Source organism: Perognathus longimembris, chromosome 28 (assembly GCF_023159225.1).
Source record: "Perognathus longimembris pacificus isolate PPM17 chromosome 28, ASM2315922v1, whole genome shotgun sequence".
Classification (NCBI taxonomy): Eukaryota; Metazoa; Chordata; class Mammalia; order Rodentia; family Heteromyidae; genus Perognathus; species Perognathus longimembris.
Genome location: NC_063188.1, coordinates 1,728,361 through 1,800,260, shown reverse-complemented (window position 1 = coordinate 1,800,260; position 71,900 = coordinate 1,728,361). Strand labels below are relative to the sequence as shown.

Here is a 71,900-nt window from a genome sequence, read left to right as displayed (position 1 = left end):
CTCACCCACTACAAGTGACTAAATTGGGCTCCTCTGCCACCAGCTACAAGAGCCTTCTCTCACGACAGGAAGCTCGTCTGAGATCTGTTCAGCCTAATTCACTGCCTTCTTATTCTCAGACACACCACTCTCCCATTCTCAATGACCTGCACTCTCAACAACACATGTGCCACGATAACCACATACCCTCACTCTCAATTAGTCTCACATCCTTGGAAATTCACATGAACACATCCACTCCCATGCACACCTTTCCCCCACAGTCCCCTCCAGTCACACCTACTCAGTGACAATAGCACACACGGGCCCAGTCTTACCCAGGGATAAGCAAAGAGCTCCCAAGGCCTGGCTGACTGGCTTTAGCCCCTTGCCTACCCTTTCCCTCTTGTTCTGTCACTAAGATCAGGAGGGGCTCCTGATGGGGGCTATGACCAAAAACCTGTTCACCCTCTCCTGACATACTTTTGATGGGGAGGATAGAGTTGGCTGTATCTTCTGGCAGAATCAGCTGTGTGATGGGATGGGCAAGCCACACATCTTTCCTGAGCCCTTAAAGCAGCTACTGGAAGATGCAGAAGTCCAAGTACCCAGGCCAGTTTGAGGCCTTTCTCTAACCTAGTTTGTCAACCTGGGATAACATACATGGACTATCTAGATGCCCTAAGCACCCCTTAACTCAGTGCTTCCAGAGATCCTGGGGCCTTGTGACCTGCCTGCTGACTCCCAAGCCCCCTCAATAGCTTATTCCTGAGGGTTCCCCACATTCCCTGGGAAGCCATGCAGCCACCTTCCCTGAAAACCATCAGCGTGCTGTTGCCTGGCTTCTGTTTACCTAGTGGCTTTCATTCCCCCTCACAGGTCTTTTCCTGGACATTCCCAATTTTAGCCCAGAAACCATTACCTCCTCATACACTCATACAGTCCAGCAGAGATGAGATTCAGCAGTAACATACATGAACTTTATTGAAGAAAAACATTCCCTGAAAACCACTGAGGAGGAGATGGGAAGGCAGACAGGAACTGCCTGCAGCCACTAGAGGCTGCAGGCCTCCATCCTCCAGGGATACTGAGGCAAACTCCCAGAGCTGGGGACCTCCCGCTAGGAGTTCCTTTCCTGAGAGCCCAAGATCAGCCTCTTGTCAGGAGGTTGGCTGTCAGTAATGTCCATCCACTTCAGGATACCTTCTGCCGAGACAAAGCACCATTCAGTGGCCCTGCCCCGTAGCAGACAGACCCGAGACAGTGCCAAGCACTGTGAAGCAAAGAAGGGCACATCTTACCTACACAATTAATGGAAACTGAATCAATAGTACAAAGAGAAATAGAACACCAAAACACCATATTCACAACATCCCCCTCCCCCGCGCAACCACCCCAAGTCCAGTTCTTCCTGTCCAATTTTGAAGTCCTGCGTAACAGGTTAAGCATCAACCACTTGCTCGTCGTCCATTCTTTTTGCTGGCACCTGGATTTGAGCTGAAGGCCTCTCTGAAGTAACGGCTGAGCGCGTGCGCACACACATATCCAGGAGAACCAGCGGCAGGCATCTGGGCTAAATCTACACCAAGAAAGCAGAAGTTAAATTCACAACATTGCATAGGAGCAAGCAGATCTTTGACTGGCATGGAAAGCAGCATGTGTCCAGGCAGACCAGGACTGCCCCTGGGTTGGACACTGGTGGCATCTTCACCCTAACATCTCCCAGTCTGGTTTTCAAGCACTCCCATCATGGTCAGAGCTTGTCCCTCATTGGGAGCTTCCAGGATGCCTGAAAGGCTGTTGGTGATGGCAAGTTATAGGGCCTGGGGTTACTTTGGGGTTTTTCAGACCTTTTTCTAACTTCACCTCCATGACTCTAGGGTGCTGCTGCCTGATACAAGAGGAGGACCCTGTGCCTTCTAATCCCACATACCCAGAGAGGAGATTCATGGTGACTTACCTGCCCTTTCTCATCCTCCTTTTCCAAATCCTTGAGCTTCTCTGGCTGGCCCTCCTTGGCCTCCTGCTCTCCTGGCTGGGTGAGGCTCTCTGGCCCCAAGCCAGGCCCTCCTTGGCCCTCTCCAGAAGCACTGCCCATCAGGACTGGGGTGTGACACTGTGCTTCCTCAGTGAGCTCTGCCTGGCATTGGCCTGCAGGCATATAAGCATTTTCTCCTTCTTGAGTGGCACAGGAGACTTTGGCCTCAGTGCCAGCACTTGCCTTTGTGGCATCTTTCTGATCAAGAATGGCCTTAGCACCATGGCCAGGGTCAGGAGCTGCCTTGAGGGCATCTTTCTTGCCTGCAGAGCCCTTTTTAATGTCACAGTCTGGCTCAGCAGTAACTCTATCTTCATTTGCAGCCTGGGCAGCAGCCTGGGTAGCATTGTAGGCAGCATCTTGGGCAGCAGCTTGACCAACTGTCTGCCTTCTGGCTCCTCCCTCTATGCAGGGCCACTCCTTACTAGCCTGGGCTAGATTAAGTGCTTCAGTTTCCTGAATGAGCCTCAGTAGAGGTACTAAACCAGGTGGCTTCCTCTCCTCCCACATTTTCCTCAGACGGCTGTGTAAGAACTGATTTAGACGGCCTCGTGTCAGCACCTGCCGGGCTCGAATCTGGTCAATGAGACCTGGATTGATGGCTTCCTTCTCCAAGGCCATCTGCAGAAGGCCTTCAAGGCGCATCACATAGGAAAAGAGAGTCTCCTGAGGCCACTGGGTGCAATTCAGGATCTTCAGCCTCAAAGACATCCTCATGTCTTTGCTCCCAAACACCTGCCTAAGAGCAACCAGACACTCCTGCACAGGGGTATCTGGATGTTCCTCCAATATTCCAGACAACAGATCTAGGGCAGGACCACTCAAACTATGCACCAGCCTCCTCCTCCTCTCTCCCTCTGATACCTGATACCATAGGTTCAGGATTTCATTGACATGATCTAGCCAGCTTTCAAAGGATTCTTCTTCATTGTTTGGGTCTTCCAACCCCGAAAAGCCTCTCAGTTCCTGGTAGTTCATGTCTTCCAATGTAGGCGAAAGTGACCACGCTACTGCCCCATTTGTCCCTACTGGTTTTCCTTCCTCACTAGCAGAAGCCACTAATCCTGCTACACACACAGCCCCACTGGCACCTGTAGCTCCCTCTTCAACTCCAACTCCTTTCTTACCTCCAATTCCTTTCCCTACTCCAGCTCCTTCCTCAGTCTTAGTTCTTTTATCACCTCCAGTTTGTTTCTTGCCTGCATCTCCTTTCTCATCTCCAGATCCTTCCTCATCCTCAGACCTTTTTTCACTATTATCCTCTTCCTCACTCCCAGATCCTTCCTCATCATCAGTGCCTTCCTCACTCCCAGATCCTTCCTCATCATCAGTTCCTTCCTCACTCCCAGATCCTTCCTCATCATCAGTTCCTTCCTCACTCCCAGATCCTTGCTCACTACCAGTTCCTTCCTCATCCTCAGTTCCTTCCTCATCCCCAGTTCCTTCCTCATCCCCAGTTCCTTCCTCATCCTCAGTTCCTTCCTCATCCTCAGTTCCTTCCTCATCCTCAGTTCCTTCCTCTTCCCCAGTTTCTTCCTCATCCCCAGTTTCTTCCTCATCCCAGGTTCCTTCCTCACTCCCAGATCCTTCCTCACCAACAGTTTCTTCCTCACTCCCAGATCCTTCCTCACCAATGGTTCCTTCCTCACTCTCAGATTCTTCCTCACCAATAGTTCCTTCCTCACTCCCAGATCCTTCCTCACTCCCAGATCCTTCCTCACTCCCAGATCCTTCCTCATCACCAGTTCCTTCTTCACTCCCAGAATCTTCCTCATCAGTTACTTCCTCACTCACAGATTCTTCATTACCAGTTCCTTCTTCACCCACAGATCCTTCCTCATCACCAGTTCCTTCCTTATCCTTAGCTTCCTTACCCTTAGCTCCTTCTCCATCCCCAGCTCCTTTCTCACTCCCAGCTCCTTTCTCACCTGAAACTTCCTCGCCTCCAGCATTTCCCTTCACACCTGTAGAGGTATGCTCAACAGTAATCACTGCCTCAACAGAATCTCCTTCCTCAACAATCAAAGTTCCCTCCACAGAATCACTTTCTACCTGTGGTAATCCTTTTACAACTAAGGGTACCTGGCCTATGTCTCCCGCCCCTTCTGCAGCTCTTGCCTCACTCGGAGCTCCATCATCTGTAGCTCCACATACGGCTTGCCCCTTAGGCTGTGCAGGGAAATTGGGGCTGTACTGTAACTCATCCTCAGGACACTGGGGCAGGAAGATCACAGTCCATGGTCCCCCTATGCCTGGTATTTGTCTGGGGATCAAACTTCGGTTTAAATATTCAGCAAACTCCACTAAAGCGACAATGGAGCCGATCTCTTTTTTGAAGGTCTTGCAGAGCACTCGGTACCTGCCCAGAGGATTCAGGGCAGCTTGTACTGCTGCCTGGAATTCATTTTCCTGGCAGCCATCAGGGATGCCGAGGATGAGCAGTGAGCGCTGGGCATTGGCACCCATCAACTGGCACCAGTCCTTCAGCATCTCCAACACCTTAACAGTATACATGGGAGAAGGAAGCATAGTGGGAGGGATTGTGAGCTGACTGTGACAGTCTCTTTGATGCCCTGTGAATGTAAAGGAGACATAAAGGAGAGAAAAGAACAATGATACCAGATAGCTCAGCACCAGCTCCTGTCACTCTACACACCTGCCTACAGTGTGGGAGTCAGAACTACTTCCTCCTCCTATTTCAAGTTTCTTTTTGCCCCTAAGGATTTTTGTCAGTTTCTAAGTTTTCAAAAATTTGGGGTAACTTTTTCCTTCGTATTTCTTTAGTGTTTGTCTGACCTGTTATGTCCCCATTTATTTATTTATTTATTTATTTATTTATTTATTTATTTGGCCAGTCCTGGGCCTTGGACTCAGGGCCTGAGCACTGTCCCTGGCTTCTTCCCGCTCAAGGCTAGCACTCTGCCACTTGAGCCACAGCGCCGCTTCTGGCAGTTTTCTGTATATGTGGTGCTGGGGAATCGAACTTAGGGCCTCGTGTATCCGAGGCAGGCACTCTTGCCACTAGGCTATATCCCCAGCCCCCCCCCCCCATTTATTTTTTATATTGGTGCTCATTGCTTGCTTTTTTGTTAGCACTTACAAATTTTGTACTCTTTGGAAAGAACCCACTCCTGTGTGTTGTTGTCTAAATTCCTGTCACTGATCACTTCTTATGTAGACTTTTAACTAAATTTATTTTTATTCCTGTTTTCCTACCTTCTTTTCAGTGGACTCTGGTTACAGATCTTAGACATTCTTTTCTAAGAGAATACTCATGCTTTATTTTCCTCTGATCCCTTTTGCACAGGCTATTATGGAAGTCTAAAGCCAAGGCCTCATGCTGGTTGAGCTTGTTTGCTTGCACTCTACAAATTAAGGAATGTCTCCAGATGTTTTTCTGGTTAACTAGAGACAAGGTTTACTCAGTTTTTTTCTGCTTTGGCTTGGCAGGTGTATTAGCCATGGGCACCCAGATAAAAGTTATATTGTCTTGATTTGGATATCGCTTCTAAGTTATTTTATGCTTTACTCTTTGACCTATGGAATTGCAAATAACTATGCATACCATCATTAACTTCAAGTGGGATTTCACTGTGACCAGAGAAGTAAAAATGTGATTCTTTTAATTTATAGAAAACTATTTAAGATGTGAACGTTGCCCAAGCAGTCCTGGAAGTAAGTCTTGGGCTGAAGCTAAGATCCAGCCTCCTCCAAAGACTACTAGGACCCTTGCTCATTAGAAGTGCAGAGGGACAACGCCCATTGACTCACTTTACTCAAGGCACACCACCTCACAGCAGCACTTCAGATACAGCACCTGAAGGTCCATGGGCACCACTGCATGCCAGACAAAACGTGGCTGCTTCTGTAGACCTGACCTTTGAGACAGGTAGACACTGTCTTCTGGATCCTCCCCAGACACACACCAAGGGCCACCACCTCAGTCTGCACCCCTGCCCAACATCCTGGCAAGGTGCCCTGTGTACTGTGTGGAGCCTGGGTCTCCAGTCACAGGAGGCACCCTGCCCAATTGAGCTGCAAGCTTGAAGGACACTGGATGAGGTTGGAATCCAAGGAGTTTGGACATCCTTGGCCTCCCAGCCTCAGTCCAGCTCACCAGCCAGGAACCCTTTCCTTCCTGGCCACTCCCAGGAGATGCCAGAAATCTCTGCAGCAATCTTTTCCTCCTTTCACTCACCAACCCCTTGAAATCCCTCCACCCACAATCAGTATTGTTCTTGGAAGTTATTTCTCCTATATGCTGTTGAAGCTACACCACACATGGATGCTTCCCATCAACATCCAGTCTCTTCCATGGCCACATTTAGATACAAGGCCTTGACCAAAACTCATGTAGGCAGAGAAATAGGCTTCTTGAATGAGGGTGACACACCGGCCAGTTTTCCTCAATAACTACTTCATTACAGCCCTAACATTCATGTCCCATGTGGCCTCCATAGCTCCACCTTTCTTGCAACCTTCTGGCTATCAAGGAGTGCCCCTTCCCGTTCATGTTAACCTAGTTTCCCATAGTGCTACCATGCGCAATGTGCTTGAAAGTTGCCTTAACATATACTATCACAGCCTGAATCCTTCCCTTTGTGGTTTGGTCTCCTCCACACCTCCACTCAGACACAAGGCCTTGGCCTAGACTCTTCTCAGCAGAGGGAGGAATTTCAGGGTACATAAGGTCATTACAGGTCATCTTCCGTAAGTCCCTCCCTCTGGTCCACGGTGTCACACAGGCCCCTCAAAGTCTGAATTTGTCCCGGGACCACCTACACAGCAAGTAGACTCCAACTGGCCCATGTGAGCATACCTCCATTTGCACTGAACCCTTGACCTGAGGCTTTCCCATCAGTATCACTGTCCACTACTAGAAAAGCCTGAGAGGCAAGGGCTTGTCCTGCACTCCCCTCAGCAGAGGGAAGATGTTCCAGGAGTGGAGTGTGGATCCGTCAGCTCAGAGCATTCCAAGTCTGTCCTGGCTGATTGCCTGGCTCCCCGCCAACTTAACCATACTAAAATGCCCAGTGCAACCCTTTCAGCTCCACTTTTCTTTGCGGCTGTCTGTCTGGGCGTGGGAAGAAGGCTCCTGTTGGAGCTCCTCCACCCGCCTCCCATCCTCACCTGCCCAAAGACCTTCATTCCTGGAAGCCATGCCTGCCACCCGCTGCCCATTCCCCACCACACACGTGGGGCCCTCTGATGTGCTGCCTCCCCTTGGTCATGCCATGCCCCTTGCCTCCCCGCTCCCAGATGCTCCCCGCTGTGGCGAGGGAGGGGCTGCAGATGTGGAGATCTTGCTTGTGGTGGGTCCACCTGCGTCCAAATACAACTGTGTGGCCCTCCCCTGAATTCGGTTTGCCTCACTCCCCTGTCACTCCCTCCCCAATGGACCTGTCCACCACGTTCCATACTGCTTGAGGCCCAGGCTCCCTGAGGACCGCAAACCTCCTCCCGGACTGCCAACCAGGCTCCACAATGCATGAACACCTCCTGGTGGACTGGAGCCTAGGGTCCACACTGCTTCCAGACTGCCACCTAGGCTCTGCGGACACCTGCACATTTCCTCACTGGCTGGCAAAACGACCTGCAAATCTCCACAGGGAGTGAGACCCAGGCTCCTCGAGGACTGCAAACCGCCTCACAGACTGGGATGCATTCCACAGCCCCCGCAAACTCAGGTTCTGAGCATCCCGGAAATCTCACACGCCGTGACCCACGGCCCCTAAATCTCCTGACACACGACCACTAAACCTCATCACAGGCCACAACCCATGGCCCCCAAATCTCCTCCCACACTGCAGACGATAGGCCCAGAAGTCTCCTCACACGCTGCAACCGGTGATCCCCAAACGTCATCACAAACCACTACTCAAGGCCCGGAAATGACACACACCAAGACCCTCGGCCACGAAACCTCTTTAGACACCACTACCCATTCTCCGTGCCACTCGGAAACTTCCTCACTGTCCGCGTGTGAGGCCCGCAACCCTCCTCCTCACAAGCAAATGAAGCCTGTCGCCCCCACCCCTCAAGCCAGAAAACCTCCTCGAGTCTCTGGGGCCCAGGCTCCAAAAAGCCTTCGAAATCCATAGGCCGAGAGGCCCTCAGGGGCCCCGCTAGCGTCGCCTCCCGCCCCGGCCCGGTCACACCTTCCCTAACCTCCAGACAAGGCCGGACAGCCACGCCTTCGACTCCCATCAAGGCTGGGCCACGCCCCCTCGCCTCCCGCTGAGGCCAGGCCACGCCCCCTCGCCTCCCGCCGAAGCTGGGCCACGCCCGTTCACTTCCCGCCGAAGCCGGGCCACGCCCCCTCACTTCCCGCCGAAGCCGGGCCACGCCCCCTCGCCTCCCGCCGAAGCCGGGCCACGCCCCCTCCCTTCCCGCCGAAGCCGGGCCACGCCCCTTCACCTCGCGCTCAGGCAGGGCCACCCGCCCAGTAAAGTCCCGCCAAGGCCCGAACCACGCTCCACCGGCTCCTCACCTCCCGCCCCTCAACGCTCTCCCAGGTCCGACCACCCCCGTCACTTCCCGCCCAGGCCCGGCCGTCCCCCCCTCACCTCACGCCGAGGCCCAACAAGCGTCGCCTGCCGCCCAGGCCGAGCCACCCTTTCCTCACCTCCCCCCAGGACCCGACAGGCACACCTGAAACTCCGGCCTAGGCCGAGCCACCCCTCCTTCACTTCCCGCTGAGGCCGGGCGATTCCCCCCCTCACCTCCCGCTGAGGCTCCACAACAGTGCCCGGCCACCCCCTAGTCACCTCCTGCCAAGGCCGGGCCAGCCCCCGTCACTTCCCGCCTAGGCCTGGCGACCCATCCCCCCCTCGCCTCCTGCGGAGGCCGGGCGACCCACCCCCCTGCCACCTGTCGGCAAGGACGGACAATTGCGCCTTCAAGTCCCAGCCGGGCCCGCCCCCCCCCCCTCACCTCCCGCCGAGACCCGGCCGTCCCCCCCTCACCTCCCGCTGAGGCCCAACAAGCGCGCCTTCAACTCCCGCCCAGGCCCGGGCACGCGGCACTTGACCTCCCGCCGGGGCCCGAGCGCCGCGCCTCCAAGTCCCACCCAGGCCCGGCCTCGCGCTCCTCAGCTGCCTGCGCCACACCCACCCCGCACGGGGCCTGGGGCCTTCACGAGGCCCCACTAGGCCCCGGCCCAGCTGCGCCCTCCAGGCCGGCCCTCACCCCTCCACCCTCCGGGAGTCCCCCCCAGGCCCCCCGCCCATGTCCCCGCTGCCCGGCCCTCTGACCCCAACCGCGACCCTGCCTGCCCACGAGAGCGCGGCCGCCCACCCCGCACCCGGCCCGGGGACCCGGCCCTCCGCCGACTGCCGCAACCTCGTGGCCGTCGCCTCACCGTCCGCCCCGCTCCTCAGGCCGCCGGGCCGAGGCCCCGCTCCGCACCCCCCAAACCCCTGCACACTTTCGGGGCTCCCACGAGGACCCGAGTGCTGCCCCGCCAGCCCGCAGCCCGGCCGCGACACTCACTGTCGGCCCTCGGGGCTCCGTCCCGCACGAGGCCGGTCCAACGGCCGCTCCCTCTCGCCCGGAGAAGCCGCTCCAAGTGCTTCCACAGCGCCCGCCGGGAGAGGTCTGCGCCGGTCTGCGCCGGTCTGCAGCGCGCGCCCAACGGTCACACTGAGGGATGCTGGGAGTCCCCAGAGCCACGCCCCTTTCCCCCAGAATCCCCCGCTCCTCCCACAAGCCCCCGCCCCACCCCGCGTCCCTCCCCTCCCCTCAGGACTCTTCCACACCCCTCCGGGGAGGGGCCGACTGCCTCGCCCACGTGACCCGCCCCTCCCTCCCCGAGGCGGCGCTGGGCCCCACCGCCCAGGGAAGGGGAAGGGCTTGGTGCGGCCCGCCTACCCAGCCGCCATCGCACTGCCGAGGCCCGCACGGCTCGGGGGGACCGGCTCCCGGTGCCCGGATGCTGGCGTCCTGCTGCCCTCACGAGACGCACGCCAACCCCAGGCCTCGGGCACCGGCACCAAAGGAACCCGGATGTAGTCTCGGCGCCATCCTGGCTGCCGGGCCGTCTCCGCCGTCAGCGCCATCCAGGCCGCCATGTCGTCTCCGCCGTCAGTGCCATCCAGGCTGCCGGGCGGTCTCCGGCATCAGCGCCATCCAGGCTGCCGGGCCGTCTCCGCCGTCAGCGCCATCCAGGCTGCCGGGCCGTCTCCGGCATCAGCGCCATCCAGGCTGCCATGTCGTCTCCGCCGTCAGCGCCATCCAGGCTGCCATGTCGTCTCCGCCGTCAGCGCCATCCAGGCTGCCGGGCCGTCTCCGCTGCGCTTCCCACCGCAAGCACCTGTCCTAATCACCACCGCCCTCCTCCCCTCCCGTCTCTTGCCTTTGCATAAATGCTCTCCCTCCTTTCTCAGCTTGCCCTTCGAGCTGACAATCTGCATCCTCGGCTGTCCCTGCAGGAAACATCCACATGATCAGAGTGTGGCACCCTTTAGGCTGACCTCAGTACCAGGCACCCGCAATTTTGTCCAAACCTTGCGGCGGGGTTTTGGAGGTGGCCTTGGGATGTTCCTTTAGGCACGGGTGGACCCGTGAGCCAGGCTTGCGTGTGGCCCTGACAGCCGCGGATGTTCTTTGATCTTCCTTTCTGCCACAGAACCTCATCCCCGCTTTGGCCCATCCTTCAGGCTCTATTTGATCACAGGACATAAATCTTCTACATGGGAGAAACCCTACAATACACATCAGTTCATTTTATGAACCTCCATGTGTGTTGACGGTACATAATTAGCGAGAAAATGCAAGTTCTGTAGCACCTACCCATATGCTTGCTTTTTCTTCTCTCCTTCATTTCCACCCCAAGGCACACCTCAGGTCATGCGTTCACCAGCCTTCTGGCTGTCTCAAACTGCCCTGATTTTGCTTTCCTTCTTGGTGGATGTTTGCTGTGCAGGTAGAAATAGACTTGAGTGATGAAGGATTTCTCCCCTTCCTTCAGAATGTAAAAATGCTCTTCCATTGTCTCCTGGATCCCATTGTTCCCGTTGGGAACTCAGTATATCTTCTTCTTTGTGTGCCGTGCTTCATGCAATTCTACCTTCCTTAGAGCGTTTTCCCTTCATCCTTTGTTTGCTTTATCCTGACGGATCGCCAAACTGCCTATGGCTCTGCCTTGAATTTGTCTTCCTGGGGCTTCGCTGAGCCTTTAGAATCCATACATTCGCTTTTACTTTCACTACTGTCTTGAATTTTTGGTCAATTTTTTTAACATAGATTTCTCTCCTCCTGGCTAACTCCTCTTTCCAGCAATTCCCTATGAATATTGCATACACATGTTTTTATGAAGATTTTTTCATGAGTAGTGGGGGTTGCACTGAAATCTGGGTTCCGTCACTGAGCTGTTTCACTTAATTTTATCACTCTACCTCTTTCAGTCACAGTGCCATTTCTGATTTTGCCCTTGTTGAATGGAGGTATGGATTGCCTAAGCTAGTGGCCCTCAGATGTCACCTTCCTGAGTAGCTAGAACTGCAGGTGTGAATCACCACCACCCAGCACAGATGTATGTTTTGATTTGGTCCCTCCAACTACTGATTCTCTGCTGTGTTCCTTTAGAAAATGCTCTTGTCCCCTCTACACCAAATCTATCATTTCTACTTGCCGGGCTAGATTTACCTCCCCTGGTGCGGGGATGCTAAGCTTACTCCCTTATCAGTGCTCCCCTTTTCACCCTCTCCCCTGGGCACCTAACTAGGAGGCGGCCAAGGTGGAGTGAGGGACACGGGCTACCCTAAGGTGCACATGGCCGAACGAGATCCCCTTTTCTTCCCTCCTTACCCACCAAGGAAGCCAGGCACAGACAGATCTCGGAGACGCTTCAGCGAGCAATCCGGTTTATTTGGGAGGGTCTCACAATAATATAGTAGTGATGACGAGGATTGAGCATGAGCTGCAATAGGCTGGCGAGCTTGTCTGTCCAAGAGCAGCTCCCAAGGACCTCCCTCATGGGCTAACGTCACTTCCCATAGTACTGTCCTGTGTGTTCGCTGGCGCAAGGTGGGGGATGGTCTCAAAGCTACCCCTTCTGGTTCCGGACCCAGAAGGAGATAGGTGTGGCTCACTTCCACACTGCCCCCAGGGCTGGGGGAAGAGCGGCGTCTCTGGAGCGCTCTCCTCGCCCTTCCCTCCTTAATGCCAAGATGAATCCCCACCATCTACTTACCTCTCCTCTTCCCATTCTGTATTCTTGTTTCTGTGATCTACAGTCTGTTACTGTTACCATCCAATGAAACCACAATCATAGTAGCACTTGATAGAGAGCCTGAGTCCAGAGAATTGCTTATTCTGAGCCACCTTGTTTTATCACTAGTTGTCAGCCAGCCTGGATTACATAGAGTGACCCTGTGCCAGAAAGCCAATATAGAAAAGTCTATATTGTGAACTTTTCACTTCAAATATCTGTGTCTTCTTCAGTTCTAGTTTTGTTTTGTTTTTGCCAGTCCTGGGGCTTGAACTCAGGGCCTGAGGACTGTCTCTGGTTTCTTTTTGCTCTAGGCTAGCACTCTGCCACTTGCCCACAGCGCCACTTCTGGCTGTTTTCTATATATGTGGTGCTGGGGAATCAAACCCAGGGCTTCATGTATACAAGGCGAGCACTCTTGGCACTAGGCCATATTCCCAGCCCTAGTTGTAGTTTTATAAGTGTTTCTTTCTTGTTCTTTTCTGAAATTTCCTCATACAAGTTCATTACAAGCATGTTTTATATCCTTGAGCTTATTTGAAATCATTGTAAGGTCATATCAGGGTAATTTCCTTCCAGTGCTTTCAAAAATTAGGACTGTTTCTTTGTTTCCTTAGTAACTTATTTTCTTTTTTCTCTGTTCTTCTGATAATTGAGCATTCTGTCCTGGTATGCCCAATAATGTGTACTAGTGTGTCTCCTATTACCTAGTTTCTGCGATATGTCTCCACAGAGGTTTTGGTTTTGTTGCTGGTGCTTCTTTTCTTTTAGTTGTTTTACCAGGTAAACAAAATCTCCAACTCAGTTTGACCTGTGTTGGTCATCAACTGAATTTCCATACTAGTTCATTTCTTAGATTCTTTGCTCTACATTCATAGCTCTGGGACCAGAGTTTTGAGGAGGGTTTCTTTGATATGATTAGGGATTTATGTATTCATGCCCTTTCTGGGATCCTGTTTTCTCTGTAGTCATTACCCTGATATTTGGTCCTTGCTTTAAGCTCCTTTGCATATCATCCTCTGTGTCTAGCCCTCACATTCACTCATGCAAACAACACCCTCACCCATATTGATCCTGTATTTCAGACTTCAGTTCCTCTGTAATTCCTGCCTCTAATTCTTAGTCTTACATGGTGTCAGGAGGTTTTTCTCTTTGTCTTGTCCCCTATAATCATAGTTTTTGTGTATAAGTGTTGATCTGACACAAGCTACCACACCATGAATGAAGACAAAGCCTGACAAGTTTGAGAGAATCACTTGGTTTTGCAGTAATTGTCTTCCAAGTGTACATTTAAGATGAAAGTTATAGCTTTTGCTTGGGAAAGCTCTTTATGTGTGTCTAGGTATGTGTGGCCATACCTGCTCACCATGCAAATGTCACTCAATCTGTTGAAAGTCCTACTACCTTTAGCCTTATAGAAAGGTCCATTTTTTCGTGACGAATGGAATCACTTGACAATAACTACAAGCCATTGGAAGTGATTCCTTCAGTACTACTCAATAGAGGTTGTGGCCCTCCAGATTGTCACCTTGATAGTGATCTCTAGCCATCACCTTCTAGCTAAACCACTGGGCAAAATTTGTTATATAGCCAAAGATAATTAACACTGTATTACCTCTTCAGTGCAGACAAGTTTACAAGAGTCCTGGTCCCCCAAGGGTCCTCGTAGTACACAACCCAAACAGACTGGCTGCTGAAACACAATGGCAATTGGCTATGGAGTATCCCATAAGCCTTTGGGGAAGACATCTCTACAGAACTAATCTGGGAGGCTTTGCAAACAAGTATAGCAATCCTGATGTCATTATAGTGCTGGGCTGGGGTTGGGTCCTCGTGTGGCTCTCACCGTGGCAGAGGACAGACCTGGCTGTGCTAGTACAGTTCATCAACTACCACAGAAACCTGTGTTCCTTGGAAAACTTCCTGTCCCTACTACCACGAGCTCAGTGGAATGGAACCTATAATCCCCTTTTGCTTCTCTTCTTGGGCATTAGATTCAGTCATCAATGTGTATCTCTTTTGGGTGGAGTCTAGGTTATATGTTTATATGCTAGATGCAAGTTAAGCAATGAGAATTTTAGGAATTACAATATACCTAATCAAATAGGACAGTGCTGTGGACATAGGAAAGAAAAATAGTACAGTAATAATTTTTAAAATAATGTTTGAACTAAAAATTTGGCTATAGTTTGAAAACCAAATTGTTTATGACAATACATAATTTGTCCATCTTCACAGAAAAATTCATAGTACAAGAAAAAAGTCATTTTCTACTTTATGTAGTATAACATTTTCAAAAGGCAGGCATTTTGGAAGCAAATACAAATACAATGAATCAAAGCACACAAATTCCAAAATCTAACAATCACAGCCAGACCCTGGTGGCTCACAATTGTATTCCTAGATACTAAAGATGCTAATATCTGAGAATGGCTGTTTTAATCCAGCCCAGGGAGGAATGTTCATGAGACTTATTTACAACTAACCAGAAAAAAAGGCAGAGGTAGAGCTGTGTGTGAAGTAGTAGACTGCCAGCCTAGAGAAAAAAGCTAACGAGCAGAGCCCAGGTCCCTAGTTTAAGCCTCAGTGCCACCCTAGAAAAGAAAAAAAAAGAATTGCAGTGGTGGAATCATTACAGAAATTATGGAATTATTACATAGAAATTTGTTAACAGTTTTTTTTTCAATTTACATGAAAGACACACTTAAAATGCATTTAAAAAAGAAATAGGAATTTAAAAGTATGGTTCAAGTGGTAGAAGAGGAATCTTGAGCAGATAAAAAGAAATAGATAATCTGATATTCCTATTCATATCAATTAATTAAAAGTGTAGTTTAGGGACTGGGTATATGGCTTAGTGGTAGAGTGCTTGCCTTGCATGCTGGAAAGCTGAATATAGGATGTGAAACCTCATTCAGAGGATTATCACCAGAAAATAGTGCTGGAGGGGTGCTTCAGTAGTTAAAATACCAATCCCCACTACATCCCTCCCTCCTAAAAATACCCATAAAGAAAATAAGTCAACATGTAGAAGGCACATATGGGAGGATGAGGAGTTCCAGGCCAGCCTAGGCTACAGAGCCAAAGTTTAAAATAAAGACTTAAGGAAAAATAACTAAAATGTAGTCCAATATATTTTTAAATGAAGATATCAAATTTTAAATTATATTAAAGAATGACACATCATAGGTAGAATCTATATAGATAATACATTTTTGTTTATGCACTTGAGAATTAGTCATTCCAAATTTTAATGAATTAAAAAAGAAAATTTGTTGGGGCTGGGGATATAGCCTAGTGGCAAGAGTGCCTGCCTCGGATACACGAGGCCCTAGGTTCAATTCCCCAGCACCACATATACAGAAAACGGCCAGAAGTGGCGCTGTGGCTCAAGTGGCAGAATGCTAGCCTTGAGCGGGAAGAAGCCAGGGACAGTGCTCAGGCCCTGAGTCCAAGGCCCAGGACTGGCCAAAAAAAAAAAAAAAGAAAAGAAAATTTGTATAGTCTAATGTGTATCTAAAATATGTTTTCAATTTTTTTTCTGGTCCTGGGGCTTGAACTCCAGGTCTAATCCCTGTCCCTGAGCCTTTTTGATCAAGGCTAGATTACCCCTTAAGACACATCTCTACATCTGGCTTCTTTTAGTGGTCAACTGGAGATAAGAGTCTCATAGGCTTTCCTGGCTGGGTTGACTCTGAACCATGATCCTCAGATCTCAACCTCCTGAGTAGCTAGGATTACAGGTGTGAGTCACTGGCGTGACTGACTTCCAGTTTAAAAAATTATTTTTGAAAAACTAGATTGTAACTTCTTCAGCCTGGTACTAAACATCTGTGACAAATTTCCAGTTAATTTCATTCTTAACAGTGACAATAGGAATTTTTGTGTTAAAGTAACAAACAAGAATGGGTGTCCACTCTCATACCTTTTGCTCAACCTTACACTGGAGACAACAGTTATAAAAAGTGGCAGGTTTCCTAAACAGAATCCAGATTGGAAGGGAAGAAGTACACTGTTTTTATTCAGAAAGGACATAATTACATATAAAATCCAATGATGGAATCTGTAGAAAAGCTATTAAAATTTATGTGTGAATTGGCAGATTTCAGAATATAGTATGATACCAAGATAAAAAGAGTCAATTATAGTTTTATGTTCTAGTAATGAACAACTAGAATTTAAAAAAAATTTAGAACAATACCAATTGCAACAGCATCAAAATATGCAATACTTAGAAATAAATATGTGAAAGACCTAAGAATTCTAAGAAAATGTTGAGAGAAATTAAAGACTAATAGAGAGCAAGAATGAGAGATTATTTATAGGTCAAAGAGTCAGAATTGGTAGGATATCAGTTCTCTCCAAATCTACATATTCAATTCTATTCAAATAAATGCAAGCTAGGGAATAAGAAGTAGATTATGAATTCAAATGGTAATGAAAACAAAAACAAAAGTAGTCAACAACACTATAAAGAAAACAAAAATGGACACTATAAAGAAAACAAAAATGGAGAACTTTCACTATCTCATTTTAAAGATTGTAAAACTCCACTAATCAAATCAGCATGGCTTTGGTCCAAACATAGAAATATGGACCTGGGAATATGGCCTAGTGACAAAAGTGCTTGCCTCGTATACATGAAGCCCTGGGTTCAGTTCCCCAGCACCACATATATAGAAAAGGCCAGAAGTGGCTCTGTGGCTCAAGTGGCAGAGTGCTAGCCTTGAGCAAAAAGAAGCCAAGGACTGTGCTCAGGCCCTGAGTCCAAGGCCCAGGACTGGCAAAAAACAAACAAACATAGAAATACATTGTAGGAACTGCTTAGAGTTCCAAAATATATGCACATGTGGATATGGACAACTGATCTTTGACAAACTTACAGTGCAACATAGTAGAGAAAGCAATCTTTCCAACAAATAATGGTAGAATAATTAGATATCCACACATCAAAAAACTGATCTATATCTTTTTATTGGGTTTAAGTTACTACATATATTTCACAGTATACATTTGAACCTTCACAATTATGAAAATTATCCTTCTACTCTACATAGCTTATGAAGCCTATTAATTTTAATAATAAAACAATTTCTGGTGATACGTACATTAATTTCCTTTTGTTTTGTAGTATCTGTTCCCTCTTTCTCAGCCACACCCGTGAGTTGCTTTGTTTACTTTCATCTGTGTTCAATGTAGCTGATGGTACCCTCTCCTGTATTATTATTTTTTATTATTGTTATTATCGTCCACTTTCCACTCATTCTGTGCCCTCCTCCCAGCTACCCTCAGGTGTGCTTGTGTATATCACATATGTAAGGTAGGGAATATAGATTCATCTAAAAATAATAGGACATTTTCACAAGAGGACCTTTGTTTCCTTACTTTGGGATTCTAACAGGTGCTTGGGTCTGGCTATTTGGTGACTTTCTCCCATGGCTATCCTCTTGTTTTTACTGTATTTTGGTATCTTGAGTCCTGTTTATTTTGTACTATTTCCTTGTATTTTAAATGTAATACCCGCATATCAAGGAGAGCATACATAATTTGTTTCTCTGTTCTTGGCTTATCTGTCTCAACATAATTTGTTCTAGTTCCACCCATTTCTCAGCAAATGCCATTATTTTATTCTTTCTAATGGCTGTGTAAAATTCCATTGTGTATAGGTACCACATTTTTAATGCATTCATCTGTAGTGGGGCATCTGGGTTGTTTCCATATCTTGGCTATTGTGAACAGTGCAGCGATGAACATGGAGGCGCAGGTGTCCTTGTCATATCCTGGTTCCTGTTGCTCCAGATAGATGCCTAAGAATGGTACAGCTGGGTCATAGTCTATGTTTAGTTTTTCTGAGGAACCTCCAGACTGCTTTTCAGAGTGGTTGTACTAGTTTACATTCCCACCAGCAGTGCAGTAGGGTTCCTCTTTCTCCACATCCCCACCAGCATTTGTTGTTGTCTGAATTCAGAATATAGGCCATTCTTACTGGGGTAAGATGGTATCTCAATGTTGTTTTTATTTGCATTTCCTTTACAGGCAGGGATGGTGAGTGTTTCCTCGTGTGTTTCTTTGCCATTTTTATTTCTTCTTCTGAGAAGTGTTTATTTAGTTCCCTTGCCCATTCAGTGGTTGGTTTATTAGGTCTGGAGGGGATTAGTTTCTTGAGCTCCATGTATATGATGGATATTAGGCCTTTGTCTGATGCATTGCTGGTGAAGATCTTTTCCAAATTGGTTGGCTGTCTTTCTTGTTTAGTAACTATGTCTTTATGTGTGCAAAACCTTTTTATTTTAATATAGTCCCATTTGTCGAGTCGCTCTCCAATCTGTTGTGCCCCTGGGACTCTGTTCAGGAAGTTCCTGTCTATGCCTATAATTCTAGTGTCTCTCTTACTCTGTCTTGCAGTAGTTTCAGAGTTTCAGGTCAGACATTGAGATCTTTAATCCACTTTGAGTTGATCTTAGTGCTTGGTGACAGGCTGGAATCTACTTTTAGTTTTCTGCATGTAGCTGCCTAGTTCTCCAAGCACCAATAGTTGAAGTTGCTGTTTTTTTCCACTGTATGTCCTTGGTTCCTTTGTAAAAAAACAATCAGCTGACTGTAAGTATGTGGTTTTATTCCTAGGTCTTCCAATCTATTCCATTGGTCTTCAAGTGTATTTTTTGTGCCCAAACCAAGCTGTTTTTGTTTTTTTTTGGCCAGTCCTGGGCCTTGGGCTCAGGGCCTGAGCACTGTCCCTGGCTTCCTTTTGCTCAAGGCTAGCACTCTGCCACTTGAGCCACAGCACCACTGCTGGCCGTTTTCTGTATATGTGATGCTGGGGAATCGAACCCAGGGCCTCATGTATACGAGGCAAGCTCTCTTGCCACTAGGCCATATCCCCAGCCCTGTTTTTTTTTTTTTGTTTTTTTTTTTAATTATCGCTCTGTAGTAGATCTTGACATCTGGCATTGTGATACCAGCTCCATTGCTTCTTTTGTCTAGAATTGCTTTGGCTATTCTATGTCTTTTGTTGTTACATATGAATTTTTGGATTGTTTCCTCTAATTCAGTAAAGTCAGGATTTTGATGGTGATTGCATTGAACTTGTATATCATTTTTGGCAGTATGGCTATTGTTACAATATTGATTCTGCCTATCCATGAGTACGGAATGAGTGTCTTTCCATTTCCTGGTATCCTCTTTGATTTCTCTCTTTAAGTTTTTAATAGTCTTCATTAAATAGTTCCTTTACATCTTTGGTTAGGTTAATTCCTAGATATTTTATTCCTTCTGAAGTTACTGCAAATTAGGCTGTTGTCATGATTTACCTTTCTGCTTGTACATTGTTGGTGTACAGAAAGGCTACTGTTTTTTGTGGATTGTTGTATTCTGCTATTGTGCCGAATTGGTTTATTTGTTCTAAGAGTTTGGGAGTGGAGTTTTGGGAGTCATTCAGTTATAAGATCATGTCATCTGCAAAAAGGGCTATCTTAATTTCTTCTTTCTGTATGTTGATCCCTTTAATGTCCTTTTCTTGACTTAGTTCTCTGGCTAAGAATTCTAGAACTATGTTGAAGAGGAGTGGAAAGAGTGGGCATCCTTGTCTTGTTCCTGATTTAAAGGGAAATTGCCTTAGTTTTTCACCATTTGGTATAATATTAGCTGTCATATATGGTTTTTATTGTTTTAAAGAATGTTCCTTTTATTCCTATTTTCCCCAGAGTTTTTAGTATGAATGGGTGTTGTATTCTGTTTAAGGCTTTTTTGATATATATCTTGTATTACAGAATTGATTTGAGGAATCAGAAATTTAAAAATGCAACCTAGAAACATATAATTTCTTGAAGAAAATTAGGTCTTTGTGAACTTGGATTAGACAAATATTTCCTACAGGATATCAAAAGGACAAAAACTGTACAATTTTAAAAAATGATCAATTTAACTTCGTCAAAATTTACAATTTCTGCTCTTCAAAAACACTAAGAACATGAAAAGGCAAGGCATAGACCAAAGGGAAGTGTTTGGAAAGCATATACCTGACAAAGAACTTGATCCTAGAATATACAATATGTTTTTGGAACTTAATAAAAGTCTGTAAAAATAGAAAAAAGATGGAATGCCATTTGTGAAAGATATATAGGAGGTTAATGAGGATATGGAAATGTGCTTAATATCAGTAATCAGGATAATCCATCCCAAAGGTACAATATGATTGTACTTAGTAGAACAGTTAAAGTTTAAGCATATTAAGTGTTGACAAGAATGCACAATACCTGGAAGTTTTATACACTGGTGGGAATGTTTAATAGTTTTCTCAAGACACCATATATTGAAAATCTCAGTAACTTGTGTCTCAAGGAGTTAGGACAGTGGAGGGCCAGTAGCATAGACTGGCAAAAAAAAAAGTCACCTCGAACTAGGTATCATGTGCTTGCTAGGGTGACTCCTAATTCAAGGATCCTGTGTTTTTTAATTATGGCATGACCTGCTATTTTAAAATTAAGACAAGCGTTTACTTATTGGTTGTGTACTCCCTCCCCAACCTACAGATAAATACAGGAGGTCCAGGTGCCAGTTGTGTGCTCTAATAGGACTGAATTGGAGTCTGGTTTTGCTCCCCCTCTATTGTCTGTGTCTGGTATAGCACAGATCACAGTGTAAATTTATGAGAAAGTTTCACTAGTGGAGTGCTGCCCTGTTTTGTTGATGTCCCCTCAGCCTCCCCTCCATCCTGAAAGACACCAAGATGGGTGGGGCGGGGCTTTCCCTCCCTTCTCTATTTCTGGCCTGTTTGCTCATTCATTTTTTGCCTTAGTTACTATCCTCTTGGTCTCCACGCTGTTCACAGGATGTGTAGCCTGCTCCACCTCCTCGCACTGTTCCGCCCCCCAGATCCACCCCCTTTCGGACACGCCCCCTTCACACACCAATCAAAACCCAGGAGCTAGGTGGGGCCTCGCTCGGGGTGGGGCGTAGGTTCCCTAGTACCCCAGGCGGTGCCCCCAGGCTCCGGAAACTCGCCGCAGGGCTGCTGTGCTTGGTCAGCTGCTTTCGGCTCCATAGCGCTTCCTGCCACGCTGGGCCTGCCAGGGTCCCGCGAGCTGTACTCTTTGCAGGGCCACACGTCAGCCGCTGCCTGGCTTGGGTGAGCATGTGGGCCGCGGGGGCGACGTGCGGACTGGAGTGATTGTGAGGGACGCGGGAGGTGGAAGGATGTGCTGAGCAGAGTGAGCGGGCAAGGCCGCAGGCATTTATGCGGGCCCCAGGACACTATGCGGAAGAGAGGGCGTCTCAGCACTTGGAGAACTACTGCGCTTTGGGGACCTGCCAGAGGTCTAAGGGGACGGATCCCGGATGGTGGGTACGACGAGGCCTTTAGGCCTTCCCGTGGGGAGTGGGTCGAGAAGCAGGAATGGGGGGGGGGCGGCGGTGGTAGGCGCGAATCGCGGAGATTCAGAGGCCTAGGCTGCTCTTTGGAGGATGCTAGGTGATGGATACTACTCAGGAGATTAGAGAGAGGACCTCTCCCCAAAGCATCAAGTGAAGTGCAAAGGGGGTGGGGGGAAGGGCTTGAGGGACTTTGCCTCAGTAGAGGAAGAGGTTGAGCTTCTCTCTGGGGCCCTGAGGACAGTTCTGATGTGGCAGTCCTTTCTTTACATCCTTTCCATTTGTGTTGAAGTGGCAGGGGTGGGGTTGGGGGGATAGGTCAAGACTTAGTTACCTGGACAGAGAGGCTTGGGGCAGCATAGCCAAGCTGGGTAAGGGAAAAGGAGGCACTTCTTACTGGGTGAAGACACCGCAAAGCTTTCCATGTGAACAGGGCTTTACTCTTTCGCTTCCTCGGGGGCCCTGGCTTCGGTTCCACCCCATTACCTTCACCCCCTGAGCTCTTTTGTCAGTTCTTTCTGTCTATATTTCGGTGATTACTTACATGTCTTTTTAGATACACACATATTCCCACATACTCACACTTGACTGTTACCCAAATCCCATGGTTCCTTTCAAACAGCCCCCCTCCATTGCTGGCCTTCTTCCCAGAGGTCCCACCCTATTCCAACTGACACCCTCCAGTCAGCCTTGCTCTAGCCAGCTGCTCCCTCTAGTCTCCACTCTCTTTGCTCAGTGAAACATTTCTTCAACCTCAGCCCCAGCATTTTCCTTTACAAGACCTTTTAAGAATAGATGGTTGGACTAGGTTGTTGGACTAGATTACTTAGTAATGCACCCTCACACTTTCGTCCATTACACTTTCCATATAAGCATCATACATAGTGTCTGGCACTGTCCAGAGCATTCCCTAAAAATGTTTCTGAATCTATGTTTAGAATCTTATGAAACAGTGATTTTTAGTTTCAGTGAGAAACCCTTTGGAAAATTTGTTACAAACTGTGAATTCTCTTCCCCTAAGTCCAGCCATCAGCACACACCTAGTGAGTTCCCATCTCAGGCAGCTCCTAGGCTGAACCCTTTCTGATGTGAGATAGAAATGAAGGTGTCTGCCTCTGGAGTCTAGGTGGGGCTCAGTATCTTTATCAGTACCCTGGAGTTCTCATTGAGAGACGCAGACTCTTTGGCACCACCCACACTGTTCTGCCTCTTGAATTCTAAACCTGGCTTCTAACCTAGATTTCTTGGATAGCCCAGATATTTGCATACATCCCATTTCATATTCCTTGATATTTGTATACATCCCATTCCTTAACCCCTAGTTTAGGATCCTTTATATCCAGGCAGTGTCACTTCAATGAAGTTATACTTGCAATGTATTTTGATTTTTGGTAAGATGCCATGCATCTTCTTGGGGAAATGGGAACATAAACCTTTTCTCAGTTAAGTACAACAAACACTACCAAGTCTCCTTCTGGTCTACCTTCTGGTTTTTTATAGAAGGGAAGGAAGATGGAAAGCTAAACAGAGAGACAGGTGTCCAAGCAAAGTAACAGAGGAAACAGATGCCTTGCCACCCACATACACACAGAAAAAGACGCACACAGACACAAATATCCCAGGAGAAACAGACTTTCCTTGTGAGACACCCTCCTTGTTGGCCCTTTAGGATTCTACTACTTTAAGTGCCAGCCAGCTTGCACAGTATGTGATAGGCCCAAAATGTGCCTCCATGTTGACTTCCTGGCTTGCCAGCTTCCTGGAACATAAAGGTCAGGACAGGCTGAAGTCCTCATCACTTACATCCTGGCCTCACTGGAGCACATCAAGACTTTAGTAATACTTGTTCAGTCCCAAAGCCTGCCTTACCATTCTCCACATTCCTGGAAAAGACATTCATGAATCTGCTTCTATTCACCGGTATCATTTCAATCCAACAGGTGGTATCTTACCTGCAGGACTAACCACTTGGGAATTGTTCTGAGAAAAGATGAATCACCCTTTTGTGTCTCTTTTAGGTAAGTCTATACTGTGCTGTTAGAAGGCCCATGGGTGAAGGGGAAAGACAGGAGTTTTGTTCCTGTTTTGGAAGTGCTTTTATTTCCATATATACCACTTGCTGAACTATCTGCCCAGAAACAATTATAGAAAATCTACAAACAGCTCAGTGGAGAGAAGACATTCAGTAAGAACAATTTGGATGGGCTGGGAATGTGGCTTAGTGATAGACAGTTTGCCTAGCATGCATGAAGCCCTGGGTTCAATTTCTCATTACTACATAAACAGAACAAGCCACAGTGGAACTGTGGCTTAAGTGGTAGAGTGCTAGCCTAGAGCAAAAGAAGCTCAGAGATAGCACAGGGCCTGAGTTGAAGTCCCAGGACTGGCATAAAAAGAGAACAATTTGTAATTCAGGGGTTCTTTGGATGGGTAAGGGAGCTGATCTCTTCTGCATGTTTACAACTATTTGCTGTAGCCCCAAACTGACTGGACATGGCAAGCTACTTTCTCTCTTCTGGGTACACCCAAGCTTCATTGCCTGAGAGCATTCTGCTCAAGGGATGCTTGCAGGACTCCAAAAGTTTTAGATGCCTTTGGGAAACTTCCCTGTGGGTCTTGTTTGCATGGCCTTGTGTCTTTTCTGTTCCACTCTCCAGGGAAGGAGAGCACCTGTCCAAGGAGATTGCATGACGACTGTTTGTACATTGGGATCTGGTGAAAGCTGTGCAGTTGGGCTCAGAAACTACGTTTCCTAGTAGCCAAGTATACTCAAGATGTCTTATGCGTGACCAGAAGGCACCTAATTATTAACCATTTTTTATAACATAGATTGGTTTATGTCTGTTGAACTCAACTTCCAATTTTTGTTCTTTCATAGTAAAATGAAATAATTACTTTAGGGTATCCTAATGTTTCTAATTCCATGCACTGGGTTTAAATGATTTGGTTGGTTAGATCACATGGTGATTTAAGCACATAATAGAACAATTTGTTCACTCTCTTTAGTTCTCATGATTTAGAAAATCGTAATTTTTCAGATTATCGTGCAGTAAATTAATGCTGACATCACTATTGCCCATGTATTGTAGTAGCAGATGCTTATTAGACCGCTACTACATACATGGTGTTTGGCGACATTCAGGGTGGAATCTGCTGTTGTTCTTGACAGAACCTTTGTACTATGAGGGTTGGTATAGTCTTTACATTGTGGATATTGAATATCCATACCAGGAAGGGTCCAACACACCAGAGTGACCCTGTCCTGGTGATAGTAGAGCAGAGAGGGGGCTTGCCTGGTAAACCTATAGAGGATAAACTGAGAAAACTTCTGTGCTGAGAGACACTAATAAATGAGAACAGAGTGCCAGCCACCAGTGACTCACATCTATAATCCTAGTATTAATTGTATTAAGAGTTTCAGAATTTAAGCCAGATGCCAGTGTAATCCTAGATACTCAGGGTGCTGATATCTGAGGACCACAGTTTGAAGCCAGACTGGACTGGCTGAGTCTTATCTCCAATTAAGCACCAAAAAACTGGAATTAGCGCTGTGGGTCAAGTGGTCGAGCATGATCCTTTAGCAAAAAAGTTCAGACACAGCGTCCAGGCCCTAAGTTCAAGCCTCAGGATCAGTTTCAGATTTGCTTTCCGGTACTGTTTCTCTTACCCTCCATTTCCAAGTTGTAAGTAGAAGCACACCTTTTGAGATTCTTTGGGATTTGGATTTGTTTTACTGTCCTCAGTGTGCCTTACGTTCCAGATCAGCACTACCCTTTCTGTCTACAGCATATACTATAGCAATATTTGTGTTCTGTCTGCACTTGCTTTACTCTTGATATCCAAAGCTCTCTTTTGATGAAAAGGCAGTGGACGCCTTGTATTAGTCACAGCATCTAGCTTCTTTGCCACATTAGTTCTACCATTTTAATGTGGAACAGTTTCAAAGCATGGAGTCTAAGTTCTCCAATTATTTTCAAGATTGATGGTACTTTTATTTTTAACTATAGTGAGGATTAATATGTATTATCTTTTTATAATGCTCTTCCTTCACTTCTGAAGCTCTCTTACCTGATACACTTGGTTAATTATGTAGAGTTTTGCTTCTTTTTGTGAAAGTGTGCCTGTTTTTTTTATTTCCACATTTATGAGCACCTTTTAAATGAGCTCTATATGTCCATGGGCTTTGTTACTGTGGGTGGTGATCACATAGCCACCTACAGCTGAAGTGCCCTCAAGCCAAACCTCCCTGAGCTAGTACTGGGAGAGCCACTCTTTATCGCTACACAGAAGAATTGATTAACAATTCTTTTGTGGGTTGTAGCTACAGGACTTCAACAGTTAATAAGCCAGTTAAGGAAAATCTCTTCAGGAGGATTCACTCAATTAAACAGAACACTCCAGGAGGATTCACTCCATTAAATGAGGAGTGGCTTGTACTGTGTGTATACGCATGGGGATTGTCTATCTTGAGCAATGAAGATCTGAAATGGTATGCTAATAGGATAATTTGAAGGCAGCCCCTGAATACCCACACATAATGTGAGCCTTTCATGACACTCATTCTCTGCTTGCCTTCCAATTGTGGCCTGGTATTACAAGGTTGCATATTATTTTTTCCTTCCCTGGTATGGTTCCAAAAGTCTCAAAACTTGGGAGCTAGACCTTCAGTAAGCCACTCAATCTCATTAATTCATGGTTTCTGTGTCCATAAACTGGAGATAATATAATAACCATCAGTTGTTGTAATCAAATTATATCAAAGGTAGTCCACAGCTCCAACTGTGCATACTGAGTATTCCATAAATTGATACTTGTTCTGTTTAACATATCACTCCCACACACATTGATTCAGTCACTCTACAATATATCCTATGCCAGGAGATGCTGCAAACACTGGGAGTTCTGGGGAGAATAATAAAAGAGAAGCCTCTCTGTCTTGTTGAAATTGGCATTCTGCCTGAGAAGACTAAACAACTTCATAGGAGACTGTCACTAAAGTGCTTTTAATAAACTATGATGAAGCCAGAGAGTAAAGATGTTCAAGAAGTGTGACATATGAGTTGAGGCCTGACTTATTTGAAGGACCCTGGCTCCCTCTGATCATCTGTAGGAATAGTATTTTTCACAGGCATAATGAGAGGTATGTAAAAGTCAGTGTGTGGATGGAGTAACTGAAACATGAGTAGCAGGGTATGTGACTGGTGGACTAGCCAGGGCCTTGTATAGGAAGGCAGTTAGGAAAGTCTATAAAAGGTCATTTTTGTTAAACAGAGAGTTCATATAAGATATGATGTTCTCCTTTTCATTACATTTGCCACACATCAATGTCAATTGTAACAAAAGGAATTATGTAAGAATTTTTTTTTTTTTGGCCAGTCCTGGGCCTTGGACTCAGGGCCTGAGCACTGTCCCTGGCTTCTTCCCGCTCAAGGCTAGCACTCTGCCACTTGAGCCACAGCGCCGCTTCTGGCCGTTTTCTGTATATGTGGTGCTGGGGAATCGAACCTAGGGCCTCGTGTATCCGAGGCAGGCACTCTTGCCACTAGGCCATATCCCCAGCCCTATGTAAGAAATTTTTAACCAGTTTATTTTGTATAGGAAACCAAAATCAAACTAGATATTGAATATCCATACCAGGAAGGGTCCAACACACCAGAGTGACCCTGTCCTGGTGATAGTAGAGCAGAGAGGGGGCTTGCCTGGTAAACCTATAGAGGATAAACTGAGAAAACGTCTGTGCTGGGAGACACTAAAAAATGAGAACGGAGTGCCGGCCACCAGTGGCTCACATCTGTAATCCAAGCTTTCAGGAGACTGAGGATCTGTTTGAAGCCAGCGCTGGCAAGAAAGCCCATGAGACTCTTATCCTCAACTAACTACCAGAAAAGCTGGAAGTGGAGCTGTGGCTCAAGTAGAATACTAGCCTTGAGCAAAAATGCTCAGGAATACACCCAGTAACTGAGTTCAAGCCCAGGGCTGGCTGTGGTGGCATGCACACATGCACGCGCGCGCACGTGCGCACACACACACGCATACACACACGCAGAGAGAGAGAGAGAGAGAGAGAGAGAGAGGAAACAGTGCTTTCATGGACGTTGGGGTCAAATTACACCTGCCCACACCTGTCCAAGGTGCTGATAGCTTGGGAGGGAGGGGAGCCTAGGAGATCTGTCTCCTATTGTCTCCTTAGCCTCAGCCTTGAACTCTTGAATGCTGAGCATCTTTTTTATACAAGGTCTACCAAATGTTAAAAATTGTCCTTTCTGTTATCAAACACATCCAGTTTGGTTATTAAAACTTCACACATTACAGAAAGAGAGAACGGACATTTCTAGCCATTTGATTATCCCGCCTGTGTGATTAGATATTCATTTTAGTACAGATGTGCTTATTCCAGCTGAGATATCTCATTGTTTTCCTTTTTCTGTGAAAATGCAAATAACATAGTTATTCTTCTCCATCCTTTACCTTGCTTGGGCTTTCAGTCAAAACTTAATTGCATCTGCCTTTATCTTCTATGAAAAATGAACATTTTTGTAATCTACTACATGTCATCCTACATTGTCCACCTGCTGATTTTATATTAAAGTCCTCCACCTTTCTTCTTACTCTGACTTATAAGACTCTTCAGTAGTCGTTTCAGAGTTCTGAGCCACAGTCATCATTCAGCTTTTTCACCAAATATATTTTTTATAATATTGGAGTTAGGGAGCTAGAAATGTGGCTTAGTGGTAGAGTGCTTGCCTAGCATGCATGAAGCCCTGGGTTTGATTCCTCAGCACCACATATATAGAAAACGGCCAAAAGTGAGTGGCGCTGTGGCTCAAGTGGTAGAGTGCTAGCCTTGAGCAAAAAGAAGCCAGGGACAGTGCTCAGGCCTTGAGTTCAAGCCCCAGGACTCGCAAAAAAAAATATTGGACTTAGAATTTTCATATTGTTATAGTTTATTGATTTTCATAATTTTAATATCACTATTGTACAGAGCACATGACCAAGTCTTACTTTTAAGTACAGCACAATCACCTATTTTTTAAAAAAAATCAGTGTTTATTCTATTTTTATTTAACTTTATTGTCCATTTGACTGAGATTAAATTTGCTATCTTGCTATTTATTTCTGTGTGTCCCATCTGTTTTTCCTCTTCCCCTTTCTTTTGAATTATTAATATTCACCAGAGTCTTGGAGGGCTGAGGGCTTGCTAACGCACACCATCATATTTATTGTTTCTCTGTGTTATTTACTCCACAACACCTTGTCACTGTTTGTACTTGAAATGGTCAATATTTTTAAAGATTTAAAAGGGAAGAAGGTAAAAATATTTTATATTTCCCCACATATTTACATTCCTGGTATTCCTCATGTCTTTATGTATATCCAAGTTTTTTTTCATTTTTTAAACTTATTTGTTTATTTATTGTCAAAGTGATGTACAGAGGGGTTACACTTTCATATATAAGGCAATACATACATTTCTTATCAAACTTATTACCTCCTCCCTCATTTTTTCCCTCCTTCCCCCTCTCTAATTCCCGCCGCCATGAGTTGGATTATGGCATACAGTTTTGTAAGTATTGCTCTTGCATTGATTCTCCTTTTAAGCTTTGTCTCTCCATTCTGATGCTCTCCTTCCCTTCCCTAGTTCCAGTAAATATATATACAATACCCAGGGTACTGAAATCAGTAACAGTGACATCAGGGGTAAAACCCTGGGAAAGAAAGACAAAATGGCATAATTTCAGATGGTACACTGAAAATAACAACAATGGTGAACCACTTATTTCCATAACATGGAGTTCATTTCACTTAACCTTGTCTTAAGTGTTCAGATGTGCATAGCTTTTTGAGCTGGTGACAAATTCTCATGGATGTTGTCCATAAAAATACTGATTTTGCTTTCACTTTTGAGAGACATTTTCCCTAATGTAGAAGTGTAAGTTGAAAGGCATTTTTCTTTTAGCACTTAAAAATATCATTTAGTTGTTCTCTAGCTTATATGTTTTCCGTGTTGTTTTTTTGTGAATACTGCATTATTTCTTTCCTCTACATAACATTTTTTTCCTTTATTACTCGTTTTCAGAAACTTGATTTTTCTGATGCATCTTTCTCTAGGAGCTTCATTTAAGAGTTTCTACTGTTGTATTTTCAAGTTCACCAATGTTATTTGCAGTCTCTACGTTGCTGTTAGTCATATCCTGTGAGATTTTTATTTCGAATGTCATCTTTTTTAGAAGTTCCATTTGGTTTTTTAAATCTTATCTTTTATTAGTCATTTGTGGATTCTTCTATTGACTGGTTATTTTCCTTGCCATAAGTTATATTTTGTGTTCCTTGGCATTTCAGTAATTTGAGATTGGATGCTAGACATCGCAAGGACTATGTTGAATGTCTGGGTTTGGGGAGTTATTGGTAGTTATCTCATTGAGTCCTGTTTTAAACATTTTGGTAGCACTGTCTGGACTCAGGGCCTTGTGCTTGCTAGGCAGGAGCTCTACCACTAAGCCCTTCCAGCCCTTTTTTGCATTGAATATTTTGCCAAGGTACATGGCTGGACTGTAATCCTATTTTGTTAACTCCCACCATATTTGGAATGAAAGGTGTGCAGAATTATGCCCAGCTTCTTCTGTGGAGCTGGAGTGTCTTGGCCTTTTTTTCCCAGGCTGGCCTGAAAGTTTGATCCCCCCAATCTCAGCCTCCAATGTAGCTAGGATTGTAAGTATGAACCACCAGCATCTGGCATATTTTTAAGTATTTGCAAGGTAGGTCTTCTATAGCTTTGGCTTAGTAGTAAGAAAATATGCATGGGAAGCCTCTTACAGATTATTAAGGATTTCACACAATCTCTTTCAGAACTCTGCTGCAACTTCCAGCTGCCTCCACTACCCTGAATGCTGTCTGTGTTTCCTCAATTTTTAATGAAGCCAGTAAGCTGTTTTTACCATCTCCTCACTCCCAATCTGGAAATTGCCTCCAGTCAGAGAGCTGGGGTGATGACAGTGCTCACCTCATTTGTTTCTCTTGGAAGTGATAATCCCATGCTTCCTGTAGCCCAATTTTGAAAACCAGTGTTTCACATACACTTTCTCCAGTTTTCTACTTGTTTATAGCAAAACATGAAATCTGTTCCTTGTTTTACGATCATGGCCATAAGCTGAAATAGCTGTCTGTCCCTTTTAGCATAACATATTTAATCTTATTTAAAATAAGTCTTTTCTGAATCATCTGGGTTTTGTCATCCCTATGCTATCACCCAAATGCTTCTTTTCACCGAATTGTGGGTTGAATTGAGCTGACATTAGAACATGAACTGTGTGACTGTTTCTTTGAATTCAGCAACACAGGAGGCCTATGATGGCACAGACAATATTTCACATATTTCACAATTTAGAAGAAAATGGTATCTTGTTTGTATTTTTCAGATCTTTTATTTGGCAACGCTGTTTGAATGTCTTTTCTTTGAGCCTTGCTTTTCCAGACTGTTTTATCAACTTTTCATTTGTTGAATGATTGGAGAGGTTTTCATGTTCAACTGACTCTTTCACCTGGTGAATTGTTTTTAGTGGAGCATAGCTTTGAAGAGCCTCATCATGGGTCAAAGAAGTCTTGTTCCTGCTCTTTGTTGCCTATCTTTCCTTTAGTGGCCTGATCCCGTTTTGTTTCTTTTGACAAGACTGGAAAGGGCTTCCTATCTCCTGTTGGTTTATTTATTTATTGGTTTGTTTTGGTAGTACTGGAGTTTGAACTCAAGGTTTCCCAATTGCTAAGCAGATATCCTGCTGAGCCACAGCTCCAACCTTGCTTTTCACTTGTTATTTTTAGGATAAGGTCTCACTTCCCACCTGGCAAGCACCCAAAGCATAAGTCACCTGCTTAGTTTTACTGTTATTGCTGGGATCACAGGCCTATGCCACCACGCCCAGCTTCCCTTCTGTAAAGACAAAAAAACTCATGGACTTTCTGCCCCAACTAGTCTTGAGCAGTGATCTCAACCTCCCAAGTAGCTAAGATTACAGGCATGAGCCACAAGTACCTGGCTTCATCTCCTACTTTTTTTTCTGTCAGTACTCTTTAGTGTTTCCTTCCTGTACAGTATGAGCTTTGGCCTCTTCAAGGCTTGCTGTAAGAGAGGCCTGTGGTTAGCCTGTCTCTAAGAGCTGGTCTCCTTGCCATAGGCTCTCTGTGGCTGACTTTCACTGTACCAAGACTGCCATTTGTTTGCTTTACCTTGACCCCTCCTGGTTGGCCTATATTAATTTGATACCATCTTACTTTCCCATGGTTTGAGTTAAGTTTTCGTACGCATGCTATCGCTTGCATATGAGAAAAGACTCAACAAGACTTCCAAGCAGGAAATTGCCATTCCCATCCCAGAGTACCCATAGATAGAGCAGTTGTCACTGATAGCTTTTTTCACTTTCCTTAGCTCCACCTGCTCCCCAAGATCTTGCTCTTACCCAGGATGGAGCACCAGGAAACCAGGTCCTGGCAGTCCCTCTTGAGATGCCCGAGGCCCAGGTGAGCTGTCTTTCCCTCTGACTTGCTTGGAATTCTGTCGCTGCTCCCTGATTTTGGCCTTAACCTCTGCCTCTTGCCCAGCATGACACACAATAGGGTATGAAGCCCAGCTTCTGCCTTCTTTCATACCCTCTTTTTATCACCTGAAGGCTGCTAAGAAATCGGTGCCCACAGGACTTTGAATTCCCATCCTACAGGTGGGAAGTCTGAATTTCTGAATGGGAATGTGATTAAACTGAGATCTTTTGAGAAAGATAGTGGGAAGCCAGGGCTGGGCCGCCAAAACTTCTTGGAGCTTATAGTTGGATGCTTATGTTAGCAAAACACATACATAGAATACACACACACACACATACACACATGCAATCACTCCGGGCCCTCACCTCTTGCCTTTGGTGTTACTGGTGATACCTCAATCTCATTGCAGATTAGATGGAAAGACTGATTATTCCTGGAAATTCTTTCAGGATTTGGTGCCATCTGATGTGGCATGGCACTTGTCAAAAAGGGAGTGGTTGAGTCTGAATCCTGAACAGAGGATGCTGGCGTATTACGGGAATGTGACCTCCATTGGTAAGGATGACCTAAGCCCTTTTCCAGGTTTGCCACCTGCTAGGAGTGGTGCAAACACAACCCCACGCTGCCTCACTTGTCCCTAGGTTATAGAGAAATGCAGAGGATCTGTCACACTGAACATCTCCAAGTTGAGCACAAGGTCCCCAATTCCTCATGGCACAGAAAGAGCCCTCCTGCAGTCCTCTATTATAACAAGCCTATCACCAGAATTTAGAATATTTTTAATTTAATATATTGTCCTTGGATAGAGGACACAGCAGATAGTAAGTAAAGGGATAGAGCAGATACTCCACTTGATCATAGCTATGATTTGTCTGGCTGTTTTGGTTAGTGTTTATTGTTGAAAGGAGTGGACATGATAAGGCTGTGCATGTGTATAGGGAAGGTGCTGGGGAAAGACTGTTGGGAGTTATGGAAGTTCCAAGGTCTGAGATTCAGTATGTGGGTACTGGGAGTAGACAGTGGGAAGCCACTTGCCATGTCCCCCTGGAGCCTCCCCAAGAAAGCATGCAGTCTTGCCTTTCTCCAGTGCTCTGAAGGAGCTGGTCCTTGGGAACTACATTTGAACTGCATGAGTATGATTGCCTTGGCTAGAGTCATAGCCCACAAAGTCTTTGAGGATTTGAAGGAGTTCTCCCTTTGAAGCCTTGCCCTTATTCTTTATTCTGGTGTCTGTCTCTTAAACCATTTCCTTTTCTACAAACAGGGGTTCCTGTGTTGAATCCTACCTTGGTCTCACACCTGGCACAAGGACAAGTACTGTTAGTCTCAGATTCATCCCTCAGCACAGATGAAGCTAAGCATTCCGGTGAGTGAAAAAGTAACCCAAAGAAGTATGAGGAAACTAGGGGAGGCACAAGTGACTTGTTATGGGTTTGGTTTAGGGTTAGAGGATTGATCTGAGCTGTTGTGGTTCAGTTAACCTTGGGGACATTAGCAGAGCTGGCAGAACTCTGAGATTAGGTTTGAAAGCCCATTTGAGGCTTTGGGGAGGGGGTGTACCTGCTTTCCTGAGGGGAGACCTCCTCAAGATGCCTTTGGGTAGGCTATGCCTAGGATTGAGGACCTGTCATCCTTCCCCTTGTACTTGTTTCTGGTAGCATCTAGGTTCAAGCCCAGTGCTCAGCAGCTTAGTTGATAGAGAAAAGTTGCCTCCTTCCTGCACTGTGTACAGACTTAAGTGTCTCCTACTTATTTTTTCAGAAAGCACCTCTGTGACTCGCCAGCTGACAATGGGAAAAGAAGCCCAGTCACAGGAGATGGCCTCGACGAGCTGCCCCAGGGCCAGTGACTCCAGTGCTGAGGTCAAACAGAATGGAGACTTGGATGGGAGGGGAGGGAGCCCACCAAATCTACCCATAGAACACCATTTTGCATGTAAAGAGTGTGGGGACACCTTCCGGCTTAAAGTGCTCCTTGTTCAGCACCAGAGGGTGCATAGTGAAGAGAAGGGCTGGGAATGTGGTGATTGTGGGAAGGTCTTCAGGAGGGTGTCAGACTTTAATGAGCACAGGAAAAGCCACATGGCAACCCAGCCTCAACCTGGCCCCAGTCAGGCCCTGGAAGATGTCATGGAAAAGAGGGAGCAAATGGAGAGAGAGACAAATCCCTTTGAGTGTGAGGAGTGTGGGAAAAGGTTTAAGAAGAATGCCGGCCTTAGTCAGCACCTGAGGGTGCACAGCAGAGAGAAGCCCTTTGATTGTGAGGAGTGTGGGCAGTCCTTCAAAGCCAACACCCACCTCTTTCAACATCAGAAGCTTCACACTTCGGAAAAGCCCTTCGCATGCAAGGCATGCAGCCGAGATTTCTTGGATCGCCAGGAACTTCTCAAGCACCAGCGAATGCACACAGGCCACCTGCCCTTTGACTGCGACGACTGCGGCAAGTCCTTCCGTGGCGTCAATGGCTTGGCTGAGCACCAACGCATCCACAGTGGTGCCAAGCCCTATGGCTGCCCACACTGTGGCAAGCTCTTCCGGAGGAGCTCGGAGCTCACCAAGCACCGGCGCATCCACACGGGTGAGAAGCCATATGAATGCAGCGAGTGTGGCAAAGCCTTCCGGCAGAGCTCCAGCCTTCTGGAGCACACTCGCATCCACAGTGGAGAGCGCCCTTACGTGTGTGGCGAGTGTGGCAAAGCCTTCCGTGGGCCCTCTGACCTCATCAAGCATCGGCGCATCCACAGTGGACTGAAACCCTATGAATGCGACAAGTGTGGCAAGGCCTTCCGGAGGAGCTCAGGCCTGAGTCGCCACCGGCGGATCCACAGTGGGGCCAGACGCTGCGAATGCAGTAAGTGCGGCCGCGTGTTCAAGAGGTGGTCAGCACTGCAGAAGCATCAGCCCAGCCACCAAGAGTAGACATGCCAGCACTGTGAGAATACCTCTGGTTCCGAGAGGCCATGGCAGAGTCAAAGGAGATGAACTGTTTTGTACTGCTTAACTGTTTTAGCATCAAAGAGGTTGAGCCAGTCTATACTGCCACCAGCAATTTCTAAGTGTGCACATTTCCATTACGCTCATCAAGAGAAGCTTTGTCATTTTTACTTAGCTTGGCTAGTTCACCTGGCAGAAAGCACTGTCAAAGTACTGTAATCTTCATGCCACGAATGAGAAGGGAAATCTAGATGTAGGAACAGGAAGTGCAAGAAGGTCATCTGTTCCAAGCTCTTCCCCTGATGGAAACAAACACAGGTGGCCAACCATGGTATGAATATAATGTGATCCCGCCCTTGTGGAAGAGAAGGTTACCCCCAAAGTTTTTTGGCCTACTTGAATTTATAAATTTTTAGGGATGTAAACACAACAGTCAAATAGCTTAATATTTAATTTATTAATTTACTTATGCATATAGTACCTATTATAAATCACATCCTATAGAGAATAATATATTAATTTAGAGAATACATCTTTTTTGCCATGTGCCATTTTATGAAATCATTTTATTCTAACTCCTCCCATACATTTTTGAACTCATGGTCTTTGTAGACATGAGAATCCCTTAGCTTCATCACACAGTTTTAGAGCACAGCCAGTCACTTCCATTTGAACTCTGTGTGGTAGCACTGTGACAATCCCTGCATGAGGCTCTCACCAGAAATTTCCTCCTAAGCCATAAAAACATAATCATATAGTATTAATACGACAGCTCCTATAACCATGACATAACCACTTAAAGTGGTGCTTTTTCAAATGACCTTTAAAAAGGTATTTTTTAGCATCTAAAACATTAGTCCTCAGTCACACTCCAAGTAAAAGTTACTGAATTGAGGTTATTTTTTGCCTCTGTTTCTTACGCCAATTCACTCTGGTGACCCCTATAGACATCCAAACAAGCACTGATTGAGATTTTAGCCTAATGGGTCTTGCCCTAATGAGTCTTGCCCTCAAGCAGCAATATTGTGTTCTAAATATACTACATGATGAGAGCAACCCCAATAAGAGGGGACTCTCTGGGACTTAAGGATAGGGTGACATGTCCCCGTTGGGAACAAGAGACTCTCCAGTTATCAAGCCTGAGTGGTACTCGGTTTGCAGCTTTGTAAAGTGGGCAAGCATAGTACCTACCTCCTGAAGTTATGGTGAGGACTGCCATCACACCTGTAGAGCACTGTACACACCAGCCTGGTGTGGAGGTACACCCTGAGTGAAAGTCATAGTTACTGCTTTTGTCCTACACCTCATTAGTTACAGAACCAAGGATGAATCCCAGGCCTCCTCCCTACTAGTCTCGTCTTTCATGCAGTGACCTCAGTACTATTCAGTTTTCTTGCATGCAAATTGTATGTATATCTCCTTTGACTAGATACCAAGTTACCTTTGCATATATTGACTTTATAGAACAGTTCTGTCTGTATTGATGGCAATGTTCTTTTCCAGTTCTTATTGCTTTGCCCTTCGTAGCACTCTATAATATTTTTGTTGTGCAAGCATTTGATTTTTCCCTATCTCAGCATTCATTTTTATCTGTTAAGTGGCTGTCATTGTTTCCATAATTAGATATGATGACACTTTCTTCTAGAATTTATTTGTGAATAAAAATGCCCACTGGAAGGTACAGTCTCCAGGTGAGCAGTCAGGATGAAAATAGGCCTGAGAAGCTGGCACATTCCTCATCTGACATGTAGACTGTGTACCTCTGTGGGTGGTACTTGACTATCCAGTCTGGGCCCTGCAGACACTCTGGAGACATGGTCATCATGTACTGCCCAGAGCACCCTTGACTGCTCATCAGCAGAATTCCAGCCACCAGCAGCAGGGCTAAGTCTTACCTACCATCAGCAGCTGCCACATCCTTCAAGCTTCCAGGAGCCTTGGCAAAGCTGGGCATTAATTTAGTGACTGAGCAGATTTACTTAACTAGGAAATATCCCAGACACAAGAAGACCTACTTAACTGATATCATCACATGGACCATATCCTCCTCTCAGTAAGTCTGGAAAGAAACACCAGTTTGCTGTCTTCTGGTTTGGACAGAGGGAGAAATTTGTCCACATGTTCCAGTCTCACCTCCTGCAGCCTTATCTAAGTTGGGCAAGAGAGCTTGAGACCTACATGTCATGCTGATAGAAGCTGACTATACTGTGCCTGGGCCAGAATTTGCAGTTGTCACACCCAAAAGGGGCAACAAAGTGAGGTTAGAGGGCATTGAGGCTGTTCTAAAAATCTGTGTGGTCTGGAAATAGAAGCTGCTCATCCTGATGAAGGAATAGCAGCCAGGACTGGGAAAGAAGCTGGCCACACTGGAGCTGTGGCATGAATTGCTAGCAGCTGTGCCCATGGGGGCACTGGAGAACTTGGACAGGAAGCATGGCTTTCTGACAGCCCACTGAGGGGGAGGTACCGGGCTCCCAAGTGGGCATAATCTGGAAAGCCTTACTGGACACCGTTGCCCCCAGGCCACTATGGCCCTATGATCATCTCCATCCTGACCCCCAGGCTGGAGAGAACCCAAGAGCACTTGTTACATATTAATTCCTTTTGCTCTGTGGACTCAGTTCTTGCACTTTTCTCTTACCAAACCTTAATCTTTTTACCTGTTATGACATGTTTTGTACAGTCATCATTGGGTGAGACATGTTGGTGTCTACCAGGGGCAAGTCTGCCTCCTTCGCCTTGAAGGGCAGACTCCATTTCTTGCTCATTCACTTGTCATTTGTCAGGTGTAATGAAAATCCCATTCGAGCCTACACTAATGTTAAAGCATAGCCTATTGGTCACTATTCTCAGCCAGGTCTTGGTGTCTTGGCATCCCTTTCTACCCTTCTTTACTTTTTTCTAGTTTTGGTTTGATTTCTCTTAAATCCTTTTTTAAACTTAACACTAAAGATCATGGGTTAGTTTTTTATATTACTGTTGCTGGATAAGCGTTTCATGGTGTTGGTGATGAAATCCACACTCTCTCCAAATGTACCCTATAGCTTTAATGTGTTCTGTAGTTTCACCAAGTTTATCCTGGGCTTCGGGACACATAGCAGTGTGGGTTTTGGTGGGTTTTTTTTTTTTGAATGTCTAGGAATACTGATACATCCTTTACAAATGTGAGCAAGCTTTCTTTGTGTGTGTGCTTGTCTATGCATTCATATATCTACCTCATTGTATTTTCTTTATAATCACATGTATTCTTTCTGAACCAGAAATAGAGACATTTTGGGTTTTGTGGAATTCTGGCACTAAGTAGAAATACTTCGTTTTACTACAAGAGGAAAGAGCCCTCTACTGTTTGTTTGTTTGCCAGTCTTGGGGCTTGAACTCAGGGCCTAGATGCTGACCCTGTGCTTTTTTTGCTTAAGGCTAGCATCCTACCATTTGAGCCACAGCTTTACTTCTAGCTTGTTAGTGCTTAATTGGAGATAACAGTCTCTCAGACTTTACTGCCCAGGCTGGCTTCAAACCATAATCCGCAGATCTCACAAGTAGATGGGATTATATAAGTGTGAGTCACTGGCACCCAGCCCCTCCATTGCTTTTATTGGTTTTGGGTCCTCGCTGAAATTTTTAAAAAGAAAAAAAAAATAGTTTTTTTTGGGGGGGGGCAGGTAGCACTTATGATTAGCTGTCAGTTGGTTGTGTCACACCCATTCTTGCATTTCTGGAAAATCTCCATCTGATCACAGTGGGCATTTCCCATGATACTGCATTATGGGTGTTTGATTTTTGTGCTTAAAGTGGCATGATGCCTGCCCTACCTCCAGCCCCGGGCTGTAGATATGGACCATATGATTTTCTTTTTTTTTTTTTTTTTTTTTTTTTTTTGCCAGTCCTGGGGCTTGGACTCAGGGCCTGAGCACTGTCCCTGGCTTCTTCCCGCTCAAGGCTAGCACTCTGCCACTTGAGCCACAGCGCCGCTTCTGGCCGTTTTCTGTATATGTGGTGCTGGGGAATCGAACCTAGGGCCTCGTGTATCCGAGGCGGGCACTCTTGCCGCTAGGCTATATCCCCAGCCCCACTGGACCATATGATTTTCCATCTTACTTCTAGTTCGCATTAATTAAACCAGAACCAAATACCTTGCCCAAGGAGAGTCGACAGTGATTGGATGTGGGTAGAGTGACTGAGTCTGTCAAGTCTATGAAATAAAAAGAAACTTGGAGTTTCTGGTTGATTTTTGGACTAGAGAGAAAACCAACTGTATTTTTAGAGGAATGGCCTTTTTGTGGTAGCATCAACTTGAAGATCAGTGGGCTTCTGCTGGGTTTCCCAGAGCTGCTTTCATCGCACTGCCCTGAGGGAGACTAGCTGCATTATATTTCTGGCTTGATGGTGACTACGTTCATTGTTTCACATGTGTTGCTACCCTAGTCCCCCTTAGCCTGAGCCAGCTTCAGTGGGTCTCTGTTATTTTGCAAGTTATCCAAAGCTAATTGCATTTGACTGTTTTTCTGTTTCCCCCCCCCCCCAAAAAAAAATCACATTGCTGGAATTCCTTCTGGCTAGCATTCCTGCCCAGGCCCACCATGAACACTTGTTTAAATGTACTGTATTCTGTTCAGTAAAATTGGTGAAAATCTATGCATTCTAGCCTCTGTGAGTTTAAAAGTGATTTTTCTGTCTGAATCTTGTTCCTTTCCTGAAGCCATGTTTCATCTAGATAATGAGTTCATCACAGCCTATTCTGTTCTCTATTTTGGAAGTGTTTAACTGTTTCCAGCAAACCAATCACATTAGGGGACTGATAACTTCTCTGTCACTGGTGTGCTTATATTCTCTCCTTCTCATTGCACTTGTTTGGATATTTACTTTCAAACTTGACCATAAATGTTACTTGTATATCTCAGAACAGTTGCTATGTCCATCCATGACAGTTTCTATTTCTGTTTTTTGGGCTTTCTTTTCTTGCTCATCCACAACGTCATTACCTTGTCCATTTTATGGTACTCACTATAATCAGCCCTGCACTAGAGCTGTTTGTGGATTTGGCTTCTCCTATCCCCACCTCCCTCTCCCGGCCTCCACTCATTAGATTGTGAGCTCTTAAAAGACAGGGGTTTCCCTTCATGTTTGATTTCCTAACAAATCTAGCACAGTGCCTTGCATTGAGTAGATTTCAATAAATATGTGTTAAATGGCATTGGTCGTCCTTGACTTGTTTTGTCAGGGCTTTATTTATCAGTTCTTCCCTTTTTCCCTTCTCTACACCATGAAGCTCTGCACTTAGGGAACTGCCCCCAAGGTTTCATGTGCTATTTTGGTACCCACAGAGATTGGCTATTTTAGTGCCTACCAAGACACCTGAAGTGAAAAGAAGGGAACCCGATGAGGTATACAACAAGTTTACCCAAAATGTGTGCTGGCCCTTGGCAGAAAAGGGTCTTTTACTCACCCAGGTACTTCGTTCGTCTTACCTAGTGGTGCTCCTCAGATGAAAGTAGAAGATAAAACCAAACTTTGACTTCCTTCTCTAGGGACCAGGAATAGGACAATAAATGACTTCTAGAACTTTAAGTATGTCTATCATTACAATCTGAGAAAAGGAGATGGGAGGGGTCAGTTCTCTTGTTTGCCAGGACTTTTGTGTGCCAGAGGTTGAACTTGGGGCCTGGAAGGCCTTCTCTTGGCTATCTCAAGAACCAATGTTAAGATACTCCTCACTACACAAGAGGAGGTTCCTATGACTACCTCTTTTCTGTTCCACTTCCAGTTGGAGGCCCATGCAGGGAGACAAACTCCGTGCAAATAGACTTTGCTTTGATGCGCATGGCATTTTAGCTTGTCTTTCTCCTGAGGAAAAAGAAGGTTCCAGAGCTCTATCTCATCCCAACCTCACAAATCGCTCTGCAGGCTGGCCTGGGCTGGGGCAACCGACAAAAATGTATAGTGCGTATGGGTGTAGGTGGGTATCTTGGGGCCAGAATTAGAGCCTTGAGATCTCAGTTTTCTCATGGCTGGCACTCTACCATATGAGTCATCTTACAGTCCAGCACTTTGCTGGTTAAGTGGAGATGGAGTTTCACAAATCTTTCTTCCCAGCTGAGCTTGAAGCATGATCTTCCAGGTCTCAATTTCCTGACTAGCTGGGATTATATGTGTGAGCCACCTGCAACCAGTTTCTACAATGTATTTCTTTCAAAAGGTAATCATATAATAACATGGCTCCAGGCTTGTTTTTTTTCAGTCAAGATCAGTCTAAAAGTCCTCACCCCTCATGCTTTTATTGAACTCTACACCATATGCATTTATTGAGTACCTCGTGTGCTTGGCCCCAGACTCTACCATAATGAGGAAAAGAGACAATCCAAAATATCACAAGTGAAACTGTGAACAGCCACCAAGCCATGCTCTTAGGATCCCAACACTTCAACTAAAACAGATTCAGAGCCCACCTGCACTCAGTATTAACACGTGGATACCTCCATCCTTGCTATGCATTCGTATCCCAGCCCTGTCCTGCCTTAGTGTTGTCCTGCTTCTGTCTATCTACTCCAGGCTATGTTCGAGGTGGCTGCTGGCATGAGATTAAGTCTCTGACAGCCTCATAACCATGTCCAGGTGCAGCTCCAAACACATTGACCCTGTCCTGAGTGCCAGAGCTGTTTACTGCCTAGTAAAGCCACATTGTGCTCCATAGGGCTCTTTACTTAAAAGTCATCATTCCAGCACTTTAAAGTTGAGCCTTCCGTAAGCTGCACCATGCTTGGATGTTGTATTCCTAGTTCTCTGCCTTTCCCTGTCCTCTGTCCCATCTTGTCATATAAACACCTTCAGTCAAAAGTTTAAGTCCTCAAGCCAGGCACTAGTGGCTCATGCCTATAATCCTAGCTACCCAGGAGACTGATCTGAGGATCACAGTGCAAAGCCAGGCCACGCAAGAGACTCTTATGTGCAAATTAAATACCAAAAAAAAGCCCCAAAACCAAAACACCAGAAAGTAGAGTTGTGGCTTAAGAGGTAGAGCAGTAGCATTGAGTGAAAAAGCTCAAAGTCATCACCCAGGCCCTAAGGTCAAGTCCCAGGATTGTCAGGAACAAAAGTTCAAGTCATCTTTGTTATTGTAAATTCTGCAGAATCCTGTGTTCCTGTCTGGGACTCCATGGCTCAATGATTTCTGGCACATCCTTTTATTGCAGTATATTGTCATGTTGTGACTACAAGTGTCTCCTTCCCTCTACCCAGAAGTTTCCACCTCAGCCCCACCTCTCTCACAACCACATATACCCTGGGACCAAGAGAGTTCCAGTGATGCCTTATGCCCAACTTGGAAGGACCCTCTCCCTCTTTCTTGGATGCTTTGTGCAGCCAGCTCCTGGTCCCATTGCTTAGAGTAGCCTGTACTTCCAGAACCCAACAGACTGTAGGACCAGTCTTAGAACAGCACTTGGAGAAGATGTTCTTGGGGTATGCCCACTTGGCCTCACCACAGGGCTGAGTCCTGAGGACATCACAGGGTTCTATGGGAGAGAGAAGATTAGATGCAGAGATGCAGGATTCACCTGGTCTTCAAAGAGTGAAGCAATGGAGATGATGATTCATATCGTCCACTGGATGTAAAAGGAGTGGGCCACACAGGGCCAGCTCTCAGAGACCAATGCTGCTCAGCCTGGGAGAGCAGCTCAGCAAAGTGGATAAAGAAGGAACAAATATGCAGAGCTGGGGGACTGGCTTACCCAAAGGATTCTGTGACACATGCAGGTCCTAGAGATGAAAATGGACATGAGAGGCAAGAAGAACTCTCTTCTCCCTCTCCAGGGTGCGTCCTCTCCCTGACCCAACCTTGCTTTCCAGTGTTGCACATGGGAAGACCTCATCCTGGTGAGAAGTAGTTGAGGACCCTGGGGAAGGTGGACTGAAAACCTGCCCTCCTTGGGATTCAGGGCTATGTGGGACTGAGAGGTAGAGAAATGGTGCCAGAGGCCCACATGGGCAGTTGCTACAACCAGGAAACCAGGGACTGATTTCTGTCCCTCTCAAGTCAGCTATTGAAGAAGAGGGCAATCAGCCTCCTGGTTGGAGGAGGCAGATGAGTATCAGTTACCTGAGGATGACATTGGCTCAAAAGGTCCCTGCTATGGTTTGACTATGCTTTGTCCTCACCAGAACTCTTAATCTCTGCTGAGAAGTTTTAGGTGGGGCCTAGTGAGAAATCTGAGCTATAGAAACAGGACCCTCAGGCAGGAATTAATGTTTTTCTTTCTTAAATGAGTTGTTGATCTTTAGGGATTGCATTCATTGCCCAGAGAGCCAGCTGCTAGAAAGCAAGGTTTTTCAGGCTCTTGTCCTTCCCCACCTGCCACTCTGCCTTCTACTTTTTGCCTTTACTTGAAGTAGGACAAAGCCCTCACTCAACATACATGGCTGCCCAGTCTTAGACTTCCCAGCTTCCAAACCCATAAGCCAAAATGAACTTTTTTTCTTTATAAATTTTTCTACTCTCCAGTATTTTGTAACAGCAATGGAAAATGATTTATCAAAGACAGAACTGTACAAAAATATGGATCTTTTTCTCTTGGACATTCAGCTTTCTTTCTTACAAGATGACAATTCCCCCTTGGAACTTTATGTGAAAACACTCATGACATAAATAGAGTCAAGCAACTAAATGTTCAATTCCATTCAAATTCCTTTATTTAATGCTACATATGCCAGTATGCCAAAGCATAACTCACTAAAATTTTATGAGCACTTTATGACATCATTTAAATATTTTAATTACACAAGCAAAACATGAATAGAATCTGTTTAAAATACTAAAGAGCGGAGTACCAGTGGCTCACTCCTGTAATCCTAGCTACTCAGGAGGCTGATATCTGAGGATTACGGTTCAAAGCCAGCCCAGGAGAAAAACTCCATGAGACTCTTATCTCCAATTAACCACCAGAAAACCAGAAGTGGTGCTGTGGATCAAGTGGTAGAGCGCTAGCCTTTACCTGAAGGGCTCAGGGACAGAGAACAGGCCCAGAGTTCAAGCCCCACGACTGGCCAAAAAACAAAAAACTAAAGAAAGGTAGATAAAGTAAATGTGCCTTTCAACCATCCTTTCACCCCTCTGAGCTCTCTTTGTCGGACCATCTTTCCTAGCATTTTTCTGCACATTGATATGCATATATACAATAGAATGTTAATCACATGCTAGACTTATTCTGCAATGATCAATTACTTCTTTACCTAACTAAGCATGCTTGGGAGAATGTTCTTAACATAGCTTGGTGTTCCAGAGCACATATTTAGTAAGCTTTATCAACTGGGGATGGAGCCTATGGACTTTCATTTGGCTGAAATGCATCTCCAGCTCTGGCTAAGGACATTTAACATCATTTCTTGCTACCTTAAGTAAGTCTAACTTGATGAGAGCAGTCAACTCCATGAAGTCACTCAGGGGCCCAAGTTTCCTGCATCATATTTCTTCTCTGTCCTCTATGGCAGCTCTTCTCAAACTGTGATGAATGATCACTGCACTGCAGGCTGAAAATTTTAATATGTAGTAAATATGTCATGGATATGTTGCGCTGCTACAAGAGATTCAAAGAACTTTCTCTTGATGTCTCTATAAAATTCATAATGGAATACTTGAAAACAGGGGCTCTGCTACAATAACTTGGCTGGAGGGCATTACCTGACTGCCACATCACATACAACATGTCCCTACTCCCTCTCATTTGACGTGCAAGAAGAATGGAGCACATTTGGGTCTAGTATTTTCCCTCCAAGCAGAGGAGGCAGAAGCTGGAGACCTCACAACTGCTGAAAAGTGGTCTGCACTCTGCCACTGGTACTTTTGACATGCCTCTGATGGTCCCTAACACATTTTGTAAGTACTCAACACCAACGTCCATGGGCAGCAGAAAATAGCCTGTAAAATCACTGCCACTGGAGCAGAGATAGGCTAATGTGATGGTGACAAAATCAGACATTAATCTCACCAAGAAGGCTAGAGAAGTCAAATGAATAAGGTAGATCTTGTGATCACCTATATGCAGAGTCCACAACAGTACAAAACCCCACAATGATTCTTTAAAAGACAGAGGATATAAAGGACAGAAAATATAATCAATTTCTTTGCAATGATCTAAACAATAAGCAATGTGAAAATCTGAAGCTGAGCTACCTCTGGGAACTTTGTGTTTGAAGTCAGCATTTCACCATGATTTGATGTCCAAGAAATGAGTCTGTTAATAAGTGGATACCTGAATAAACTCCTAAAACAGAGAGAATATTAGAAGATCTGGATTTGGGGTGATTCTGGGAAGAGTTCAAGGATGCTGAAGTTTATTCTAGGTGTTGTCAGAAAGTTTGGACAATTCTGTGATTATCTTGATGCATTGTTTTTCTATGAGGGTAGCTCTGTTACAACCATAATTGGTAAAGGAGCAGTAATCATCCGTATCGCCCATGCAAGGTGGGTGTGCACAGTGTCCTTTTGTTTTTCATCTGTGCTTGGAAAAAATTATGAAGTGACCTTGCCTTGTCTCATTTTCTCATGGAATAAGGGTAACCTTGTCTAAAGTTGGCATTCTGTGAGATTGTTTATGTCCAACAGAAGAACAGCATGCTTTGCTGTGAGTGTCAGGACAGCTTCAAATATCAGAGCCTGTTCTGTTTGTTTTTCCTTCTTATGGGTTTCTAGCTTAATTATACTGTGGTTAAAGATCATGGTCTCAATGACTTAAAAGCCCTCTGAACATACTAAAATCTGCTTTAGGGTACAGAATGTGGTTGCTTTTTGTAAATATTTTATGTGTGTCTTAAGAAACTGCACTATATATTTCAATAGGATGTCTAGATATGTTCATTTAGGTCAAGCTGCCATTTCTGATTCACATACATATCCTTACTGATATTTTGTCTATTTGATTTATCAATTGCTCATTTGCTACTGATTGCCGAGAGAAGTGTGTTGTCTTCCAATACCATGTATGATTAGCCTTACTAAAACAATGAACTCTTATGTGACTAACACTCTAAACCCAACTGCCAATTTATGGAGTTCATGGAAATTGTTAAGCTACCCTCACAGAGCTGCAACTATCAAATCCACAATGTAAAAAAGTCTACAGCAAATAAATTGCAAGAGAAGCATGAAAAGAAGGATATATAGATTAGAATAATGTGAAACATCAGTGTATAAGCCTCAATTGGCTTCTGATTCAAATTGTAAAGAAATAAATATGACAATGGACAATTTCAACACTGACTATTGATGATATTAAAGAAGCATTGTTAATTCTTTTTTTTGTGTTTTTTTTTTTTTTTTGGCCAGTCCTGGGCCTTGGACTCAGGGCCTGAGCACTGTCCCTGGCTTCTTCCCGCTCAAGGCTAGCACTCTGCCACTTGAGCCACAGCGCCGCTTCTGGCCGTTTTCTGTATATGTGGTGCTGGGGAATCGAACCTAGGGCCTCGTGTATCCGAGGCAGGCACTCTTGCCACTAGGCTATATCCCCAGCCCCGCATTGTTAATTCTTAATGCTACACACAAATTATAATTGAAACAATAGGATGTCTCAAATTTGTTTCAAAATAATGGAAGGGTTTGTTGGAAGATGGGAGTGGCATATACTTTTTATGTCCCCAAATCCTCACATAAAACAGAAAACTAGATGGAAAAAACTAAACCTCCACGGACGATTACAGTGCTAGATAGGAACGTTTTCTAATGAGCCCCAAGTCTCAGTGTGTGGGTATAAACCAATAGTTACAAGATCTGAAGATAGCCACATCGATGTAGAACAGACAGAGAGAAACAACAGATATATAACTTACCTGATCTAAGAGCAGTTTTGATCAATCCAATAGCAGATGAGCAGCAGGGATCCTTATAACTAACTAGTCTCTGCGAGAATCCAAAACTGAACAGACAGGGCTCCCTTCCAGGACAGAATTCCGTATTTAAAGTTTTGTTGAAATTTTAAAAAACATATTTATTGAAAATATTAGTAGAGCTCAGTGTGATATTTCAAGAAGAAACAATATTATGATTTTATTTTCTTGTGTTAATTTCAAAAGAAAAATAATCACAAAGAGGCAGATTTTCCTGTAACTATGTTATGTATTATGTTTGTAAGAACTTGCAGGAAAAAAAAAAATATATATATATAATTTTGCTTGTTAAAAAACCCAGAATGTCACATTTTTACAACATTCAGTGTGATATTTCTCAAAAATAATTATTTCAAAGTAAGAAATGAAGAATGAACTAGAAAGAACACAGACAGAAAAGAATGCAGGGCTGGGGATATGGCCTAGTGGCAAGAGTGCCTGCCTCGGATACACGATGCCCTAGGTTCAATTCCCCAGCACCACATATACAGAAAACGGCCAGAAGCGGCGCTGTGGCTCAAGTGGCAGAGTGCTAGCCTTGAGCGGGAAGAAGCCAGGGACAGTGCTCAGGCCCTGAGTCCAAGCCCCAGGACTGGCCAGAAAAAAAAAAAAAAAAGAAAGAAAAGAATGCATACCAAATAACCACTAAACTTTCTACCTGAAATGCTTTATGACAAGAGAGAATGGAATAATACATTAAGATGTCCATATATATTAATTTTCTAGGGCAGCTGTAACAAATTCCCTCAAACTGAGTGGTTTAAAAAATAGAATTTTTTTCTTCTCACTCTTCTGTGGAAAGCAGAAATCTTATATCAAGGTGTCAGCAGGTTTAACTCTTCCTCGAGGTTGTAAAAGCATCTGTTCTATGCCCCTTGCCGGGCTTCTCATGGTTTCTGGCACTCCTTGGCCTTTCTTGGCTTATGAAGGCATCTCAGCTTCTGTCTTCATCTTCACACAATGTTGTTCCTGAGTGAATGTCACTGTGTCTACATCTCCCTTTGTATATAAAGATACCAATCATATTGGATTGAGGGACCACTCTACTGCAGAATGGCTTTATCTTAACTAATTTCATCTGCAAAAATTTTGTTGTCAATTAGGTCACATTCTGAGATGTAGGCAGTTATGATTTCAACATCAAGTTTTGGAGGCAGGAGGACATTTCAAACCAAAACACCAAGGAAAGAAAATATGAGCCAAATATACTTTTATGCAGCAAAATTAACTTTCAAGTGACCTTTTACTGTACAAATAAAGAAAGTAACTAAAGACAACTGAGGACATGTAAAAGTGACTCAGGAATCAATTAATACTTTGGTTAAGACAAGATTGGGTGCTAGCTGCTCATGCCTGCAATCCTAGCTACTCAAGAGGCTGAGATTGGAGGACTGCATTTGAAGCCAGGCAGGGCAGAAGACAGACTCCATCTCCAATTAACCACAAAACAGCAAGGCTGGAGGTGTAGCTCAATTGGCTAAACAAAGCTAGCCATAGACAAGCAAGCTAAGCATGCCTAAGCCCTATGTTCAAGCCATGGTATTGGTGGGAGAGGGAGGGATAACAATGACTTGAAATCCTCAGATAAGTTTAAACTTGTATTTTTGTAATTATATTTTAAAATTTCTAATTGATCACTTCCAGTGGATATGAAGGAACTAATCATAATCTTTAATCTGGTCAATAAAAGGAAAGAAGCCTTTTACCGCTTTTCCTACATGAATTGTACCAGTGGGTATTCTAATAGTAGTGGTACTTTATAATAGCAGTCCTGAAATTAAAATAAAGGCTGTCGGAGTGGCTCAGGTGGTAGATTACCTGCCTAGGAAGCAGGAAGCCCTGAGTTCAAAAGTGAGTACCACCAAAAACAAATAAATGAATAAATAAATAAATAAATAAAAGACTCAGAACGACCCCAATTTTCTCCTCCTCTCTTTCCTACTTTGTTTTTCTTTTTGCTCTTGAAAGTATTGAGGTTTAACTTCACGGCTACTTCAGCCACTCCATATGGAGCCAGGCCCTTGGATGGAATATGGGGATCCCAACTCCTTCCTCTCCTTTATTGCTTCGCAGCCTCCATGAGGTGAGCAGAATCAGCCAGCTACACAGTAATCATCATGATATACTGCCTCACTACTGGCCCAAAGCAATAGGGCCAATTGATCATGGACTGAAACCATGAGCCAGTAAGTGTTTCTTCCTTGAAAGTTCATTAGTTCATTATCTGTTTAGTACAGGAATGGAACATTGATGAACACATCCCTCTTCAGGTTCAGATTCAAGGTCATGTGCTCAGAGTATCCCCTCCCAGTTATTGTCTATTCTGTTTGCTCACTTGGTTTCTAAAGACACTCTAATTCATTCCGTGCCTGCGCTTGCCTGAGCAACATCTGCACAGCTGAGCACAGTTCTCTAGGCCCCAACTATCAGGTAATCAATGAAGAGAGTAACTTATAAGGAGGAAATGAGGTAAGGAGAAGAAAAGTGGCCAGCAAGAAATCTGCTACAGTACTTCTGGCATTCCTTGAACCATAAGATCCAAAACAGAATATAAGTTTAGGAAAGTTGGTAACCAAAGCACTGAAGCTGAGTTTCCTGGCAGACTGGCTGTGATCTTTGCCCATGTGAACACAGAGCTTGTCTCCATCCCTTCCTGGGCAACCACACATAGGCAAACGACGCTGTCCTGAGTCACAGGACTCTGAGAACACATTTCCATCAGCTGAGCTACAATGGAGAACAGCTGTCTTCATTAGCACTGGCCAAGCTCCCAGTCCCAACCCTTCCAGCTGAGCTAGGGATTACAACAGAAACCATCAGACAAGGTTTCTGGAACTGTCTCCCTCAGATGGAAGAGAGGTTATTTGGACTCCCAGGGACCCCCAAGGGAGGTTCTCAGGCCAAGATTGCCTTTAAGGTCACCAGCAGTAACTAAGGCAAGGCAGGAGTCTTTACAGATGCCTCCAGAGGTAGGAGTCCTGTGGCAGGGAGGGATATTATGCTGCAAGCCTCATTTTCCAGGTGGCTAGTGGCTCGTTGTATTGTTCTTCTTTGGACAAACTATGTTGATTGGCTTTTTGGACTTCAGTGAAGTGTGACAGTAGAACAGTTTATTTCTGCCTTGTTTTAGGCTAGATAGGAATATAATACCACTACTTTTCTTGTAAACCCTCCAAGGAACCTGTCATCCACCACCCCTGGGAGGGAGACTTGAAAGTAATCAAGGCATCCAAGGCCTTCTGTGAAATAGCAATAATGAATCCTTCTCACTTGGGTCAGGGCCCACCCAAAATAGACAGTTCACTTTCACATAAGCTTCTCATCTTCCTCCTCCATAACAAGGAGCTTTATGTGTGAGTTGGTTTAGTGCTCTGTTCGGACCCACTGACCACATAATTGCACCAGATAAAAACTTACCTAAATAAAGGAAGTACTACTTTATTGCCTCTATAATTTCAGATGAATATAGGAGAAAGATGTGAAGTAGAGGATGACCCCCAATTTGCCTGGCACTAAGAAATTAGACGCAAAATCAAATTTTAAATTAGAGTTTCTTCAAAAACTACTGCTTATTAAAGTTCATCTATGGAGAGTGGCCACCTTCCTTGGACCCATAAAAAGCTGATGGCAGAGTTGGAGCACTTCGGTTTGGAGCTGTGCAGGCTTGTTTACAAGAAATGTTCCTTGTATGCATTTGGGGACTGAACCAAAGCCCTTAAGCCAGCTCAGATAAAATGGCCTCTACTGTGATACGTTGGCTTACCAATGGCACCATTTGACTAGCTGTCTGGAAAATTATATACATTGAGGTATAAGGGACTTTCAGGGCCATGGATTTCAGAATTCACTGGAAATGAAATCTTTTTCATGGCTCAGATCACTGGGCAACTAGTAATCTGCACATGGTTTTCATTGCAATTCCACCTCCCATGTCAGAGGAGTAGTCTGCTGTTGCTGTGGTAAATTGGTATTATCCTGTGACCTTGATTCTGAGCAGAAATGTACGTTGCCTTGACCATGATTACACAAAATGTGTTGTCTAGGTAACAGTACAGTTCCGGGAACAGGAAGGGCTAGATAATTCTTGGCTCTGACTGGAAAGCCACACAGAGTTACCTTGTAACCCAGCAGGGTCTCAGCTTTCCTGGGCTAGGCAATCTGGGTTTTGTGTTTGCATGTGTGATAGGATTGGGGGAAGAAGGGAGATCAGGCCAGGCAGAAAAGAGTAGAATGTTCCACGTCTCTTCCTACATGTTGGAAAATTTCAGGCCAGGACAGTTGTTGCTTGAAAGTGGCCAGAGCTACAGCATACTCTCTCATCTTTTCCTGGGAGCTCCTCTCAAGGGAGAAATTCTTCTGGCCTTCTGCCTCGATAATACAACAGTTCTGTAACAGTGGTGGTGGGCTGCTCAACAAAAGTTCCACTGGCCCCAGGGAAATGTTGGTTCCCAGTATATCATGGCCTGGTTCCATCTATGAGAACCTCCACAAACATGCACACGTACACACACCCACACATTTGTACATGTGCATGTATTGATATGAACCCACATATATACACCACACACACACACACACACACACACACACACACACACCAAGGCTGAGGGCTGGTTGACTTGGGAGTAGCTTTGCTGGTCCTAGACTTGATTGTTCTCCCTATATACACCAAGCAGGCCTTGGATCTGCTTTCCAAGTCACTGGGCAAGCTTCCTAGACCAAGCATGATATGGACCAGAAGAGAGGCCTCATCCAGCCCAGGAGGAATGAAGTGGAGCCTCAGGGCCCTGACAAAGGCTTCCCAGATCAGAAATGGTCCTTTAAAAATCTTTCCTCTCATGGAAGCTTTGAGGACAGCCCAGCTGCTTGAGATGGAAACCTTAGCATCAACCAGGATGCCTTATTGTACTTAAGCACAAGTTTCCACCAGGCCCCTAAAAAGTCTGTCAGGTTATGTCATCCTGTCAGCGTTTCCTAACCACCCTCCATTCCTTCCCACACTACAGGCTTCTTTCTCTGGTCTGGGATCCCAGCCCCTGTGTATGACCATCACACACAGGAGGAACACAGAAATACTTCGCAAGTCAATACCTGAGGAGGAGAGATATCACTGTGAGGCATCTAGGAAAAATGTCAAGGATTACAAAAAGGTCCAGAGATGCTGTTGAATCCACATTGAATCCCACCATCCAAAATTATCTACCATAAACATCACCCAGGCCCAAGGGTACAAAAGACAGAAAGACAGCCTCAGGAGCCAGGGTATGAGATTAAAGTACTTTCCCCCCAATGAAATGAACCAATGTGCTCATGAGAGAAGCCAGTTAACATCTGCATATTGTGGAATTCCATTTCTATAAGACATATGGAATAAATAAATCCATAGAGAAATGGAGTAGATGAGTGGCTGCCATGACTTGGACAGAAGAATTGAAAAGCAACTGTACAAGGAACAAGGATTGGGACTGCTAAAGGGACAGTGTCTCCTCTGAGGTGGAAAAATGTTCTAGTAATAGTGATGATGACTATACAATTTGTGGATGCACTAAATACCACCATACTATACAAATTAAAAGGGAAAATCTTATGGTATTTTAGCATATTTCAGTAAAATGTGATTATTGTAACTGTACATATTTACATAAATTGTATTTAATCTAAAAATTGACACTTATTTCATGTGTAAACAAAAAAAACTGAAATCCAAGAGAATTATTAACTTGATAATAAATATTTCTTCATTAGAAGTATGACTTCTACAAATGTTCCACCAAAATTAAGCAATAAAACTATAAAAACAAGCTTTGTGAAGTTTATGTTTACTTGTATGTTCTAGCACATTTCTACCAACTCAATGCAAAAACATAGAAACTACCAGACACTCATTTCTTCCACAGCTTCCCTCCTCTACTTCTGATGTTTGTTAGTGTTGTATTATTATGGACATTTGCCTTCTGTGGTATGATGTGTATCAATGCATAGTTCCATACTTGTTTAATATTTCCTCTGTTTATAAATGGACTTTGTCCATGATTGTTCTTCCATTTCCAAGTTCTTTATTTTGATGTCTACTCTAGTTGACTAGATTTTATTATATAGTGGTAATTTTTATTTGTTGCTTTTCGACTTGAAGAATAAACTGAACAGACCCAATGTTCTTGAAGCAATTATCTTTTCCTAAGAAATATGTAAATATTTCGCACGGTCTTCTGGCATTTGATGTGGGAAAATCTAACTTGAACATCACTTCCTGTCAAAACTATTTTATTAAGTTTATCTGTTGCCATTTTCAGGAGTACCAGTTATATGTACATTTTACCTTTTTTTCCATTTCACATAGTTGACATTTCTCTCCACATTCCACTTTTTTCCATTTTATATCATGTAAATTTTTGAATATAGCCACTGAGCCCCCACATGTCCGGCATATGTGTTGTTGCATTGGGCATGTTTCTTTTGAGTTGTTAGTGCTTTTTTATCTGGTACTGGAGTTTGAATCCAGGTCCTCGCACTTGCTTTCTCTGCTGGCGCTTTACCACTTGAGCCATGCATCTAACTCAAGTTTGTGTTGGTTCCTTGGAGATGGGTTCTCACAGACTTTTTTTCACTGGGCTGGCTTGGAACCACAATCCTTCAAATGTCAGCCTCTTGAGTAGTTACAATTACTAGTGTGACCTACCAGGGCCTGGCTATTACTGCTTTTAATTTTTCTCTTCCAAGACTTTTATGAGCTGAAATACTCTAATTTTATTTCCTTCTGTTTTCTTTTCGTTTTTTCTTTAGATCCCTACCTTTGTTCTTTAAGCTCTCTTTTGTTTTGAGAAATGTTTCCTGGGATTTTGAATCTGTGGAAAATTTCTGTCTGCAATCTTCCTGAAATTTTTATGTTGATTACCTGTTGTGGATTTAGCTTGGCCTTAAGGGGGTAAGGGCAACTAGGGCTCCCTTAGAGACACTGCCCTTCCCCCAGCCCTGGGGCTGCAGAAGGTAGTCCCTCCCACCTTCCGGCTTCAACCCGAAGAGAAGCAAGGCAGCCCCTGCCCCTGGGGTAGAGCATGTGTCTGATGGCCAGGGACCCCAGAACCCAACCCTTGGGGGGCTGGGTCTCTGCCCACAAAGGAAGTCCCCTGACATTCCTTGAGGGACAGCCCTTGTGGCCAATCAGGGGCTCCTCTCCTGTGCCCGCCCCTGAGGTATATCTGTTGGCTCCTCATTTGAATAAACAGAATGCCCTTGAGGTCTTCTCTGAGACTCCCATGCATCTGTGAGTGTCTTTCTTGAAGGGCCTGAGGAGTCTTGTTCAGCCACGCGCACTGAGGCTTACCTGTGTCCCCATCACTCCACCCTGGGCACAGGCGCCCAGGGGAGAGGGTGATAAAGGGAACACACTTAAGAGAGAATAATCTTAACATCCCCAGACCCAGGGGAAGTGAAGCTAGCCCGGCAATTACCTTTTGTGATGTGTTCTTATCTGCTATTTTTTTCTTATTTACTTTCTCCTATTTCTTTTAAAAATTGACACATACTAAGTATATATTATATGTTTTTGGATGTATATAATCATATATATAACCATAAATGTAAATTGTATATACATATCTATATATACATATATATCATAATGATCAAATTAGGGAAATTGTCATATCTACTACCTCAACCATTTATCACTTCTTGATGTTGGGAACATCCAAAATCCTACTATTCTGAAATATATAATTATCCTAGTGTGTGAGAGAACATTGGTACTTACTCTTCTATCCAACTGTACCCCTTCACTTGCCTGTTAATCATTCTCTCTCCATCCATCTTCCCTCCTCCCCTCCCCTCTACTCATTACTTATGTGAAATCAACACATTAAACTACCACACAAAAGTGAGAACATGAACTACTTATCTTTCTATGACTGGCTTGTTTTACTTTTGGAAAATGTCCTCTTTACTTAACCATGTTGCTGTAAAAGACAATATTTCATTTTTTATGGCTCAGTAATATTACATTATGCATTCATGCCATAAGTTCATTATCTATTATGACAGTTTGGGGTTAGTGTCACTTTAGCCCCATGTGCTAAAGGCTTAATCTGCAGCTTGATACTACTGGTAGATGATGGAACCTTTAAGAGATGGAATCTACTGGGAAGTATTAGGTCAATGGAGACATGCCCTCCAAGTAGACTATGGGGCACCAATATTCCCCCACAAGCCCCCTGCTTCCTTGTTGCCGTAAGATGAGAAACAAGCCCAAAAGACTAATCAACCATGAGCTAAAACCTCCAGAACTGCAATCCAAAGTAATGTTTTCCTCTTTTTAAGTGATTTTACCAGGTATCTCTGCTATAGTAGAAAAAAATTATCAAATTCATTAATCCATCAATGGACACTGATTCCATATCTTAGCCATCTTGAATAATGCTGCAATAAATATGGAAATGCAGGTATCTATTTGACCTATTGATTTCCTTTACTTTGGGTAAATACCAAGTAATGGAATGGCTATGGTAGAAAACTACCATAGAAAACTTGAAACAGAAATTTCTAGTTTTTTTAGGAGCTTCTCTACTATTTTCTAGATGGGCATACTAATTTACATATCTATCAACAGAAAATCAATTTTTCTTTCTCCCTGTCAGTATCAGTATTTTGTCTTTTTTAAAGTAGCCATCTTAACTGAAATGATAGGAAATTTCATAGGCCAAAGGACCAGACGAGAGAGCCCAGAAATACATGCATGTATTTACAGCTAACTGATTTTTGACAAAGTAGAAAGATAATGTTTTGGGGAATTGATAGTGTTCAATAAACAGTATTGAAGAAACTGGGTATCCTTATGCAGAAGAATGACATTAGCCTTCATCAGACACCATGTGCGAGGGTTGACACTATCAAAAGAAAGAAAGAATGCTTTGCGACACTGGAATGAATAAGATATTTTTTGGATAACACCCCAAAACACAGGCAGCAAAACAAAAAAAAAGACATATCAAACTTTAAAAACACTGAGTGAATAGGTTATAGTGTTTGCCAGTTCTGCCTCTGAAAGGGGGTTAAATTCAGAATATATAAGGAGCCCAAATACCTCAACAGCGTAAACTAAATAATGCAAATTTAAAATGGTGTAGAAATACATTTTTCAAAAGAAGAAATAGCAAACAATATGTAAAAACTTGTTCATCACCACTAATCTTTATTATCTTGTGGTTGTTATTGTTTCAAGTATGAGACACACACTGGTTTGTGAATGTGTCTCATCCACCAACCTCTTCAAAGCAGTTCCCACTTTCACATTATCTGACTGGAATGTTCTGTTATTCCTGTGGCCTCTGTCCTTAAATTTCATTATTCTAATTAAAAATTTTGCTTTTGATTTTTCTATGACTTTTATGACTGTGACCCTTAGCTCAGGGACAATCTGATTTCTACTCTGGTTCTGAGAATACATTTTTGGCTCTGCTAGCTTCCTTGCTCTCTGTCCAGACTTAGCAGTATTTGGCTGGACCACTGACTAATTTGTGGTTTGGGATTGTAGCAGTTTCCGATGGTATTTTTCTCTTTGAAGTTGCCTTTGAAGCAAGGCCAGCCCATCATTTTTCTGTTTAACTGGAAAGGAAATGAGCCCAAGGCCTTGAAGGAATTTCCTTTCTGAAGTAGATAACATTATAGGTCAGGATCTCCAACTCCACCAGCCCCCAGACTAAGTCAGTCATGGAGAAGCAAATCACAATGAACTTGAGTCTAGGAAGAGGATATCTGTGGCCTGTTTGAAGTTTTCCCTCAGGCTGGAAAGGACTAGCCCATCTAAGGTAAGGGCTCATCAGTGATGAAGACAAGACTAAATTCTAATCTGTATACCAAATGTCATGTTGTTGGAGATATAGACATTTTGTTAGTAGAATGTCACAACCGGCCTTCAGGATGCATCACTCGGCTGGGCAACAGTCATGCTGTGAGGCAGGGCTCAGCTGACTGGCCCCAAGCGGCCTTACAAGGTTGCTAAAGGCAGTGCAAACAAGGGTTGTCCCCATGTTCTGAAGCATAGCTGAAAGTGACTAATGATTAGGGTTTTAGCCACCTGGCTCTGGATTCTTTCCTGAGCAAGATGAAGATTCTTGCGCAAATCCTGGCTGTTTCTTTTTTTTTTTTTTTTTTTTTTTTTTTTTTGCCAGTCCTGGGCCTTGGACTCAGGGCCTGAGCACTGTCCCTGGCTTCTTCCCGCTCAAGGCTAGCACTCTGCCACTTGAGCCACAGCGCCGCTTCTGGCCGTTTTCTGTATATGTGGTGCTGGGGAATCGAACCTAGGGCCTCGTGTATCCGAGGCAGGCACTCTTGCCACTAGGCTATATCCCCAGCCCCCTGGCTGTTTCTTAAACTGTGACCTGGGGCACTGGATTGAAGCTCTTCTCACAGATTTGGGAAGAGGTTGATGAGAGTGTAATCTCAATCCCTGAAAATCCAAATTAAGGACTGTTCTCCAGTGCCCCCTGGAGGATAGAGCAGAACAGTGAAATGATGAACTAGTCACAGGCAGCTAGGGATGGAAAACTCTAAGTGGCAAGTCCTTGATTGTGGAGTACATGAAGATCTTGTGCCAGGCAGGTGCCTTGGGACCATAGTGTGTCAATTAAGGTTCAGTCCAAAGCAGAACTTCCTACTTGATCTGATGTCTTAAGGGATTGCAGCCATCATAGTGAAGTACCTGAGATCTATCTAAGTGTGGGTAATAAGCAGAGAGTAGATAGAGCCAGAAGCTGCTCTGCTTCTCTGCACTTCAACCTCTACCAGGTGGGAACCTTGCCCATAGAACTACATACACTTCACTTAAAGACTTGTAGTGCAGAGATATGGTGGGAGCAATACAGCATATAGGGTAGCAGGTCAGCAGTGTCGTGCAAGCTACTGTTGGGGGTCAGGACCCCTTTCCCCCATTTCTCCCGGGGGGATGCCTGATCCCAAATTGTGAAAGACACTCAGCCCTACCCCTTCCACCGGCAGAAGCCGGCTAAAGCATATCTTTGTGGACTGCGCTAAGCTGAGGAGAAATGCCGATATCCCCTTCCCCGTCCATCCCCTTCACATGTCCGGAGCCGACGCAGGAAAGAAATTCCAGGGAGTGGGTCTGGATGGTCCACCGGTCTCAAAAGAATCTTTACTCAGGGAGGGGGTTTACAGAACGGTAATGGCGGAACGAAGAGGAGGGACTTGGGTTGACTAGCTGATTGGCTGAGCTGGGCTGCCCATCAGGTGATGTCATGAAACTTCCTCTGTGGGTGGGGACCACAGCCCTCCAAGAGCTGGGTCTCTGGGGACTCCCAGGCCATGATGGCACGCACATGCTCGCCCCCCAGGGGCGGGGACTTCTCTTCCAGTTGAAGCTGGAAGATGCGGGTGGCTAACTTTTACACTGCCCCAGGGCTGGGGGAAGGGCAGCGTGAATCCCCAACAAGCTACAATAGCTCCTGGCTTACACTGATTTTCTTTTTTTTCTTTTTTCTTTTTTTTTTTGACCAGTCCTGGGGCTTGGACTCAGGGCCTGAGCACTGTCCCTGGCTTCTTTTTGCTCAAGGCTAGCACTCTGCCACCTGAGCCACAGTGCCACTTCTGGCCTTTTCTATATATGTGGTTCTGGGGAATTGAACTGAGAGCTTCATGTGTAGGAGGCAAGCACTCTTGCCACTAGGCCATATTCCCAGCCCTTTACACTGATTTTCTGAGCACTAAAGCAAAAACAAACAAAAAAATCTGGCTCTGCTTTATTTCTCAATTCCAAATTTTTCTTATATGCAACTCTAATCTTAGACCATAAAGGCCCGGAAATCCCGAGCCTTAGTTCAATGGGCACAGTATGTGTGACATTTGCTGTCTCTGATCGGTGAATGTTTTTCTTTAGCCCCTGCCTCTCCCCATCACCTCTGTATGTTCACCTGGAAATATCTGCCTTATCCTACAGGGCACACCCTGCCCTCAGCTCAACAAAAGACTCCTGAGATCCCCTTAGCAGAACCTGTGGTACTTCAAGTAAAAAAGACAGGGATGGACTGATGCTGCACTCAAAGAGTACTCAGAGTTTCTGGAGATCCACTGAGAGAAAAGTGCCAGGCTCTGGTTGCTTGCAGAGCAAAGGTCAGTGCCTCTGCAGCAACCCCAGTAAGACAGCTGACACTTAGCTTTGTGTGGCCTCTTTGGAAAACTGCCCAAGTCCCAGCAAGCACCAAGTTCCTCTGGAATATGATGGATGGAAAGAGTGGCAACTTACATAATGATAATGGGACTAGTCCTACCTAGAAGACAGGGGCCTAAACCTTCAGAAAGATGTGCATTCTGGGGCCTGTAAAGTAGCCACTGGAGGAACAAGCAGATGTCGGGCCTGGCCAGGGTTCATCAAGCTATCCTTCCAGGCTACACTGATCCTTTAATTCCTGCTTACCCTGTAGGAGTTCACTCATGGTCCTCTAGAATATCCCCAAGGAGCCGGCAATGTGTCAGTCTCTCTTTAATTGCTCAAGGTCTGTCCACAGCAGAAATCTCTATGGCTATTTGCTGAATGTAATTCCTTCCTCTGTAGCCAGGAGCTGAGCTGGCATAAAGATGAACATAGAACTACAAGGACATCTACTCAGTGCTTTACATCCTAAGAGCTGTGTGCAACACCATGGTCTACATCATCCTTGTCAGTCTGCACTGTCAGTGAAGCAGATAACAGAGAGGCTGCCAGAGGGAGCAAGAAGAATCAAGATCACCATGACTCCCAGCCCCTAGTATAGTTCACAGTGAGGAGAATGAGAAGGAAATGTGAAAAGATTGTCAAAATTTGTGGAGAAGGCTCTGTACCTGTCCTCATTCTCCTAAAGGTTCTAGAGAGTGGGGCCAGGGTGTAGAATTAGAGATATGGGCTTTGTAATAAGCAGCCTACTCTGCCCTTCAGCTGGCTGAGCTCAACAAAGGGAGTGTGTTTTGTGAAGCAAAACTGGGCTGGAGTCATCGAATGTATTCTTTATTTGGAAGGAAGATGGAAGTTATTGGAAGTCTTAGGCTCCAATCAGAGAACATAAAACAGTTGGCCCAATCCCAGGAATTATCCCTGTCTTCTTGTAGGTTCCCCTTTCTCTGACCAGGCACACTATCCAGTAATATTCTCTGCAGGAAGACACCAATTTTAACTGGTATTGAGAGAACTTTTCAGACGAGTATTTTGCCCTTCAGAGACAGCACCTACTTCCAAGATATGAGGGCCCACCTATCTGGGTTCTGCCCTCTCAAGAACTCATATTTTAAGCTCCCAAAGCTGATAGCATGCCTACCCAAGCATGCTTCCCTTAGATCTGCCAGTCCAGTGGACTTGGCCCCAATGCCCTTTCTACAAGGTTCTCTCTTAAGCAGGCCCACAAGTGGGCAGCCTATCATCAGTCCCTAGTGTTGAGTTCTGTCCAGACATCTTCCCAGACAATGACAAAGATGAGAAGGAGTTTACTCTTTCTTTTCTTGGTAAGAGTCTGTAGAGAGCTGCGAACGGCTACGCCCTAAAATGGCGCTGGCCTCCGCCTTCCGCCCTCCCGCCGGCGAGTGCTCTCTGTCATAAACAACTCCTTAAATGGGTATAGCTTGCTGTCTGGCTCTCTTCCGCGTACCTGCACCTATCGGTGATCGCCACGTGACACACTGGGGTTGGCTAACCAGAGGGTTTATAGGGCAAAACGGGAAGCTCCCAGGGAAGAAGATGATTACAAGGTCCTGAATAAACTGCTGAGAGAAGAATCCCGTGTTGTGTCTTCCTTGCTGGCCGAGGTGGACGTGACAAGAGTCAACTAAGGTATAGGTGGGGACCTAGAAGTGAAAATGGAGAACCTGGAAAAAATTATATTAGGTGAAGTAAGTCAGGACCAGAGAGACAAAGCATGCATGTTTCTCTTACATGGAAGTAAGCTTATATAAGTATAACTCCTCTGTGCATCACCTTTGCAAAAAAAAAAAAAAAACAAAACCATGAGGTTGCATGCAAGCGCATACAAACATATTAACTGAAGCATATTTGCTGGGAAGAATTTTAACAGTGTAATTCCTTAGAAAAACTAGCAGTCCAACAAAATGAATACCAGGAAACTGCCACAATGGGAACAGGATAGTGTCTGCCTAGGGCTCATAGCTACCTCCACAAACACCCTCTGAAGACCTACTGAGCCTCAGCCCTGTCTGGCTACATCAAGTACAGAGATGAACAACATATGCCTCACCCACCAGCTGCTCCTATTTTATGGGACACTTGTAGGCTGCCCTACGGAGGACAAATGTCTTAAAGGGCCACACAGCAGTCAAGAAGGCAGGCAACATGTACCAGTGATGAGTTTACTACAGAAAGGCCTGTGGTTGTCTTACACACAGAGGTAATTAATTCTCTGGATTGGAAGCTTACCAAATAAGCAGGAAGCTAGGGGCAAGGAACAGTGGGATCCCTCAAGAGCTCCCAGTAAGGCATGCATCCAAAATCAGAGGAGAAATCAAGAGCAGAAGCAGGAAGGCAAGTTTCCTGCTACTGCTGCTACATATATCCAGCCTTCCAACTGTGTTCTGGGATCTCCCATTCAGCTACCCAGACAAGTATTTGATAATACAAGCTTCAGCCACATGCCCACCCTCTGGCTAGTCCCTGTGTCTTCTGTGATGTGATAGGGCTTCTGATTTCCACCAAATTTGCAAACATAAAGAATTCTCTCAAAATCTCTAAGAAAACTAATAGCAAGGGTCACTGCATTCTGGGTGGAGTGAACAAAACATGAAAATTGTCAGAACCAAAAAAAGAACTTGGTTAAAGTTAATAGAAATAAATGAATTTCAAAGTTATGAAGGAAAGATACTTGTGGGGCGTGCCTGGATGCCTTGCCTCAGAGGCGGTCCTAGCTGGCCCCGCCTACCAGCCTTGGGACCACATGTGGCCAACATGGCGCCTGGTGGTGAACCTGGAGGCGGTCCTGTGGGCTGTGAGGTAGAATTAGGCCGCCTCTTAGGATTGGTCCCTTGGCCCTTGACGGACAGCTCAGGCCTCCCCTCACAGTTCCCAGATAGGTGAACGTACACCCCTCCACTTCCTGCCGATCTTTGACCTGCTTGGCTCCTGTGCCTTATTTAATAGAAGGATCTACCTCAGTAAACGAGACTTGGCACTGACTTAAGCTCCAGGGCCGTCTGATTGTCCTCCGGTGAGGGAGGGCTGGGTGCTGGCGGTCCGTCGACCCTTTCCTCTTCTATGATTTCATTGGAAATAAAAGTCTCACAATCTTTCCTGCCTTCTCAGCAGCTAGGATTACAGGCCTGAATCACCGGTGCCTAGCTAAGAAGTAGTTTTCTTGTTTCTTGGTTTGCCATGGAGCTTGAACTGAGGACTTGGTTACTGTCCCCAAGCTCTTTTGCTCAAGGCTAGTGCTCTACCACTTTGAGACACAGCATCACTTCTGGTTCTCTGATGGTTAACTGGAGATAAGAGTCTCACAGACTTTCCTACCTGGGTTGGCTCTGAACTGTAATTCTCAGATCTCAGCCTCCTGGAGAGCTAGGATTAAACGGATGAGCCTGGGAACAGTTTACTTTTAAAGGACGGTATTCACTAGTATCTCTCTGACATCTCTTTTAGTTAAAATAATAACTTGCTATTGTCTCATGTTGATCATCTTCTACTCCTAAACCTGTCAAGGAAATGTCCTACCAACTAAATTTCCCATGTCACCACCTATACCTTTCTCTAGACAGAGCCAGCAGTCTACTTTTTAGCACAACACAGCTATAAAAGATGCACCATGCCTCCTGTAGCCCTTTTGAGATTAAAAGGGAGTAAGTTGTTTAGGAGGATAATGAGTCAGGAGATAAATGAGGAATTATATTATGTTTAACAAGTATCACAAGATTCAGACTCAGATGTTGAAACCAGAAAGTACACTGAAACAGGGATAAGATCTACTCCTACAATACCTCTTTTTTAAAATACTAAGTTACATGATTAAGAGTTATAGAAGGGGCTATCTAAATATGCCTTGTCAGCAAAGGAAGGGGTAACATTGCCCAAAAAGAAGTGTACTCATTACATGACTAAGGAAACAGTAATGCCTCTGCAATTTACATTAACAATAACAATTTAAAAATTAAAAAATAAAAACATATACCTTCTCTTTGAAATGGCAAAAATCTGGAAACAATTCATGGATGAACAAAACAAAAATAACAAAGCCATATCTGAAAAAAGTAAGTTTTAAGGCTACTTAAATTTTGGGTGGGCTTTGCCCATATTGCCAAAAAAGTACTGTTTAAAAATTAGGGTTTGTTAGGAAATTTGTATTTTCCCAGTTCAAAGGCATAATAGCTACAGATAGGAGCCACAACTTTGACTTTTAACATCCATGTCCTTCAAGAGTCCAATAAATGTTTCTTTTCTAAATTTCTCCCAAGTTTCATTCCATTTTACTAAAATAAGTCTTTGTGATAACTTCAAAAAATAAAAGCAATTAGGGGAGAAAGAAGTGGCATATCAGAAGGAAGAAGAGGAAGAGGCAGAAATAGAGGGCCTTGGAAAGACAACACGATAGCACAAACCTCAGAAACATTAGTCTTGGAAGAGTTGTGATAGTGAGTACTTGGTAGGAACTGCACTACAGTTGTCTGTTACCATTCAGGCTGAGTAGTTTCATCTGTTTCATTAAAAAGCCTACAAAGTATACACGAGTATTGGAAATTGCATCTGACAATGGATGCTAGAAGCCCAAAGGGGAATGAGCTACAGGAAAATAAGAGCCCCAAAGGTCTTTGGGGAGAACTGAAAAATCAAGCATGAAGAATTTTCAAACTACACTAGCCTGTACTGCACTCAAGCCAGACTGCGGGAGTGGTAAAGGCACTCTTGCAGCACCCACACGAGGCTGGGTGAAAAAACAAACAAACTGGAAATTATGATGTCTGTGTGAAAACTCTACAGTCCTGAGAGACAAGTGATTCTGTAAGAGATCTGAATGGTGTGTTTGGAATATGCATCATAAAAGTGGAAAACCCGGGTGGTGTGGGTGCCTAACCTGTCTCAGTTAATGCACGGCCTAATGTGTATGTACTCTTTTACAGGAAACCGGAAAAGATATGAGGAGTCCCAGTATATACTTATCTTTGTGATTCCTGGTATCAAATGTCCATTACCAAAACTTCCTAACGCTGTGCTTCCAGGTTTCTTCATATCTACCTCTTAAAATAGGCCCTTCTGTTAATATTCCTGAAAAATTTCTAGGAAAGCCCCAGGCAAATGTGATCTGATAAAAGTGAAGGTTGGGAGAGATTTCTTCATTTTTCAATTATCACTTAGACACATTCCTTATGCCTTGGATAAAAAGAAGGAAAACTTAACGCATAAGCATTCCCTCACTCATCGCCCAGGAATCTCCTGTATAGAACCAGCACCTAAGGTATGTAAGAACTGCAGGGTCGGTGCCCTACCACGGTGAGAGGCACAGAGGGACCCCACCCCAATTCCAGCACTAAGGTGTGCTCAGGACACTTATGACGGTCTCCAAAGCCTCTCAGCCTGGTTCTATAGCGATGCATTCCACAAACCCGAAGGAGATACCCCCTAGCCAATTGCTATTGTGTTTCTACAAGCCAGTCTATTGGGGTCATATGCCACTACAATACTTATCAGACCATGACTCATGCACACTGGTGGGTACTGAGGGGATATTACAATATTAAATACCTACTATCCTACAATGAATTCGGCCCAGCATCTGAGCTGGAGGGTGTTGGCAAGGTGAGAGTCTGGTGAGGTACAGCATGTGAAGACCTCAGCAGTTGTGCTGAGGGATCCACTTTACAGTACTCATAGCTGTTATCAAAATGTTAAGTTCCACAGCGAACTGGGTCTCTACTTAAAGCTGATCACAGTTAAGGCTGTCAACAAATTGGGTAATCCATTAATGTTAAGCAGGGGTGGAGTTTGTGTTACCAGTATTAGCCACGAATGGACTTATGAAGCCTAAGCCTCCACTCCAGTGGCAGAAAACTCAAGCTACAGTATTTGAAAGGGGAATTGTCCAAAAAAAAAAAAATCGTGGGCCTAATTTTAAGATCATGTGTTAAGAGAGCAGTGGTAATTGTGCATCAGGTGCTGTGAGGGGAAGGGTTGGAGAGGACACCATATTGAAGCCAAGGGAGGGTCAGGTAGGAGGCTCTTGCAAGAGTCCATGCCCAAGTGACTTTGTCCAGCGTTAAATCAGGCTTTGCCTTTACCCACGGTAGGGGGTAGCCCCTGACAGATGCACTCTCCAGCACAAAAGAACTATGAATCTAGGGCAGAAGATGAGTAGCAAAACCTCCTGACAGCACAAGACACTCAGCAATAGAGGCAGGAACCATGGAAGAATGCAAGGTTGAAATAGGACGGGTGAGGGTCTGCTTTCCTTAAGTGCATGTGCAGATGGGCCTCAGAGGGTGCCATGCTGGATGGCTTAAAGCCAGAGGCAGACACTAGGGTGAGCACAGCCAAGGGAAAGCAAAAAGGGTGATCCTGAAAAAGGCACCAAGAGGTAGGATCCCTAAATGGGGCATATACTGTACAACTTCTGCAAAACTCTGATTGGCCCCAGAGCTGTGACTGAACCACATAGACTCCAAGACTTGAACTGAGTGTGGCCTTCAGTTGATGTCCAACACTGGTGAAACTGGGCTGGAGATCCTGTTTGCCTGGTCAGACAACTAGTGTTGGGCACTGGCTTGCAGCTTTCAGAGGCGGTCCTAGCCGGCCCACCTCTTCTCCAGCCTTGGGGCCACGTGGCTGCTAGCCCCGCCTGCCTTCCCAGGGTCCGGAACCGGAAAGGAGGCAAAGGTGGCTCTAACCAGCCCCGCCTACCACCTCAGGCCGTGTGTGCGCCAAGATGGCCGCGGGTGATTGTTGGGGATTATTATGGCCTTGGGGGAAGGCTGCCTTTCCACCAGCCTTGGGACAATGGAAGTCCCTCCCACCTTCTGGCCTCCGCCCCTTGGGAGGTGAACACGTGCGTGCCACCATGATGGGGTTGTCCCGCCCACAAAGGAAGTTTCGTGATGTCACTTGATGGACATGGTCCTTAGCCTATGACTGGCCCTTTGGCCAGCCCCCTTTCTTTCCCGCCATTACTTCTATATAAGTGCCTTTCCCTATTAAAGTTTTTGAGACGCATCCCACCACCGCAGCGTGTCCCTGATGCCTTCCTTTTCGCCCCGGCTCTTGGTAACCTGTGAGGGGACTGGGGGGGGGGCGGGGGGAAGGCTTCAGCAACCTTTCCTCAACTTAGCGCAGGTCCATGTGAGTATGCCTTTGGCCTTCCGCCGGCGGAGGGCAAGGCCGAGTGCTCTTTCATAGATTTTGGGGTTCACCATTCTCCCCGTGGGATCGGGGAGAAGGGGATCTATCAGATCCCGACAGGTGATCAACCCAGAGGCAGTCCTGTGGGGCGTGATGTCTGCCCTTAGGGGAAGTCCCATGATGGACCCTTGATGGACAGCCTAACCAGCCTATCACAGTGCCTAGCTAGCCGCTCCAAATCCCTCCCCTTCCTTCCACCATTACTGCTATATAAATGCAATCCCAGAATAAAGACCTCGGACATTGCTTCGACTTCTACCCCAGAATCGTCTGCGTGTCCTGTGTCCTGCCTTAAACATAAGGGGGGCTCGGGGCGGGAGGTTTCGCGAATCTACCTTTTCTTGGCTCTACCCCCCCGGGATACGCTCCCTGCTCCTCCTGCCAGAAGGAGAAGCGCCGGGAGCCGAGTGTCCCCGACATAATTGGCGCCAGAACATGCGGCGAACGAACATAGGCTTAGAAGCTCTACCGGCGAGCCGAGCAAGCCATGTCTGAGGTAAGAGTATCCCCTATGGAGCAAACCCAAAGTCAGCGGAGTGACCCACCCTTCAGGGTTTTGAGGTTCACGCTCAAAAATATCAGACAAGACATTTCAGACTCCCGGGTCGAAAGGATCCAGGAGGCCTTGACATGTGCCGCCTGTGTGGCTGGCGGGGGCTACTAGCTGGACAGCTCGGGGCCCCGTAGAGCAGAAAGTGAAAAAGAGGAAGTTGGATTTGGGAGGGGAGCTCGCTCAGGAGGCCTTTCCAGTCCTCTCTGCCCTTGAGGCTTGTTTTAACCCAGGCCCGCTGGAGAAAAACGTCTGGGCCCAGGAGGGATCTGCGGGGGAGCGAGGGCACAGTGGAGGGGAGGGAAGCGGCCTTCCCGCTGCCCAGGAGGAGAGGGGCTCGGTGCCTCACTCTGATTGGCCCATGGACGAGCCTTGGCCTGATCCCCCCGATCCTAGGCCAGGCACTTCAGTCCAAGAACACGTGGTGGACGAGCAGGGTGGGGGCGGGAAGCCTCCGCCGCCTCGTCGCCCCTCCACCAGAGGTTCCTCACCATCTTGCGTGGGCCTGGGAGAAGAAAGCCCTCTTGGGGTCTACCTGACCCTATCCCTCAAGGCCGGTTCCTCCCCAAGTCCCCCCCTCCCCCAGGTGGTAAAGGGACATCTGGGGAGAGTAAAGGCTCTTTTGATACTGGGAAGCATTGCTGAAGAATGTATTAGATGGGAGGGAGACAGCCCCCTGGCTGCCCAGGAGAAAAAAGGGCTTACTTGATTAACATCTGCTTTAAAAGAGACAAAAAAGGCTTTCAGTTCTTGTTGATGTTTGCTCAGTTGGAGCTTTGGTTAAATTCTGCTTGTTTGGCTAAATCCTAAACATTGGTTGGAGGTGGAGCCCACCCATCCCCCAGGAGATGGGCATGCCAAATTCCTCAAGGCTGGGCAGGGACTTGAAGGTGCCTTGCTGTGAGCCTGCTAAGGCTCTGACCAGCTCCGCCGCCATTAAGCCGTGCCATGTGTCTGTTCTGTTCGCGTCTTGTCTCCCATGTCCTGGACCTTCGCTGGTCATAGCATCCCACTTCAGGTCCCCACTGGAGCTGAACTGGTTTTTCAAAATGTGGCTTCGGAAATGATGAGGACTTTTTCCAACCAAACTGGACGGTACCAGGCAAAATGACAAATCAGGGACCCTTGACTACTTCGCCCCTTTTCAGCAGGAAGTAGTTCCACAAGAGACACCTCTGCCAATACTCCTAGCCTGGTGCCCCTTCTCTGTTTTTAATTAAAACAAAAGGGGCTGGAGCAGCCCCCATGACCAGTTAAGGACAGCTATGTTTACATTAAATATTTTAAATCTCTCCAAAGACCATCCTCTGTCGGCTTTTCAGAGGCATTGTTCAAATCAGTCACCTTATTTAAAGGTGGAAGTCCGTAGGAAGGAGACCCTCACTGGAGCATGGCGACATCCTGAGCCACTTATCAGCGTGGGAAGGGGCTTTGCGTGTGTCTTCCCAACTGGGGAACTAAGCCCAATGTGGATACCAGCTAGAGACTTAAAGTATTGTTCAACAGTACAACCACCCAAGAGCACTCGCTCTTGAGGAAGGTCTTCTCCTCATTCTCTCTAGGAAAAAACAAAGACGGTGGTGGATTTCTTCCTGCTCCTCCGTGGAAATACAGGAAGCCTGCCTGTGTGCATCAGTGGTGGACCACATCGGAGGCAGCCAGCCTCACTTCCTCCCACTGTCCGGCCCTGCTTGCTTCCTGAACTCTGCCTTGGCGTCTTTCGTGGTGCAGTGTTCTGCTGTGGCGATATTGCCTGCAGCTTTGCACAAGAACTGAAATGGAGTTTTGCACTGTTGTTTCCCTTTTGCCTTTCCCCTGCTGCTGAGCTTAGGGGTTCCCGTTGGAGGGAAATAGGTGTGGAGGGTTTGGCACCTTGCTTCAATGTTTTGATAAAATGTTTGCTAACCACATGCATTAAGTTACCAGCACCTTGGCTGCCGTGGACCTCCAGTCGCCAGAGCCTGAGCCTGCTTCTACCTCACCGCCAGAGAAGGGGAATGCTGCCTGCTTTACCATGAGTGGTGCAGAAACAGACAAAGAACTCCAATTTTCCCTGGACTGAGCCAAATGGGTGGCTCCTTCACCTACTCCCCTTTGTGGGCGAGGCCCCCCCATTTGCCTTATGTCTACATTTGCCTTATGTTCACATTGCCTCTTGCTAGGACAAATAGGTCACCACTATTTCTTAAGTGATAAGCCAAGGCTGTCCAGTCAACGGTGTTCTTTTGTTTTTAGCCAATTGGGAACCCTATGAGGTTGGTCACGACACCCACCAGGACGTGCAGCCTACCGGAGTGTACAGGCGTGAGGCAGAAATAACAGGGCATTCTCTTGAGTGTCAATTCCACTCTCCCCTAGTTCTTCTACTGGGCTGACCGGCCCTGCAGATAGGTTTGCCTGAAGAATTAGGGTGTTAGCCCATGACGGGTAAGACCTCCCATGGGGGAGGCAACCTAAGACAGGCGCATTCTCGAGTAAGGAGCCTCCTGCTATTTAAAAGCAGAAGGGGGAGATGTTAGGCACTGGCTTGCAGCTTTAAGAGGCAGTCCTAGCCGGTCCACCTCTTCTCCAGCCCTGGGGCCACGTGGCTGCTAGCCCCGCCTGCCTTCCCAGGGTCCGGAACCGGAAAGGCGGCAAAGGTGGCTCTAACCAGCCCCGCCTCCCGCCTCAGACCGCGTGTGCACAAAGATGGCCGAGGGTGATCAACCCAGAGGCGGTCCTGTGGGCCGTGACGTCCGCCCTTAGGGGAAGTCCCATGATGGACCCTTGATGGACAGCCTAGCCACCCTATCACAGTGCCTAGCTAGCCGCTCCAAATCCCTCCCCTTCCTGCCGCCATTTCTGCTATATAAATCCAATCCCGGAATAAAGACCTCAGACGTTGCTTCGACTTCTCCCCGGAATCGTCTGCGTGTCCTGTGTCCTGCCTTCAACGTAAGGGGGGCTTGGGGTGGTCGGTTTCACAACTCTACCTCTTCTCGGCTCTACCCCCCTGGGATACGCTCCCTGCTCCTCCTGCCGGAAGAAGAAGCTCCCGGAGCAGAGTGTCCCCGACAAACTAGAAGGAAAGCAACAGCAGTAGCAGCAGCAACAAAACATCTCTGGAGACACAGAGCAGAAACTAGGCAATATGGGATTCTCTAGGACACATTATAGGCCATACCAGGCTAGAATGCTCAATTACCAGAAGAAAGGAGAAAGAAGAATGTAAGTTACTCAGGAAACAAACAAAAAAAATGTCTGGATTTTTCTTTTTTTGAAGTACTGGAAGCAAATGACCCTGAGGTGACCTCGCGATGGTTTCAAATGTGCCTGAGAACACCAAACATACTCCTAATGAACTTGTATGGAAAAGAATTTTCAGAAGAGAGAAAGAATGCATCTCAAAGAACCAGCTATAAATCTACAACCGAAGGCGATATAGATATCGGAAGTGAAGATATATTGTCTTTGCACTATAGGGTGCCTTTCTGGCACAGGGTCTCCCGGTATAACCCGTGCTGGTTGGCAACTGGTTAGGTAAAGCAGGGTGGCCCAGAACTGGTGATCCTCTGGCCTCAGCCACTCTTCTGAGTGCTGGGACTGTGGCTTCACCGGATGGTCCGAGTGACAGATCACAGACATGGGAATACAGAAACGGAGGAGAAGAGGTAAGTAGATAGGATTGGTTCTGTGGAAAGGAGGGGACAACATGACTTTTCCAAGGGTCAGAGGTACCAGAGCCTCCGTGGGTGGCAGTACAATGTCAAAACATCTATGTAATATTCGTGTGGAATTGCTGGAGAGAGTAGCCAGCAAGGAAAAGGAACAACAACAAAAAATACAGGAAGACACAGTAACTGAAGTTGCCAGACAGAGCTCGCAAAAGTGAATGTATGGATTCTAAAGGTTCAGCGAAGCCCCAGGAAGACAAATTCAAGGCAGAGTCATAGGCAGTTTGGCGATCCGTCAGGATAAAGCAAACAAAGGATGAAGGGAAAACGCTCTAAGGAAGGTAGAATTGCATGAAGCACGGCACACAAAGAAGAAGATATACTGAGTTCCCAACGGGAACAATGGGATCCAGGAGACAATGGAAGAGCATTTTTACATTCTGAAGGAAGGGGAGAAATCCTTCATCACTCAAGTCTATTTCTACCTGCACAGCAAACATCCACCAAGAAGGAAAGCAAAATCAGGGCAGTTTGAGACAGCCAGAAGGCTGGTGAACGCATGACCTGAGGTGTGCCTTGGGGTGGAAATGAAGGAGAGAAGAAAAAGCAAGCATATGGGTAGGTGCTACAGAACTTGCATTTTCTCGCTAATTATGTACCGTCAACACACATGGAGGTTCATAAAATGAACTGATGTGTATTGTAGGGTTTCTCCCATGTAGAAGATTTATGTCCTGTGATCAAATAGAGCCTGAAGGATGGGCCAAAGCGGGGATGAGGTTCTGTGGTAGAAAGGAAGATCAAAGAACATCCGCGGCTGTCAGGGCCACACGCAAGCCTGGCTCACGGGTCCACCCGTGCCTAAAGGAACATTCCAAGGCCACCTCCAAAACCCCGCCGCAAGGTTTGGACAAAATTGCGGGTGCCTGGTACTGAGGTCAGCCTAAAGGGTGCCACACTCTGATCATGTGGATGTTTCCTGCAGGGACAGCCGAGGATGCAGATTGTCAGCTCGAAGGGCAAGCTGAGAAAGGAGGGAGAGCATTTATGCAAAGGCAAGAGACGGGAGGGGAGGAGGGCGGTGGTGATTAGGACAGGTGCTTGCGGTGGGAAGCGCAGCGGAGACGGCCCGGCAGCCTGGATGGCGCTGACGGCGGAGACGGCCGGGCGGCCTGGATGGCGCTGACGCCGGAGACGACATGGCGGCCTGGATGGCGCTGACGGCGGAGACGGCCGGGCGGCCTGGATGGCGCTGATGCCGGAGACCGCCCGGCAGCCTGGATGGCGCTGACGGCGGAGACGGCCGGGCAGCCTGGATGGCGCTGACGGCGGAGACGACATGGCGGTCTGGATGGCGCTGACGGCGGAGACGGCCCGGCAGCCAGGATGGCGCCGAGACTA

The 71,900-nt window shown here is 45.6% G+C and overlaps 1 protein-coding gene across 3 annotated transcripts; it reads left to right on the top strand.

The window, feature by feature from the left end:
* Positions 1–21,246: 21,246 nt before the first annotated feature.
* Znf275 (zinc finger protein 275) lies at positions 21,247–37,303 on the top strand. 3 transcript variants are annotated; one of them, XM_048336412.1, is made up of 6 exons: positions 21,247–21,354; positions 23,537–23,614; positions 32,017–32,108; positions 32,576–32,681; positions 33,391–33,492; positions 33,888–37,303. In XM_048336412.1, exons 2-6 carry the CDS (start codon positions 23,587–23,589, stop codon positions 35,042–35,044), a joined length of 1,485 nt encoding a protein of 494 aa, XP_048192369.1. In that variant the 5' UTR covers positions 21,247–21,354; positions 23,537–23,586; the 3' UTR covers positions 35,045–37,303. The 3 variants fall into 3 exon arrangements, with proteins under 3 accessions (XP_048192369.1, XP_048192372.1, XP_048192371.1); XM_048336415.1 differs by lacking the exon at positions 23,537–23,614; XM_048336414.1 differs by lacking the exon at positions 21,247–21,354 and having other exon boundaries at positions 22,812–23,614.
* The last annotated feature ends 34,597 nt before the right edge of the window (positions 37,304–71,900 follow it).

Coding starts and splice junctions, on each gene's coding strand:
- Znf275 (XM_048336412.1), top strand. CDS start 23,587: ATGAATCACCCTTTTGTGTCTCTTTTAG. Junction 23,615..32,016: donor CCCTTTTGTGTCTCTTTTAG/GTAAGTCTATAC, acceptor CACTTTCCTTAG/CTCCACCTGCTCCCCAAGAT. Junction 33,493..33,887: donor AGATGAAGCTAAGCATTCCG/GTGAGTGAAAAA, acceptor TTATTTTTTCAG/AAAGCACCTCTGTGACTCGC.